Source organism: Ochotona princeps, chromosome 26 (genome assembly GCF_030435755.1).
Source record: "Ochotona princeps isolate mOchPri1 chromosome 26, mOchPri1.hap1, whole genome shotgun sequence".
Classification (NCBI taxonomy): Eukaryota; Metazoa; Chordata; class Mammalia; order Lagomorpha; family Ochotonidae; genus Ochotona; species Ochotona princeps.
Window position 1 is genome coordinate 6,873,751 of NC_080857.1, and position 69,824 is coordinate 6,943,574.

At 51.9% G+C, this 69,824-nt stretch overlaps 2 protein-coding genes, 1 non-coding gene and 1 pseudogene across 4 annotated transcripts; all 4 read right to left on the reverse strand.

The window, feature by feature from the left end:
- Positions 1 to 9,079: 9,079 nt before the first annotated feature.
- LOC101528050 (STING ER exit protein-like) lies at positions 9,080 to 10,744 on the reverse strand (annotated as a pseudogene).
- Positions 10,745 to 10,924: 180 nt separating this feature from the next.
- LOC131477922 (ubiquitin-like protein FUBI) lies at positions 10,925 to 11,413 on the reverse strand. Its single transcript, XM_058655649.1, has 2 exons — positions 11,147 to 11,413; positions 10,925 to 11,037 (listed from the first exon to the last, which is right to left on the reverse strand). Exons 1-2 carry the CDS (start codon positions 11,349 to 11,351, stop codon positions 10,925 to 10,927), a joined length of 318 nt encoding a protein of 105 aa, XP_058511632.1. The 5' UTR covers positions 11,352 to 11,413.
- A 20,067-nt stretch (positions 11,414 to 31,480) lies between these two features.
- On the reverse strand, positions 31,481 to 59,213 carry GOLGA5 (golgin A5). Of its 2 annotated transcripts, none has more exons than XM_058655320.1 (13): positions 59,164 to 59,213; positions 57,409 to 57,981; positions 52,833 to 53,060; positions 50,682 to 50,901; positions 49,175 to 49,298; positions 46,214 to 46,417; positions 42,855 to 43,025; positions 40,020 to 40,148; positions 38,295 to 38,393; positions 36,675 to 36,900; positions 35,631 to 35,736; positions 34,089 to 34,152; positions 31,481 to 31,711 (listed from the first exon to the last, which is right to left on the reverse strand). In XM_058655320.1, exons 2-13 carry the CDS (start codon positions 57,950 to 57,952, stop codon positions 31,631 to 31,633), a joined length of 2,196 nt encoding a protein of 731 aa, XP_058511303.1. In that variant the 5' UTR covers positions 57,953 to 57,981; positions 59,164 to 59,213; the 3' UTR covers positions 31,481 to 31,630. The 2 variants fall into 2 exon arrangements, with proteins under 2 accessions (XP_058511303.1, XP_058511302.1); XM_058655319.1 differs by lacking the exon at positions 59,164 to 59,213 and adding an exon at positions 58,739 to 58,907.
- Positions 32,948 to 33,081, reverse strand: LOC131478069 (U11 spliceosomal RNA). The gene has a single exon (XR_009244287.1). It is a non-coding gene; the product is annotated as a U11 spliceosomal RNA (small nuclear RNA).
- Positions 59,214 to 69,824: the final 10,611 nt, after the last annotated feature.

Genomic DNA, 69,824 nt, shown 5'->3' on the forward strand with positions numbered 1-69,824 from the left:
TTCCTGTCAGACACTGACCCATGTCAGGGATACAGTCGTGACCCACAGTAGGGAGTGTGCCACAGTGTTCGTTTTTGCTGTCCTAAAGAACAGTCTTATTCTCAAAGCTCTCTGTGTTTCTCTCTTTCACGTTTCTAAGTGAATGACAGATGTGTGGGAAGGGCAGCCAAAATACCACTCCTGATGCTGGAGCCCCCATGGTGAGGAGGGCGAGTGGGAGAAAGCAGATTTGCCCAATGGCCAGGCCTGGAACTCCTTCCGGGTCTTCAGTGTGGGTGGCAGGGGTCCACACATTGGAGCCATCTTCTGTTGCTTGCTTGGCACATCAGCAGGGAGCTGGAATACCATCTAGTAAATGCAGAGAGAAGTAGTGGAGGTTTCCAGGGGCCAGAGAGGAGCAGTGGGGAGTTGGTGTTTTGCTGTACACAGGTGCAGACTGGGAGGACAAGAGGGCTCCGAGTCGCAAGGTGGTTTGTGACGGTGTGAGCATGCTTAGTGCCACTGAGAGGGACAACTGGGAGATGGTAACGATGGCAAGTTTTATGTTGTATGTACCTTATGCCAGCAACCACAAAAGTCCCTGCTACTGTGCACTTACTACCCTATAGAGATGCTGAGAGCTACAAGGAGCTAGCCTGGAGGATGACAAGCAGGGGACAGGACAACCTCTCTGTGGGGCAGCTGCAAGCTTGGGAACCCTCAGGCACTAAACGGGATGGTCTCCAAGGGCTCCATAAGTGATTATCTTCTAAAGTGCCACCCCAGGATGCTGATAGCAAGAGTCCCCAGGGCCAGACTCGTACATCCCATGGAAGCTGCAGCTCCCCATGCGCCAGGCCCAAGTCTAACAGATGCGGCCAGAGTCCTGCCCACCGCGTTGGGACCTGCACCTGCCAGGATCTGCCCTTTTGGACCCAAGAGCTCATGGCAGAAAGCAAGGGAGGGGCGAGCCCCCTCCCCGATACAGCCGCAGCCACAGACTTCAGATGGCCATTCAGAAAATGCCCCGCTTCCTCTGCCCTAGGCGGGGCAGCTCTGCGGTCAGCCTTTCCGCGCCATTACACAGCCGTGCCCCAGGTGGTTAAGGCTTGTGTTACAGCTGTGTCTGGTGATTTGATAGCACTCACTTGCGGATGGCACACACTATGTTGATGGCACCTGTTTTATTGAAAGCACTTTGCACTAACAGTGCCAGCTGTCGACAGCACACGTGTGCTCAGCTTTCTTTCTCTTTCTGACCTCTCCATCCTCATCTCCCCTTTTTACTTTTCTACCTGGAATTATTTATTTTTAAAGATGTATTGTTATTTATTTGAAAGGCAGAGTTACAAAGACATTTCATCCCCTGGTTCACTCCCCAAATGGCTGTGACCCCCCAGGACTGGGCAAGACCAAAGTGCGGAGCCAGGAGTTTCATCCAGGTCTCCTAGGTGGCTGTAGGGCCCCAAGTACTTGGAAGCACTTTTCACTGCTTTCCCAGGCACATTAGCAGGCAGCTGGATCAGAAGCGGAGCAGCTGGGACTCGAACCACACTCACATGGGATACTAGTCTTACAGCTTAACCAGTATACCACAACTCGGACCTCTAAAAAATTCTTAAAGAACAAATTCTTCTTAATGTTTTAAAAATTTGAATTGGGGCCCGGCGGCATGGCCTAGCGGCTAAAGTCCTTGCCTTGAACACGCCGGGATCCCATATGGGTGCCGGTTCTAATCCCAGCAGCTCCACTTCCCATCCAGCTCCCTGCTTGTGGCCTGGGAAAGCAGTCGAGGACGGCCCAATGCTTTGGGACCCTGCACCCATGTGGGAGACCCGGAAGAGGTTCCTGGTTCCCGGCTTCGGATCGGCATAGCACCGGCCGTTGTGGCTCACTTGGGGAGTGAATCATCAGACGGAAGATCTTCCTCTCTGTCTCTCCTCCTCTCTGTATATCTGACTTTGTAATAAAAAATAAAAAAATCTTTAAAAAAGTTTGAATTAGCAAAGATATGAAGACAGACTCTTCTTACCCCTGAAGTCAGAAGCCCAGGGTCATGATTTGCTGCCTTCTAGGTGCACCTTGACAGAAAGCTAGAATTGCAAGTGATGCTGCACTTGAGCCCAGATCCGATCCTGGGTGTGGGTGTCTCAAGCAGTACTGAAACAGCCAAGCCAATCACCCACCCCTCGTTCGAGTCCGTCTCTCAGGAGACCCAGTCCTAGACGCTGACTCACACAGTGCTGACCAGACGGTCCTCCCCCAGTGCTGCTGGGTCCTGCAGACACGGGGAGCCCCTCCAACTTTGCCCTTCTGCCTGTTCCGACAAATCCTCCTTCCCTCCCCGGCTCTGGGCTTGCCTGTTCTTTAGCATTCAGTCAGAGGGCAGTTCTTTAGACACCTGTCCAGCTGAGAATGCATCTTGTCAGTGCTAAGCTACTGCAATGGCTCTAGTCAAGGTTGAAGCCCAGTGGTGAGAATGGACCAAGTTCAGAATCCACCGGGGTGGGAAAATGAGCATGGCCCTGAAACAGCCATGCTGGAGGACCCAATGAGGGGTAAGACCACCATGCTACAGGGACCCAGTGAGGGGTGTGATGGCCACGCTGGGGGACCCAGTGAGGGAAGTCATGCACTCCAGTGTCAGCCCCAGCATGCCGACCACCTCATCCATGACCCTGGTTAACCACTTTTCCATAACTTCCCAGAGCAGCTGCAGGATTTGAACCAGTGCCTAAATAAGATACTGGCATTGCAGTGGGTAGCTTAACCCATTAAGTTACAATGCCAGTTCTAAGATAGAGAATTTCGGAGAGAGGCCAGGGCTCGCTTTGTCCTTGGCTATGGTCATTGATGTGGCTGCCTGATAGGGACCTGAAGCCATGTTGAGGGAGGGAGCCATGGAGACAAGTGCGGAGACGCATTCTGGGCAGAGGGAGGCCCAGGCAGGAGTGGGAAAGCCAAGGCGCCTAGCAGACCCTGAGTGGGGCAGGGGGTAGAGGGAGACGGCTGGTACTGCGCCACGACCCATAGGACCTGGAGTCTGGGACCTCGGGGAGGAATTCGATCCTGGGGGAGAACGGATACCATGGAAGGAGACAGGCCACAGAAAGTACGAAGTGTTGGGGTGCTGTCGGGTGTTGTAAGGGCGTGCCCAGCAGCTTCAGCTTCCTTCTGCATCCCTGGGGGCCTGGACCAAAAATCAGTGGGAGCAAGAGAATCATGCCACCACCAGTCCCTGGTGACCAGAAAAGTCTTTTTGGGCAGCTCCTGGAGTAACTGGCTATTGCCCAGCTGGGATTCAGTGGCGCTTATGCTTGCAACCCCTGCAGGACCCCCAGGGAAGGTGGCAGCTGCTTAGCCAACCTCAGGACCGTGGCCTGGGGCAGTAGTGTCAACACGCCCTCACCCCGCTTGTTCACAGAATCACATTTTCCAAACACGCAGCTCCTCCCAGCCCCTCATTGGGCATCCGGGTGGAGAAGCTGGTTGCCTGGCAATGCGCTTTATCTGCCGGGTCTGCACTGAGTCCAGGAGGAGGCGATTTCATTAGATCCGCTCCCATCTGGCTCTGCAAACATCCCCGGGGGCTTTCAATTAAGGTTTGGCTTTTCTTCTTAGACAGATGTTTGCTTTCATCTAATGAAGCGGTTTCCAGGTCTCCAATCCGTGGGTGACAAGAGCTCTGGGGGCCCCAGTCCAGGAGTGATGGGAGAGGTTGGGGAGGGTGCTGGGGGCACCAAGCCCTGGACCCAAGGCTGCCTCTCTCAGGGCTCCAGCAGGTGGGCGAGAAGGTCTGGCATGAACCCCACCCAAGGCAAGGGGGCCCCTCCCTGGCTCTCCTCTCTTCCTCATTCCCTATGAGGTCCACAGTGGAGATGTGTCCTAGTGAGAAACTTCTGTAATCTGGGGAGAAGTTCACGCGGGAGCAGGGCCTTGATAGGTAGGGGGCAGTTGTGTGATGTGCAGGCTCCAAAGTCACGTGCAGGCAGCCAGGGGTGCCACCTTCCCTGGAGGTCCTGCAGGGGTTGCAAGCAGCTGCAAGCTCCAAGGATGAGGGTGGGGGACAGGGTGCCAGGACAGTTGGTGTGACTCTTGGACAAAACACTGTGGTGGGGACAGTAGGAGAGAAGCCATGCCCCAGGGACAGTGTCACAGCCATTGGGAGCCATAGGGAACCATAGGCCAGGGAGCTCTGTCTTCAAGAGGGCGCGCTTCTGGCCAGGGCCCTCGGCTCTGTGCTTGCCCAGAAGTTTGACTTTCAAGGCTGAAAGAAGGTTCAGGGTACTCACCCCCGAGCCCTCTGCTGGCAGAGATGCCAAGAAGAGCCGCACTTGGGGGCCAGGGAGCCCAGGGTTAATAATCTTGGGGGTGTGTTTTTTCTTCAGGGGCCCAAGCCTCTCCCATGTTAAGGTAGGAGGGGTTCCCCACAACTGTGCCCGATGCCCCGCAAAGGAGATGTTGGGGGGCCCTCAGGGCTGAGGGTGGCCGACCCTGCTCCCCATCGAGGCTGAGTGGTGAGCTGACGGCCCAGTGCTTAGGCCTGCTTCTTTCTAGTCAGCTCAGCTCAGCTGGGGGCTGGGGCACAGGCAGGGAGCTCTTTGGGGAGCTCTGTTGTGGACAGTGTACAGGGGCCTGTCAAGCCACCTTGGGGTCCCGTTGCTGTTGGCCCAATGAACTTGCAGAGCCAGTCAGTGGAACAGCCATTTCCCCTGAGGGACAGGCTGTCCTCTCGGCCCTTCCCCGGTATCTCCACTCAGAGGCTGAGCTGTCTGCTCACCCTGTGAGAGGCGGCCAGAGACTCTGGGACCATGTGGGCCTTGGCCACTGTACCTCGTATCCCTGGAATCTAGGCGCCCACCTCGTGCGCTCCCTCGCCCACTTGCCTTCAGGACTTCTTTCCCTTCTTTTATTTATTTTATAAAATTATTTATTTATTTGAAAGGCAGGATTACAGAAGGAGAGAGGGTTTAACATTCCCGATAGCCATGATGCCTGGGGCTGGGCCTGGACAAAGCTAGGAGCCAGGAGCTTCATCTGGTCCCCTACTTCAGATGGCAGCAGCCCAAGCTCTGAGGCCATTTTCTATTATTTTGCCAAGCACATTAATGGGAAGCTAGATCTGAAGTGGAGCAAGCTGAGACTCAAATCAGTGCCCATGTGGGATGCTGGTGTGCCGGTCTGGGCTTGACATGCTGTGCTATAACCCCAGCCCCAGCCGTAGGTTCTCTTTCTTTTGCACTGGAGTTTCATGACCAGCTCCATTCCTAGGGCCAAAGCTCAGATCTGCCCTCACCCCCGCCCCAGCAGGAAAGGCCACGCAGGAGGCATTGCTGGTCATCTTCTCACCAGTGAGGGGGATTGCACATGCCAGGGGAGGGGCACTGAGCACACAGGGGGATGCGGCAGCTCAATCTGGGGGACAGAAGAAGGGACCTGGCATGGAGCCCTAGCGGCTAACGTTCTCACCTTAAATGCACTGGGATCCCATATGGACACTGGTCCTAATCCTGGCAGCCCCACTTCCCATCCAGCTATCTGCTTGTGACCTGGGAAAGCAGTCAAGGACGGCCCAAAGCCTTGGGACCCTGCACCCGCATGGGAGACCTGGAAGAGTTCCTGGCTCTTGGCTTCGGATCGGTGCAGAACTGGCCGTTGTGGTCATTTGGAAGATGAATCATCAGATGGAAGATCTTCCTCTCTGTCTTTCCTCCTCTGTCTATATATCTGACTTTGCAATAAAAATAAATAACTCTTAAAAAAAAAAAAGAAAGGAGCAGGAGGCTCTGCCACCGTTTCCCTTCCAGAATCACTGAGGAGTTAGTCCTACAGGGCAATCGGCTGGCTGTCTCCTGCAATGCCACTTCCCTTCCTCCACGAAGACCTCTGGCTCAGCCCCACTAGCCTGAGGATGGTCCTAGGCTCCCCTAAGTAACCCCTTGATGTGACCTGGCCAGGCCCTCTCTACAACCTTAGGACCCCCCAGTGCTTCCCAGCCCAGGTTTCTTTTAGTCCCATCACCTCACAGACCCCACTATCTGCACAGGCCACTTAGCCCTTGCCATTGTCACCACCACTGGACTCACCACATGCTGCTTTGTCCCCTGCCTTGGTGAGTGGTGTGCAGTTCTTTCATTCAGGACAGTGGATTTCAAGCCTTTTGAAGAGTGGGACACTGCTTCAAACCATCCCTCATCCAACCCTCAAAGGAACACAATTAGCTCCACCCTGCCACACCAGGTGAAAATAGCTTAACTTGGGTAGGTCATTGGTGGAATTTTTCACAAGGTTGCAGAGTGGTTAGGGAGGAGTTTGGAGGCTGTGGATCCTTTCTAGACCCCTTATCTGTGCGTTATTATCCTGCAAACAGTTCTCACACGGCTCTTTTTGTAAAGACAGGGAGTGCAATTTGCAGTCAAGTGTGTGACTCCAGAGGCACAGGTGTAAGCCGATCAAGTGTCCATGTGGGCCGCTCTCCATGGTCCTGAACCATCATTCTCTACCTGAATCTTGTTGGTGATCTTAAAAATATGGAAAGGTTTGATATTTATAGGTAAAGTGTACATTTGTTGATTTGATATAATCCAGGTTTTTTTTAAATATTCATTTTTTGAAAATACAGATTTGTAGAGAGAAGGAGAAACAGAGAAAAATCTTCCATTCATTGGTTCACTCTCCAGTGGCTGCAATGGCCAGAGATGAGCCAACATGAAGCCAGGAGCCAGGAGCCTCTGGATTTCCTACATGATTGCAGGGACCTAAAGACTTGAACTATCCCTGTTCCTTTCCCCAAGCCATTGTCAGGGACTGGATGGGAAGTGAAGCAAGAGGGACATGGTGCCCATAGGGGATGCTAGCATTGCAAGCTGCAGCTTTATAAGCTATACTACAACTGTGGTCCCATGATTGTTGTCTAATAGGGTTCAGAGGTTATAAAGATCTTATTTATTCCATAGTTGATTAACTCTTAAAAGTTTTAGCTCACGAAAAAGTAATCACATTCCTGGCTGATTTTTCAGAAATTTGCTGATCACTCAGCGTTTCCCACCCCTGAGGGGCTGGGGGACAGAAGAGCCTGCACCTCTTCCAGGTGTCCCCTATAGTGGCATTTCTATGATTGACTGACAAAGTATAACCCACTTGTTTGCGCCAACTCTGCCTCTTACTCTGGATAGATCAGCTCACCCACCTGAGCCTCAATATTTTCCTTTGAAAGTGGTGACAGTGAAGGTGGAGGAATTGTGGACTCAGCTGCCCTTTTATGTGCTAACATGGTCACTTCTGGTGACTCCTGGTCCCAGTGCGGTAAGCTAGTCACTAAAGTCCTCACCTTGCCCGGGTTGGGATCCCATATGGGTGGCAATTTGTGTCCTGGCTGCTCCATTTCCCATCCAGCTCCCTGCTTGTGGCCTGGAAAGCAGCACAGGATGGCCCAAAGCCGTGGGATGTTGAACCCACATGGGAGACCCAGAAGAAGCTCTTGGCCCCTATCTTCGGATAGGAGCCCAGCTCCAGCCATTGTGGCCACTTGGGGAATCAACCAGCAGATGGAAGATCTTTCTCTTTGTTTCTCCTTCTCTCTGTAAATCTGACTTTCCAATTAAAAAAAAAGTGGCTCTTGACTCAAGGACCCAGTCTCCCACACCTCCATAAGCTTTTCCTCCCAGCTCTTTCAAATCAACAAGGAAACAGGATGTTGCCTATAGCAATCCCAAAAGAAAGTTTCTCCTGAGTGGCTTTACTTCCAGTTGCTGATGAACATGCAGACCAGGGGGGCATCTGCCTGGGATCCCCACCCCTGTCCTACGGGACAACTGTCCTTCGCTCTTACACGGAGATGACTTCCGGAACAACTCAGTTTCCTCTGGTGAAAGTTCCCAGGCAAGAACCCAGAAGTAAATGGTGAGTTGTCTTCTACACAGTCCAGCTCCTCCAGAGATGGGAGAGAGGCAACAAAAGTACATTTGCCTAAGGAGTGGCTCAGAAGTCACAACCCCTCTCGGCTGCCAGCCTGAGGCCCAGTGCTTCGGGACCAATGAGAGGTTAGACGAAGCTCTTGCCTAAACCGGGACCTCCCATGCACATGTCAGTCTGGGGTCCAGGTGAAGATCTTATTCCCTAGGCATTGAATGCCAATAAATAATAAATGGTAGTGTGGGTGTGGGGGTCACTGAGAGGCCAGAGAACCTTTACAACAGGGGAGAGCTGTGTCTCAAGTGTCCCGGTCCCAGAATCACAGGACTGGAAAAGTCCTCAGGAGGCTGCACGTGTCCCTCATGGCCCCGGGTCACCTTGAGAGCAGAAAAACAAGATGCACATAGAGACCTCTAGGGACCCGCAAGCTCAGCCTCACCTAACTGGGAAAAACAGCCTGGCCCTTGGAGAGGGTGCTGGGGACCCAAGCGATCCCCTGAGCAGAGCTCACTGCACATGCTTGAGCAGAAGGCAGAAGCCTTTGGGCCTCCCTCGTCTTACCTGTCAGTTGAGACTAATATCCTCTGCCCTATAAATAAATGTTTGTTTAGTTGAGAGGGAAGGGAGAGAGACAGAGTGAGCAAGCAAGAGCTCCTATCTACTGGTTCAGTTCCCAAAATGCTCCCCACCATCCAGGGCTGGGCCAGGCTGAAGCGGGGAGTGCAAAACTCAACCTAGAACTTGCACATGAGTAGCGGGAATCCAACAGCTGTTACTTCTCAGGGGGTGCGGGAGCAGGAAGCTGGAACTGGAGCCAGACACTCCAATATGGGATGTGTGTCCCAAGAAGCATCTTAATTGTGGAATTAAACACCTTATTTGTAATATTCCCAAAGGGAAACAACCAAATAGCTATCAACAGATAAATGAATGAACAAGTTGTGGTATATCTGCATAAAGGAACGTTACTTAGTGATAGAAGTGCAACACTGTGGATGAATCCCAAAGGGGAAGCCAGATGAGAAGAGGATGTATTCTATGGGGACACCATGTAAGATCTTAGGATGCAAATGAAGTAGGGTTGGGGATGAGAAGGAGGAATCAGAGGGTGCAGAGGAAGCGCTGGGGTGTGATGGATGTGTTCACATTTTCCCCGGTGGAGCTGGCTTCACAGGGTGTAGAACTGTCAAAAGTTACTGGGCTGGACAATTTCATTCTGCACAAATGCATGTCAATGAGGCTGATCTCAAAAGAAGCCCCCACAGGTACCCAAGCTGGAGATAGAGATGCCTCCCTCGCCTGCTGCCTTGGTGTTTAAGAAAAAGAATGATGCATCCCATCTGACCCATGAAGAACCCACGAAGAACTAAGTGCTGGGCCCAGGTCACACAGCAAGCCCAGGGTGTGATCCATGCTACCTGCTTGCATCTGGGACTCGCCGTGTCACCAGGAGCTGCCCAGGGCTTGTCAACATTTCCTGAGCGGAGGACAGGGAGTCCCTGGCACCTGGAGATATAATCTCTTGGCAACGTAACATCCCTGCCTGAGGGAAGCATCTCCCAGCCTGCCACTGCAGCAGGAGAATGGCTTCGTTTGCAGATGGAGGCCCAGGGTACAGCACCTCCCCCAGGGAAGTCATAAAGAGAAGATAAGGGAGAAATGCAATCACCGGGATGCGTGCTTACTGTGGCAGAGACAAGAGCCAGGAAGCTGGCTCCTGTCCTGTGCCAGCATCCCAGAGAGGCTTGTAGGGTCACCCAATCCAGCACAGCAACCCAGTCTCAGAGTATAAATCTGCCAACAGGCCCCAAGGTCAACCAGAGTGAGGGGACGGCGTTCTTTGGTTGAGGGACTGCTGGAGACAAGTTGGTGAGGAATGTCCTGTCTATTCAGCAAAAGTTCAAGGTTTATGCAGGGTTACAGAAAGGAGGGTAGGAGGATGTTTTCAGCTAGTCACTTCACACAATAATGATGCTGTGATTGGCTAAAAGGCACGACTAATCCTGTTTTTATCGGCTCAAATGGGTCCTGGTGTAGACCTTACACTTGATCTTAGCCAAAAGGCAGAGAAGTGATCCCTGTTACAGACCTTAAAGAATGCAGGAGAATCAGGAAATAAAGGAAGCAGTCCATTAATCAAGAAGTTCATTTTCTCCTTAAATTTTTAAAGATTTATTTATTTTCATTGCTAAGTCAGATATAGAGAGAGGAGGAGAGACAGAGAGGAAGATCTTCTGTCCGATGGTTCACTCCCCAAGCGGCCGCAATGGCTGAAGCTGAGCCAATCTAAAACCAGGAGCCAGGAACTTCTTCCTGTGCATACGAGTCAGCAGTTTCCCTAGCCTCGGTCTCTACTTCCTCTTCACCAATGGTGGACACCGTGACAGGGCTGAACCTGCCTGTGTCTTGTTTGTTTGGTCATCGTCACCTTCCTAGGAGGCTCTTGCTTCTGGGTGTCTATCTTTGTTTTCCCAAAGGCCTGGCCAGACTTCCCTGCTGCTCCACAACAGTGAATGTCACAGGAGCATTCTTTGGCTGGGACTGGGAGAAGAGTGGCAGGCAGTCCACACGCTGGCCTCCCTGGAGGGCATCACCCCAGAGGACCAGGCTTCTTCCTGCACAATGCCTTCAGCTCTCCGAACATGAACACTCTCCTCATCTTCAGTGCTGCAGAACTCATGAACATGTTTGGCAGCATCAATGACACGGGTCGGGTCCCGGAGCCTCGTGAGCAGTTTCTCTAACTGCCAGCCCAGCCCAGCACCATCTGGGGGCACAAGGAGTAGTAGACATGGAGGGGCTTGGCACTGTCATCCTATTCCTCCTGCTTGTGGGTGTAAGAGCACAGCATTGATCCAAAATTACCTGGTTGGGCTCCAGGTCTCAGGGGTTCAGTCTACCAACAGGCCCCGAGGTCATTGTGTGTGAAGCAATGTAGTTTTTTTTTTTTTTTTTTTTTTTTTTTTTTTTTTTTTGCGGGTGAAGCAGCTTGATTAGCACCAGGGCTGTGGGGGTGCCCCAGGAGTTGGCATTAGGGCCCTTCTTCCTGCCAAAGGTGGGCCCCACATTGAGGATGCGCCGGTTGTACTGCTTGCACCGCTTGGCCCGGCCTGTCTTCTGCTTCTTCTTGTCCTGTTTGGCCACCTAGGCGGAGAAGCGGGCAGGGGGCGGGGGAAGGTCAGACCTCTTGGCCCTGCCCGGCCTTCCCCGGGGCTCCCCACAGTCAGGGAACAGACTCACCTGCGAGTCTGACCTCGCACTTTGCCCGTGCAGGCCAGGGAGCCGTGGACTTTACCCCCTAGCATGCGTCCGGCCACCTCTAGCGTGCTCAGGGCCTGCACCCCGCACTGGGTCAGGACAGCATCATCCTCCAATGGGGTGCCCTCGGGCAGCACGACCTGGTCCTCTAGGGCGATGCCCTCCAGGGAGGCCACATGAGCCTTGATCTGGGCGACCATCTCCTGGCCGGTCACCTCGAGGGTGTGCAGCTCCTGCACGTGGATGAACAGCTGCCTGTCGGCCAACGGCAAACAAAGGCCGCCAGTGTGTGCGAGCCGAGCCACTGCCACCAAGATAGAGCCGGGAAAGAGGAAGCGTGAAGGCGTTCTTGGGTTGAAGAACCTCTAGTTGGTGAGGAATGAATGACCCTGCCAGGTGCTGACCACATGGCCATACTATTGCTGCCCTAAATAAGATACTTCATACACAATACTCTGACACTTCATGGGACATGTGGCTGCTGGTGGCTTTGGGATGGGAACTTGACACCCCTGGCTCCTGCTGTGTGGCACTACCTTGCCGCTTACAGGAGGGGATTATCTGAGAGGCTGGGAGCCGCGGGCAGTCCTGACAGATGCATTTCGGAGGCCTTGTCTGTCTCATTCCTGTCTTCCTGCCGGCTTCTCAGCAGGTTTCCTGCATCACGTTTGCCCGCATCAGTTGGTACCAGAGTGCTACTGTTTTCCTAGTTGTTTGTACACAGAGGAGGCATTGCTTCCAAACAGGCAAGGGTTCAGCAGCTGTGCCAGCCGTACTCGCTCCCACCACAAGTCAGCATGGGCCTGATGGTGTAGGCTACCGCGTGCCTTCTGTCTCTCAGTTTTGGTGGTCTGTCCTCACGCTGGCTGGTGGCTTCCCAGCCCCAAGGCATGTCTCAGAGTCGTTCCCAGAAAGGGGCCAGAGTTTGCCACCCTAAAGCAGTGCCAAAAGTGAGGAAAGGGGACAGTGGGCAGGGAGCACGCATCCAGCCTCCCTGGGTTCGGATCGCCAAGCTTCATGCCCGCAACAGGGAGGGCAGAGCAGATGGTGGCTGCAACAGGACCGGAACCGGCTTCGCTCACCCACTGGGGCCGCGGGGCTTCCCAGGCTGGGGTCAGATGCTGCTCACACCATCTGGGTCATCTCTGGTATTCCCCATCCCATTCCCACGGTGCACACAGGCCTCAGGGGGCTTCACTTTTTGGGAACACTGGATTGGAGAATTACTCCTGCCTTGGCCCCCCCCTCCTGTCTCGGAGATGTGGCCCTCCTCCCTGGGATTTCTTGTTCTCCTTTCTCCCTCCATTCTTTGTTTCTTTGAGACACAGAGACAATGTCAGAGTAGAAAGACACAGGTCTTCCACCCCTTGGCTCACTCCCCAGATGCCTGGAGCAGCCAGGACTGGGGTCAGGCTGAAGCCAGCAGCTGGGAACGCAAGGTCAGTTTCCAGTGTGATGGCAAGGACCCAGGCTCTTGAGTGTTCTTCCACCACCTTCCAGGGTGAGCGTTAGTAAGGACGGTGGAATTGGTGAAACTGAGAGCGGGCGAAGCTGGGGCTGACCCCAGGCTCTCCAAGGAGGATGCCGGTGCTCCTGGCAACGTCTTCACCACTGCAAACCCTCACCTTACCCGCCCTTTGCCTGCTCCGCTTTCCCACTCAGGTTCTGAGCTCCCATTCACCCCTGCACCTGCCCTACAGTGGCTCCTACCTGGCCAGGAACCAACAGAAAAGTTCATGGGTACACTGAAAACCACAGGTGCATACTACAGATGCCGGGGGCCAGGGAGCCATCCCTGAACCCTGAGCCTAGCTTCACGGGGCATGAGGCTTAGCTGGGCCTGAGCAGTGCTGAGCTGTCAACATCATCCCGAATGGTGCATGTGAAAGACTATATTCTACACTTGCATTTCTGATGGATGGGGAGGTGGGAGGCTGGGCTGGGGAGAAGGAAGCTAGGACTACCCTGTCAGGAAAGAAGATGAGGCAGGGTGTCTGGGGAGTGGGAGGTACTGGTTCCTCACAAGCAGGAGCCCAGGAGGACCTGCATCCCAGAGGTATAAGCAGAGACTGCTGTTTGTTTTTGGCTTCCATCAAGGGCCCCCACTCACAGGTTGCCAGGCAACCATTGTTCATTTAATCATCACCAACTTTGGAAATAAAAATCAATTTCCTTCCTGATGTGAGCCAGAGAGCTCTGTGTACCGCCTCCCCCACCCTCCACCCTCCATCCTCGAGTTTCTGCATTCCAGTTTCACTTCCTCGGAGCAAGGACTCGTGCACAGCTCCACGCGGATGGCTACGTCGGGGTGGGGGAGGGTGTTGAGCCGAAGTGTCTGCCGGGCTGGGATGCAGCCAAGGCCCTTCCCTGCAGCAGAACAGCCTGCGGCAAAGACACACAGCGCAGTAGACTGAGGTGACGGCACAGAGCCGAGAACCGGCAGGCTGGGGCCAGAGCAGCTAGTGCCGTGTGCCATCATTCTTGTTGACACCAGCAGAGGTGGCTGTGTGCGTGCATGTGCCCAACCATCGAACGTTCCTAAAGGACATGATGGTTCTCCCCGGCCCTGCCCTGCACCCCAGAACATTCATCAGCTTTTTCTTACCTTCACCAAAGGAGCTCCCCAAGGAAGAAGGTTGTGGCGATTCCCAGTCCAAGATCAGATGGGTCTCTTGGTCTGGAGTCCACAGGGAGGACTCCACTTCTGGGCGCCAGGGCTGAGGTCCCCAGGCCGTTCAGGCTGTTAGGACAAGACGCCATAGGCTGCAGGGCTCGAAGCACACTTCAGCTCTCAGAGTTCTGGGGCGTGAGAACTCCGAGGCCGGGGTTCCAGCTGACTTCCTTGCTGGTCACATGTGGCCCTGGAGTTGAAATCCATAGTGCCTTTTGCTGTTGTCTTGTGGTAGAGGGGGAAGGTGTTCTCTCTAGGATTCTCTTATCTATGAATCAATTGGTTCATGTATTTGAGAGGCTGACAGGGAGTGTTCCTATCTCCTTGTCTGTCCCCCAGATGTGTGCCATACACTGGCTTGGGAAACCAGCAACTCAATCCAGGGCTGCCAAGAAGGTGGCCTCCCAGGACATGTAACAGCAAGCAACTGAGTCAGGAGCACAGCTGGACCAGACCCCAGCGTGGCCACGGGGGCTGCAACACGAAGCTAATCATCTTTGGGGCACTAGTGTAAGGACCCTAATCCATCAGAACAGCTCTGTCTTCACACCCTCCTCACCCCAAAGGCCCGACCTCTGACACCCCCACACAAGTGACTTGCAGGGACCACAAGCATTTAGACTACCATAGCAGGAGTTCCAGTTCCAGCAGCTTCCAGCTCCCTGCTGTGTGCCTGGTAAAGCGGCAGAGGAGGGCTCAAGTGCTTGGGACCCTCCACCCACATGGGAGACCTGGAAGAAGCTCTTGGTTCCTTGTTTCAGATTGGCTCAGTTTTGGCCATTGCAGCCATTCAGGAAGTGAACTAGCAGATGGAAGATCTCTCTGTAACCCTTTCAAGTAAAAATAAAATAAATCTTAAGAAAGAGAGGGAGAAAGAGCGACAGAAACAGAGGTCTTCCAGCCTCTGGGTCACTCTCCAGACGGGGCTGGGCCAGCCCAAAGCTGAGAGCTGGGCACTCCGTTTGGGTCTCCCATTTATGAGGCCAGGCCTAAGCATTTGAGTCATTGATCCATTTGGGACATACATCTGCAGTGCATGAACAGGGAGCTGGATTGGAAATGCAGGGAAGCTGCACACTCTGGCCTGGGATGTGGGTGTCACACGCTGTGGCTTAGCCTGCCATGCCACCACCCCAGCCCCATTGATACCCACATCATTTTTAACAACCAGGTCCTTACACGTGACTCTTGTGATAAAATTTTTCCACCTATGCTACGGGCTCCTGCGTCTTTTCCCGTTTATCTCCTGATCTCTCCTAACAATTTGCTTCCCCTCCAGGGCTAGGACACCAAGGTCAGGAGGCCCACATCACCTTGTGCCAGCATCCATGTCTCTGCCCGCCCTGCCCCTATGAGCGCTCTGCCCTCATCTTGATTTCCTGTCTTCTGCCTCATGCCAGAGATCTTGCTGAAAAGCTGATCTGGCCCCATTTTCCCCTCTGACTGTCCCTGCTGGTGCCTCTGGGCCCTTGGCAGGGGAGAGGGAGGCAGAGGCAGGCAGATGCCTCAGTTTCCCCCAGAGCTCCACCCTCTGGCTCACCATGTCCAACCCCACCAGGGCCACTGCTCCGTGCTGTCCCTCTTCCCCTTGACCTCCTCCTGCAGCCCCGTGCTGCCCGCAGGACCACATCTTAGAATCTCAGCACACTGATGTAGTACTTCAAAATTTTTTCATTTGAAAGGTAGATTAATAGAGAGGGGAGACAGGGTGAGTTCTTCTATCTGCTGGCTAGTCCCCAAGTGGCCACAATGGCCAGAGCAAGATGATACAAAACCAGGAGTCAGTAGCTTCTTCCAAGTCTCCCTATGGGTGCAGGGGGCCAAGGACTTGAGCCATCTTCTGCTATTTTCCCAGGCCATAAGCAGGGACCTGGACTGGAAGCGGAGCAGCCAGGACATGGACCGGCACCCATGTGGGATGCCAAGGAATAGGCAGCAGCTTTACCCACTATGACACAGCACCACCCTCCCCCACCCCCACCAACATGTTAACCCTATTCTCACATAGCTGGAATCAGACGTAGAACCTGGGCTTCAACCCACACACCCTGATGCAGGCTTCTCCCAGGCACGGGGTGGGGAGGACTTCCAACAAGGTGTCTAATGGAGCATTGCATCTTTCTGCCCTGCTCGGGACTTGGTGTGCAGCTTTAGTCTAAAAACATGTGTCTTCCTCTAGGAGGGGAAATTTGCAGCCAACCTGTCTTCCCACACTGCCTTTCTCAGACCCGCTTTCGCTCCTTCTCATTTGGTCCCCCAGGGCCCAGAGTCTTCCTCACATACTCCACCATGTCTCGTCTCTGGCTGCTGCGGCTCCCACCCAGAGATGAGGCTCGTCCTCCCCCTCTGGAACCAGTCTGACTGGAAGCAGGTGCGTCTCCCCAGCCCCGTCCGCCCAGCCAGTGCAAGTTGGTCTTGACTGCCCCAGTCCTGCCCCACGCTGCTGCAGGCTCCAGGGAAGATTCTGGAAGCATCTTGCATGGGGCTGCCAGGGATAAGCAGAGGGTGCAGAAGGCCACTTATGAGTGCAGCTGGAAGCCACCTGGGTCCTGTTTCTTCCCACGCTGGTGGAAACATCCATAACTCATTTGCTGTGACCCAGAGAGATTGCAGGCTATGGCCACAGGAACTGCTTCTGCCGGCTGGCTCAGGAGTCAGGGCCAGCCCCGGGGCTTGTTTTCAGACACCACTGCTATTCCCCACACTGTGCACACACGCTACACGTTTGCACATGTTGAGTGTACACGCACGTGCACGCACACATACACACACACACAAACAGGGTCTTACCTGAATGCAGGTCCTGCAGCCTGCCTTGGATATTCCCTGCTGGGCCACATTCTTTGTTTTTTGTTTTTTGTTTTTTTTTTTTTTTGTTAAGATTTATTATTATTGGAAAGCCAGATATACAGAGAGAAGGAGAGACAGAGAAGAAGATCTTCCATCCGATGTTTCACTCCCCAAGTGAGCCGCAACGGCCGGTGCGCGCCGATCCAAAGCCAGGAACCAGGAACCTCTTCCGGGTCTCCCACACAGGTGCAAGGTCCCAAAGTTTTGGGCCGTCCTCGACTGCTTTCCCAGGCCACAAGCAGGGAGCTGGATGGGAAGTGGAGCTGCCTGGATTAGAACCGGCGCCCATATGGGATCCCGGGGTGTTCAAGGCGAGGACTTTAGCAGCTAGACCACGCCGCCGGGCCCAGCTGGGCCACATTCTTTCCTCCACTGCAGAGGGACGTGGCTGGGGACTCCCAGGGGGATCAGGTGGGATCATTCTTATGCCAAGGAGCAGGTCTGAGCTAGTCCTGTGTCTAGCAGGACAGTGGGGTCAGCTTGCAGCCTGGGGGCTGCAGCAGGACACCCCAGTAAGCACCCAACACAGTCTCAGGCCACTCACGCCAGCATCCCATGTACTAGGGATGCGAGAAGCCAAGCCCCCAATCCCGGTTTACTTTGCCCTGCCACGGGCTACCAATACTTCTAAGCGATGACCATGCTCTGAGCTCTGGCGAGGAGCGCTCCGTGGCTAGGCGGCTTCCAGCTTGCATGGTGGATGGAGTCGTGTGCTTAGCCATTGGCCCAAGCCACCCTGAGCCGGAGCAGAGAAGGGTGCTCCTATATGGCTGGGACTGGCACGGGCAGGACTTGAGCCCAGCTCTGTCTACCCCTGACTTGCCCTGCATGGTTGACAAGCTCTTTTCCAGGCCCAAGCTTCCCTTGCAGCTTTTGTTGCACGGCAGCGCCCCCTGGCGCACAGACACATTGTTCACGAGAAGAAGAAAAATCTAACAGAGACAGGAGGCCAGGGAGCTGGGAGAGAGAGGAAGCAGGAAGAGGAGAGAACAGCAAAGAACCCTAGACACACCAGGGGTCCTGCAGGGTACAAAGGTAGCACCTAGGGGACAAGTGTTTCAGAAAATGTGTGCAGGGCCCAGGTGGATTTAAACCCTGCTGGGCCCCACAAGGCCGTGCAGCCATCCAGAGTCCCAGCACTTGGGCCGTCCTCCACTGCTTTCCCAGGCCACAAACAGGCAGCTGAATGGGAAGTGGGGTGCTAGGATTAGAACTGGTGTTCATATGGGATCTTTGCATGTGCAAGCTGAGGGCTTTAGCTGCTAGGTTACCGCACTGGGCCCCTTGTTGTCATTTTTTAGATGTGATTAACGTGAAAATGATGTCCAAACAGACGAACCTGACCTCATGCAGGCCCCACTGCAGCCCCGAAACAGGAAAGTCTGTGATGCTGAAGTTCACTCCATCATCATCTGGGAAGGGCATGGGGGTGTGGTGGCTCCAATGGGGGTAATGATTATGGGAAAATGAGTTTCCATGAAAATTTTCCTGCATTAGAAAGAGCCAAGACCCGAGGTGGGGGAGGGTGAAATGTGAGGCCTCTGAATTACAGAAGATGCTGTCCTTACGTTTCCCTTTCCCTGGCTACAAGAAAGAGGGACAGTGGCTGGTGGCCCTATAGGCTAATCGCCCACCACCATGCAGCACCAGCATTGCATGGGCACTGGTTCTAATCCCAGCAGCCCCACTTCCCATCCAGCTCCCTGCTTGTGGCCTGGGAGAGTAGTGGAGGATGGCTCAAGTCCTTGGGTCCCTGCAGCCATGTGGTTCCTGGCTTCTGGCTCTGCTCGGCTCTGCTCTGGTTGTTGTGGCCATTTGGGGAACATACAAGTATACCGAAGACCTCTCTCTTTCTCCTTTTCTATGTAAATCTTTCTTTCAGATAAACATAGAATAAGTCTTAAAACCTGAAAGCGAGAGGGCCATGCCTGGAGGCCTGCCTGCAAACGACAGTGACAGGCAGTGAGGCGGAGCAGTGAGGAGGGTGTCCTGGCGGCACTGCTGAGTTGGCTCCTCTGATTCCGTGACTCAGCACTTTCTATCTTTCTGGAAGAGCGGACAACCTTGACCTCAGTCTGGGGCTTCTCCAGGATCAGTAGGGGAAACCAGGGCTGGGTCCTGGGCTGGCTACGGGGCTGCTGGGATCCCGATGCAGTCCCTGGAACTTCCCTCTGACTGCATGCCTTTCTTCAGGGGCACAGCCCAGGCCGGGAGGTGTGGGTCCCCCACAGCCCTGGAGGCCTGACTGGGCTGACACTCAGCAGGTGGCCTCTTGGACATGCCGGGGATGGTGGGGTGGGGAACAGGGGGTTGCACATCAGAGCCCACAGGAAGTGTGAAACCCAAACAGGAACTGCTCTTCTGTCCTTGGTAGGTTGTAAAAAACCAGATGGGGCATCCTCGCTTATGCAGAGCCAACACCTGCGCCTTTGCAAAACCCTGGTCAAGAGGCTGACCCAAGGGTACAAGGCCAGGGCTGCTTCCAGCAGGTCATGTCCGGTCATCCAAGTGCTGGCATAAGTCCAGCAGAGCAAGGGGACAGGAGGCATGAGCACCGGGCAGTGCACAAATGAGCAACACACCCCAGCAGACACACTTAGCTTTGTCAGCAATCAAAGCGATGGGAACAGTAGGTGCCTTTTGGGTGGGCATATCCATCGGGTTGTAACAACGCCACAGTCCCACGCAAAGCTCCCACGCAAGGAGTGGAGCCTGCATGTGGCTGCAGGGCAGAGGAATCCCAGGAGAGTGACAGGACACACCTGGGCAGCTTCTGTGTGGGGCTGTAGGTTAGAAAACAGTAAGATGTCTCAAGGTTCCGCCGGTCATGGCAAGGAGCTGTAAAGCAATGCACATGCAGGCACATGAAGGCAGAGAACAGTGGAGCCTGCAGGTCACTCGGTCGGGGGAAAAGGAGGAATAAGAGGACAAATGGGCAAGCCCAGCACTGCTGGTCCTGGCCAGGGGGCAGCTCCTGCTCCTGCGATCTCCCTGTCCGTGGAGAATTACACCAGTGATGGATTTTGTGTTTAAATTAGTCAATGTAGTCAGGGTGCAGGGGATACAAATCCTTACCCTGTGACTAGGGAGAAAGCTGGCATGGTAATAAATACTTGGCTCCCAGCAACTCCATGTCCAGGTGTCTTAGCCCAAAGAAACACCCAGGCGCCTGTGCTGTGGGGCGGCGGATTAAGCTCCACTTGCGATGTCAACACTTTACATCAAAGTGCCATGGTGAGTCCCAGCTCCCTGCTAATGTGCCTGGGAAAAGAACAGAAGAGGTTTCAAGGACTTAGTCCCCTGCCGGTCATGTGACAAATCCAGATGGGGCTCCTGGCTCCTGGCTCCTGGCTCCTGGCTCCTGGCTCTTGGCTTCAGCTAGCCCAGCCCTGGCCATCACAGCCATCTGGGGCATGAACCAGTAGATGGATAGAAGATCTCTGTCTGTCTGTCTTTCACCCCTTCTCTCTGTTATTCGACCATTCAGATAATGAGATTCATTGAATGGGTAAACCTCACAGGATAAAGCCAAACCCGGCAATGGTATTTAGCCTTAGCTGGGAAGGGGCTTGCATGCCCTAGTGTAATGTGGTGAAGCTGGGGAACAGGACGTGAAGTGCAGTAAGCCAGGTGCAGACGTACCTGAGGTCCCTGAAGCAAGGGAGACCTTCATCTTTGTTATGTGCGTGCGGGTACTTCAAAAAGACTGTGGCAGAAGTGGAACTAAAGAGAGGTGTCTTTTGCCATCTCCCTCCCCCAGTGCAAATTGAAATCTGCACAATTTGTTCATAGTATCTCCTGTCCAGACACTTTGAAGGTCGCTCCTATTTTACTGCGAGAAAAGAACAAGAAGGAATCATAAATTTGCACAAAGCCTTGGGCTAAATGCTCAGCACTAAATGGGTCTGCCAATGCACAGAACATTCTGTGACCAGGAAGCGACACTGTGAGACAGGGCTACCTCCCATGGAGGGAGCGTCCATCCTGTGGCCTCGGACGCGCTGTTCAGGATCAGGCAAGACCAAACCCAATGCTGAGTGTGCACACGTGTGTGTGTGCACGTGTGCGATGTCTGTTTTCACTCCCTGCAGTCAGGGACCCAGAAAGTGCCAGCGAAGGTTTGTTTCCTGGCTGAATAAAGATACATGGGGGGTGGCGATGCTGGGGTGACATTCAGAGCATCTAGATGTTTGACCCACACGGGCCATGCAACAGATCTGCAGTCATTCTTTGAAACCATGAAGATATGCATTGGAAGCCACTGTGAGCTATTCAAAGCAGTGGATGCAATTGTTCAAAACCAATGTAAATTCCGTAAAACTCTAAGTACAAACCAGCCCATGCGGGGTCCAGGACAGAGCCAGCGCTGCCAGCTCCAGGGGGATTTAACAGAGGAGGGGAGGAAAGAAACTGAAGTCATGGCGTTCCTGTGACAGGCAAGGAGGTTGAGGCTGGAATCCTCACCCCGGGGGCTGTCTCAGGGTGTCCAGTGTGCCTGTGTCGCCACGGCCAGGCTGACCGTTAGGGACTTGTGTCCAGCCCTGCTCTGAGCCTGCCTGTCCCCAGGCACCTGTTGTGTGAGCATCCCTGGAGAACACATGCCTCCCACCCCCGGTGTGATGAATGGCTGCTCCGAAGCCCTGGCTGCGGCTGTCCCCGCGGCGACCCGATTGTACAGCTGAGCAGTCTCCCAGTCCAGGAGCCTGCCCAGAGCCGCTGGAAGACACACAGCCTGTGGCTTGCATGTCACCAGCCTGCTGACACTGCCCAGGCGCCGTGCTTTGGGAAACAAAGCAAAATGAGAACTTCTAACAATTTATAGACTTAGTCTTTGAGAGCAAACTCGGGTTTACATGAGCACTGAGAAGTGTAGTTTCTGTAAACGCACTAGCCGGTGCCTGCCCTGCCCCGTACCCGCTCATCGGCAGTATGTCTGCTTCAAGTCCCCAGCCAAGACCCACAGCAACTGTTGCCCACAGTCTGAGGCTCCAAGTCGTCTCCTTTAAAGAAATACACAGCGTACTTGTACATTTTTTAAAAAAAGTATTAAAAAGAGAGAAAGGGAAGAGCAAGTTTTTATCAGCAGGTTCACTTCCCAAATGCCCACGTAGGCCTGGGCCTGGGCCAGGCTGAGGCTGGGGATGGTCACTCCATCCGGGTCTCCCTCCTGGGTGGACAGTCCTTGAGACATCACCTGCCGTCCTCAGAGTGGGCATGAGCAGGAGCCATGAGCCCAGGCTCTCTAAGTACCTGTCCCCAGAAAGCTTGCCAAGAGTCGGAAAGGATCATTCGTGCCCTCCTCCCTTCTGTCCTGCTTCCAGCTAGAGATGACCTTTTTTTTTTTTTTTTTTAAAAAAAGACATTTAAAAATTTTTATTGGAAAGTCAAGTATACAGAGGAAGAGAGACAGAGACAAAGATCTTCTGTCCATTGATTCACTCTCCAAGTGTCTACGATGGCTGGAGCTGCACTGATCCAAAGTCAGGAGCCTGGAGCCTCTCCCAAGTGGGTGCAGGGTCCCAGGGCTTTCCCAGGTCACAAGCAGAGAGCTGGATGAGTAGCAGGGCTGCCAGGATTAGACCTGGTGCCCATATGGGATCCAGGCACGTACAAGGTGCCTTTAAAATAGAAAAATTAGCCAACTGAAGAAAGCGAGAGTTAAAAGCAATCTAGAGAGTTGTTGTTGCTGGCACAGTGTTTGAGTCACAGCAACACAGGGAGGAAGAGATGAGATGTGGACTTCCTGCTGACTCCCTGACCGCACCTGCCTAGCCCCCTCTGCCATGGAACCCTCGTGCCGTGCTAGGCCAAGACACACATCACACTGGCCCAGAGACCACAGCAGAAGCCCGTGCCTCTGGACACATGTCCAGTGGCGGGTATTCCTCATTATGGTGTGCGCAGAGTGGCCTCATCACCCTAAAGGGATGCTTTCAAATTAAAACAAAAAGTGAAAACAGTATATTTGTCAATATTTCTTTTTTGAAAAACAGGTAGGGGCCAGCACTGTGGAGTAGTGGGCTAAACTTCTCCTTACCCCTGCCGGTAGCCTATATGGGTGCTGATTTGTGTTCCAGCTCCCTGCTTCCATCCACCTTCTCATGGCCTGGGAAAACAGTAAAAGGATGACCCAGAAGAAGCTCCTGGCTCCTGGCTTTGGATTGACTCAGCTCTGGCTGTTGAGGCCATTCGGAGAGTGAACCAGTGGATGGGAGATATCTCTCTCTCTCTCTCCATTCTATCAAATAAATAAAATAAGTCTTGAAAAAACAAAGTGAGGGAGAGAACATGGGTTTGAATTTGCTGGGATGAAGTGGCACGAGGAGCAGGAGGAAGCTCTCCCAGTTGCCCTTTCCATGTGGACATTGGTACCCTGCAGGTGCACAATCCTTCAGAGCACCAACACACAACATCAAAATCAGAGTCATTTATTTCCCCACTTTGCCATAACTCAAACTGAACCCCCCCAGGCTCATGATGCAACAAGATGTAGGCAGAACCACTTGTGGACAGAGCTCCCCATGTGACCTCCACACAGAGAGGGCAGTGGGCGCATGCCCCTAGCCTGGGCTCCTGCACCCGTCTGGCCTGTGTCCGGCCCACTTGTCCCAGCCCTCCATCTGCCTCTCCAGACAAACAGGCTGCCTTCTCCCCTCCTGCCAACAGAGCAGCCTAATTACGTGACAAGTGTTAATTGCCTGTGACTGGGCATTAGTTGGAGTCACGCCTAGCAAGCCTTACCCGTAATTATCCGTGCTTGCTGCTCCAGGATTTAATTGTGCTTTGGCCTGGAACAGAGAGCCGCATGGGCTGACCGAGGCTATGGAGCCTGCAGAGGTCTGCTCCTCAGGGGGCAGCTGGCACAGGTGTTGGCACAGGTGCTCCGGACCACCTCCCAAGTCCTGGGGGTTTCCCCAGTGAACAGCAGGAGACTTTGGGCAAAGGACCCTGCATTTCTCCAGCCACTGCCCCACACAGGGCAGAACCAGTCACTGGCAAATGTGTCAGCTCCTGGAATCCTTGCAGTCCCAGGGGAAGATGGGTGGTTGTTCCACACAGGAGGAAGCAGGCTCTGAGAGACCCTGGTTGGCCAAGCACTTGGCAGGGAGCTTGGTCTGTTGTGGTTATGTGGAGCAATGGTCTAAGTGGTATTTTTCACTCTGACCTTGAACTTGTGTGTTTTTCCTTCTCCAAAGCACCCACAGAGAGATTGCATTTCAGTCTCACATTCCTTTAAGAAGACAAAAGCCTGGATGGGGGCGATACCCACATAGCCAAGGCTCCCTGTGACTTGTCAGCAAAGAGGGAGGAAGCATGGCCCCGACATTGACCAGCCCTGTTGCAGTGCTGGCCTCCTGGTTCTGAGGCCTTGGCCGGGCCACTGCATGTAACTCGGTGCTTAGGGGGTCAAATGACACCAACGTTCACCGTGGGGGGCCTGGCCTGGGATACACCTTTATTTATTTATTTATTTTTAATTTTATTTTTATTACAAAGTCAGATATACTGAGAGGAGGAGAGATAGAGAGGAAGTGGAGCTGCCGGGATTAGAACCAGCAGCCATATGGGATCAAGGCGAGGACCTTAGCCACTAGGCCACGCTGCCGAGCCCAGAGACACCTTTAGTTTTGCAAGACTTTCTTCTTGGAGCCGATGTCAGGCCCACGGGCCATGTCAGCCGCGAAATCATTTGGTCTGGCCTTGCCAAGGTAACCACAGGGGAGTCGAAATCCAATAAATCTGTCATGCTGGCTTTTAGGTTGACATTTTGTAAAAAAAAAAAAAAAATTATTTTTATTGAATAAGACTTTCATTGGCCCGGCGGCATGGCCTAGTGGCTAAAGTCCTTGCCTTGAAAGCCCCGGGATCCCATGTGGGCGCCAGTTCTAATCCCTGCAGCTCCACTTCCTATCCAGCTCCCTGCTTGTGGCCTGGGAAAGCAGTCGAGGATGGCCCAAAGCTTTGGGACCCTGCACCTGTGTGGGAGACCCGGAAGAGGTTCCTGGTTCCTGGCTTTGGATCGGCACAGCACCGGCCGTTGCGGTCACTTGGGGAGTGAGTCATTAGGTGGAAGATCTTCCTCTCTGTTTCTCCTCCTCTCTGTATATCTGACTTTGTAACAAAAATAAATATATCTTAAAAAAAAAAAAAAAAGAAAAAGACTTCCAGAGAGAGAAGGAGAGACAGAGAAAAGGGTCTTCGATCCACTGGTTCACTCTCCAAATGGTCATAACAGCTAGAGCTAAACCCGTCTGAAGCCAGGAGCCAGGAGCTTCTTCTGGGTCTTCCATGCAGGTGCAGGGTTCCAAGGCTTTGGGCCATCCTCTACTGCTCTCCCAGGCTGTAAGAAGTGAGTTGGGTGGGAAGACGAACAGCCAGGACACAAACCAGTGCCCATATGGGATCCCGGGGCATAGAAGGCAAGGATTTAGTCACTAGGCTACTGTGCTGGGCCCCTCTAATTGGGTCTTTTTTTTTTTTTTTTTAAAGATTTTATTATTATTGGAAAGCCGGATATACAGAAAGGAGGAGAGGCAGAGAGGAAGATCTTCCGTCCGATGATTCACTCCACAAGTGAGCCGCAACGGGCTGGTGTGCGCCAATCCGATGCCGGGAACCAGGAACCTCTTCCGGGTCTCCCGCGCAGGTGCAGGGTCCCAAAGCTTTGGGCCATCCTCGACTGCTTTCCCAGGCCACAAGCAGGGAGCTGGATGGGAAGTGGAGCTTCCAGGATTAGAACCGGCGTCCATATGGCATCCCGGCGCGTTCAAGGCGAGGACTTTTAGCCGCTAGGCCACGCCGCCGGGCCCTCTCATTGGGTCTTGATGGCAGGTGCAGGTGCCTCTCTGGAGGGGCTGTACCCCAAGCAGTGACTACACTAACTTGAGAGTCGGGGCAGCGGGCTGAGGTGTCCACCCCTCTGTTTACACCTGTGGCTCTCTCACTGTGTCAATGACAGGTCATGGTCATTTTCTACAGGTGATTGTAGGAAGCCACTGCTAGGGTTCATTGTGTCACCTGGCCACATACATACCATCCGCCACCAAAATGCAAAACCAACACTGACCGCTCGGTTCAGTTGCTGTTACCGCAGGCGCACATCAGCCACGGCCATGATCAACCAAGTTAACAGGAGGACGCCAAGTTTCTGAGCAACCAACTTGCATATCCTCAATAAACAAGAGCTATTGGGACTACTAACAAGCCCTGCAGGAGAGGACTTAAATTAAGGGCCAGTGGTGGGTGGGTGGGAGGAGGGGCCAGGGCAGTTTTCTGTCCAGACCGCATGCACTGTTCTCCCCAGACAACTGTACCTTCCTGCCCTCCAACCTCTGGCCCTGGCAGCTTTGTCCCTCATAGACAAGTCCGGGGCTCCAGAGCTGGCCTGGGGCATGGGAGAGCCTGCGTCTACGAGGCTCCAAGCCGCTGCACCTGCCCGTCAGTGGGGACTCCAGCTCTCCTGCAGGAGTGGGAGGGGTCAGAGTGAGCCGAGGCAGTGGTGGCCCTAATCAGAGGTGGGAGAGGTCAGAGGCTCCTCAGGGAGCCAAGGGGGCCAGGGGTGCAGCCGTGCTGCTGGGTGAAGAGCCGAAGCTTGCCTGAACCCCCGGACTGCACAGCCCGGTGCCTGCAGCAAGCATCAAGACCCTAGGGAGTGTCTGTGACTCCAGCAGCTCCAGCTGTCTCTCAGCAGCTGCAGATGCTCCTCATGTGTGATTTCCAACTCTCCCTGGGGACGCATCTCGACTGGGCTTGAAAGCAAAACAGCAGAGCCCAGTGGAGTTGTTCTGATCTGTGACAGCTGTGGACCCCGCCCCCACCCCAAGGCTTCAAAGGAGCTCCCCTCCCTCTCAAATGGAGTTGCCAGGGACATTGGAAAAATTCAGATGTAGCTGCAGAGACGTCCATGTTCTGTATGTTTCTGCTGCAAAACCACATTCTTGGCATGCTTGAGACCCTCACTGGCGTCCATATCCCGGAGGCAGGTGCTCGGACCAGGTGTAGCAGCCTCCACCCTAAGCTTCAAGGGACCTTGACATGGTGGTGGCCATGGGAGGGCAGTCATCTTTGGGGGGCAGCTGCCAGTGAATCCAGCTGACGCAGAAGGAAGCAGAGGCAAGGGAAGGGAAAGGCATCTAGGTTAGGGGTGGGTGGGCACTCGGTCTAGTTAAAACACTGTTTAGGAAGCTTGCTTCCTGGGTGTGGCCCCTGACCCAGCTTCCTGACTGGCAGTGCTGATGGCTCAGTTGAGTTCCGGGCCCAGTGGGAGACCTCCCTGCTCCAGCCCAGCCCGGCCCAGTCACTGCAGGTGTTTGAGCGAGTACACCAGCCCCAGCACCGGCCCAGGCACAGGTCCCAGCTGCACACCCAAGGAGGGAAGTACGCCAAGGTCAGCTCATCCCCAAGGGGAAGAACCTGCTCAGCAGTGGCCATGGCTGCCCCGTCCACCTGGCCACCATTCAGTGCTTACTGTTCACCACTGACATACAGGTGCCACGTGCCCGAATCTCACTTTTCCCCGCTTGGGCGTGGTAGGGTCGCTGGAAATGGGCGTGGTAGGGCAGTGCTGTTCTGCACAAGGACTCCTTGGAACTTCCACAATGACCACATATTTGTTTATTCCAGGACCCAGGAATACAACACAATCGCTTCTCGGCCTTTTGGCTAAGATCAAATGTAGAAATACAACAAAAGCCGGAAACTGCTCGTCTGGTGTGACCTCCATGGGGGGCGGCTCTCCCTCTGCTTCCAGAGCTTGCCATGCGTGCCTGGGAGGAAGCAGCCCCCAGAAGATGACTTCTCAGCCACTCAAGGGTCCCTGGAGGAGTGGTGCTTCCCCCACACTGCGCTGCATGTTCCACAAGGAGGGATATCATTCTAATCATTGGGGGAGGACCCCAGTGCTTCAAAGTGCGTTTAGGTCCAATTTGAAGGCTAAACCCCAGCGTGGCCTCTTGTTCACCTTCTGGAGAGAGGTCATTTCCTGCTGGGTGGCTGGCTGGTGGAGTACTTGTCCCCAAGAGCCAGACACCAACCAGCCGGCAACGGAACGCACACCTGCTTCTTCTCACACTGACGGAGAGCCATTAGCGCTCAGCAGGACTGCCCTGCCACTGCCAAAACCATACTTGCAAAGAGGGAATTTCAACTGAACTTGAACTGTGGTTATGCGGCAGGGTGGAGGAACCCACCATGGGGGAGGTGGGGGGAGAATCCCAGATTCTATGTAATTACAACACAATGTAATTAAGGAATAAATTTAATAAAATAAAGTGAATATCAAACAAACAAACAAACAAACAAAAAGCCACTGGAAGGTTCTAGTCAAAATGGGAAACAGAAGACTCAAGCCAGACTGACTTGGTAAGCCAGTTTCTTTTACAACCAGAGTCCAAACCCATAGCTATGTGACGACAAAGCTGTGTTTGATCACAATTGTAACTCCTTGGAGGACTCTGGGCTCTCCAGCGTAGCGTGCTTGCTGGCGAAGCTGGAGAATTGAGCATGAGGAGTTCCGGGGCCCACGGCCTGCGCAGAGGGCTCTATCAAAGCAAGCAATAAGCAAAACACAAACTCCAACCCTAGGTGTGCCAGGCTGCAGCAGCAAGGCACAACACATCCTCACCAACAGTTCAGGAGGGAGGGTGGTTCGGTCTCAACTCAGACAACCAGGAGGGAGAGGAAAGAAGCTGGGGCCATGGGCCCGACGCGATAGCCTAGTGGCTGAAGGATCCTATATGGGCACCAGTTCTTTTTCTTTCTTTCTTTGTTTTTTAAATTTTATTGGGAAGTCAGATTTACAGAGGAGAGACAGACTAGATCCTCCATTCGCTGATTCACTCCACAAGTGGCCACGGAGGTTTTGTTCAATAAGCATCTGAGTCTTCAGTAAGCATAAGTCTAAAGAAAGAGAAATCTTAAAATTATCTATGGGGAACAGTCTTGTGACATAATGAGGTAAGCCACTACCCGTGATACTGACATTACATCCAGGCACTTGTTTGTGCGCTGGCTGCCCCTTGTGCCCAGCTCCCTGTTATGTGCCTGGGAAAGAAAGACAGACTGGCCAGTTTGAGCCCCCGCACCCACATGGGAGACCCACATGAAGCTCCTGGCTGAGCTTGGCCCAGCCCCAGCTGTTACAGCCATTTGGAAAGGTGACCCCGTGGATGAAGGTCTCCGTTTCTCCTTCTCTTTGGGACTCTGCCTTTCCAATAAAAACCTTTAAAAAGGAAAGTCTTCCAATGAACACCTACAGACAAGGTGTAGGAGCTCTGGCGACACGCCTGTGTGTGCATGGCGACATGCATGTGGCACATGCAGTGTATCTGTGATGTGCGTGTGTGCAGCATGCCTGTGTATGTGACTATATGTGTCTCCGAATCCACTGCACCGGGAAGGTAGCTGCCTTTAGCACTCCTGCGTACCCTGCATGAGGTCCACAAGTTTCTGGGGCCTGGGACTAGGCGGCAGCCCCTCAGAACCCCTGCAGCGGATAGCCAGAAAATACTGAAACAAACCCAACTCAGGACTTGAGTAGACCAGAGGAAAATAATCCCGGAAATGCTTTGTCAAACTACTTCCAGGGCCAAGAACATGCACCGCCTGGACACAGCTTTAGACACAGCGCAGCGCGGGCTGGGCGGCCACGCCGGCAGGGAGTCTGGTAGCACACAGGGATGAGGCTGTGCTGTTTCCACTCTAAGTGCACAACCTGGCTTCCATCATGCTCCAGAAATGTTCCCAAGCTAGAAGGGAGAGAGCTTTCAAGCGCGTTCAGCAGACCAGACTTGCATGATCCTGCTCCAGATCCCACGGCTCCCAGGTCAGAGCAGGGGCTGAGCCCCCCACGGAGGAGCCGGGTCGGAATCTGGCTGGCCAGGAAGTAGAAACTTCTGCCTTTTTGGATTCAGACCAAGTTCAGAGGAAGCTCTAACACACCAAGATGACCTTTACATCTCCCCTTAACGCACCCATTGAACACTGCACTCAAACTTGTAAAGGATTTATAGGGTGTGTAGGTCAAGTAAAGCCCTGGAAATCATGTCAGTATGAGAGATCCTGCAATTGGCATTTGGCAGAGTGGTGAAGATGCCACTTGGGAGGCCCTTACCCCGTACCAGGGTGCTTGGTTCAAGGCCAGCTCCACCTGCTTCCAGTGCCAGCTTCCTGCTAATGCACCCCCTGGGTGGCAGCAGGAGATGGATTAAGTAGTTGGGTCCCTGCCACCCACATGGGAGACATGGACCAAGAGCGTCCATGAGTGATGCAGGAAATAGATCTGTCTGCCTTTTGAATAAATTTCCCAGTAGGAAACACTCTCCTTGTATGGCCCAGGATCTACATATAAGGGAGGTCTTCAAAGAATTTGTGAAAAGCATGTATTATGAAAACTGCGTATATTTCAAAACATATTTCGCAGGCCCAGTGTGACAGCTCAGTGGCTAATCCTCACATTGCTACCACTGGGGATCCCATGGCCTACTGGCTAAATCCTCACCTTGCATTCGCTGGGATTCCATATGGGTGCTGGTTCGTGTCCCAGGTGCTCTATTTCCCATCAAACTCCCTGCCTGTGGCCTGGAAAAGCAGTAGAGGACGGCCCAAGGCCTTGGGACCCTGCACCTGCGTGGGAGACCCAGAAGTTCCTTGTTCCTGGCTTTGGACTGGCTCAGGTCTGGCTGTTGCGGCCACTTGGGGAGTGAACCAGTGGATAGAAGATCTTTCTCTATGTCTTTCCTTCTCTGTAAATCTTCCTTTTAGTAAAAATAAAACTTCCAAAAAATAACAGAAACAGGTCGCTAAAAGGCATCTGACTCCTAAGCAGTGTCTATGGAGTTACAGAGGAAAGAGGCCAACGAGAGAATCCAAGGAAGCAGCCCGGTGGGGGAGTGGGGGGACACGCGGGACAAGGACAGGGAGGCGGCAGTCACCCTGGAGGGCCGATCTCCAGCCACATCAGCGTGGCTCCAGGAGCTACTGCCCCAAGCACTGGGGGCTGTAGGCCACAGAGGTGTTGCTTTGAGCCCCGTTGCTCTCAAAAGCCTGACCACCAACGCCCCCAAAGCCAGCCTGGCCGTGTAAGGGTTGGCACTGCCTGGCTGATGCCCAAGAGGTTATTCCCCAAGCACCCAAGCTCTTGAGCCCCAGATGCTTTATGCCTTGTCAAAGTGAAGAACCATGAGGGCCCAATGTCCTGGACGGACCAGCTGTGCACCTCCAATGAGGCACCTCCATTTCCAGCCTCGGAGCTCCCAGCTCAGGTTGGGGTCACCTCATGTTCGGCTCCTCCAGTGCGCAAAGAAGTGTGTCTGGAAATGATGTGTTTAATGGCGAGGGACAAGCATAATGTAAACAAAGAGAAATGCAGTTTATTTAAAAGGCAGATTTACAGAAAGAGAAGAAGAAACAGAAAGTTTATTTATGCATTTGCAGGGTTCAGGCCTCTACCATGTAAAACGCAAACCGCCACCTGCTGAGCTAAATTTATATAAAAGCCAAATGGATTATCAAAAGAGCAGACTTATTATTACTCTAAGTACAATTAGCTGCCCTGATTATTAACCCATAAACAGTATGACCTGAAATCCAGGAAGCTATGTACACAGGTGAACCAGCTCAATCTCTCTCTGGGTTTCTGTGTCTGTCTCCCTCTCTCTCTCTCTCTGAATCTCTCTCTCTCTCTCTATATATATATATATATACGTACACAAACACACACACACCACTGAACTCAGAAAACGCAGAGCTGAGCTGATGAAATTACTGTCTGTTTTAGAAGCTTACACTTGAAAGAAACAAGAGGAAGATTTAGTAGTGGAATCCTTGGTAATAACTTAGTCAAAGGCTTGTAGTGATGCAATCCACTGTGCGCGCCCTCCCCGGACGTCAGGCAGCTGGCAGTCCCGGGGGCTCCTGTCCAGAGGGAGACAAGCTGCTGCTGAGACAATGGGGCTGCCGTCATTTGCCGGTTGGCTGGTCGTGGTGCATTTCCGGCGTGTAAGTCAGGAGGACAATCATGACCCAGAGGTGAAGCAAAGCCTAAGGAAAGGAGAAAGAGATACATTTGTGGCTTAGCCAAACAGGGCCGGTGCACTGCGGGCAGGCCCAGCCTGCGCACCCTCCGTGGGAGGCACAGGAGGGTCTCTGTGCACGGTCACTGGCGGACCCACCAAGGAACGAAAGGGAACACTCGAGGAAGACAATTGTTCTCTGTCTAGAGTGCTCAGGGAGAGGCGGCCCAAACCTGCCTGCACTCACACACACACGTGTGGGGGCATGAATGACCTACCAGGTGACTATAATGAAGAGTAGAGAGCTTGGTTAAAAGTGCTAGGTATGGGCCCGGCGGCGTGGCCTAGCGGCTAAAGTCCTTGCCTTGAACGCCCCCAGATCCCATATGGGCGCCGGTTCTAATCCCGGCAGCTCCACTTCCCATCCAGCTCCCTGCTTGTGGCCTGGGAAAGCAGTCAAGGACGGCCCAATGCTTTGGGACCCTGCACCCACGTGGGAGACCCGGAAGAGGTTCCAGGTCCTGGCTTTGGATCGGTACAGCACCAGCTGCTGCGGCTCACTTGTGGAGTGAATCATCGGATGGAAGATCTTCCTCTGTCTCTCCTCCTCTCTGTATATCTGACTTTGTAATAACATAAATAAATCTTAAAAAAAAAAAGAAAATGTTCTTCTCAGTGTGTTATGTTTTTTTTTTTTTAAGATTTATTCATTTTTATGCATTGGCCGTCCTCGACTGCTTTCCCAGGCCACAAGCAGGGAGCTGGATGGGAAGTGGAGCTTCCAGGATTAGAACTGGCACCCATATGGGATCCCGGGGCGTTCAAGGCGAGGACTTTAGCAGCTAGGCCACGCCGCCGGGCCCTCAGTGTGTTATGTTTTAAAAAAAAAAAGTGCTAGGTATACAAGAAACCGGTAGGCAAGGCATTGACAACAGTTCTGAGGGCTGGCGCTGTGGTGCAGTAGCTTAAACTCTGCCTGCAGAGCCAGCATCCCATATGAGCCCTGGTTCATGTCCTGGCTGCTCCACCTGTGATCCAGTCCCCTGCTAATATGCCTGGGAAAGCAGCAGAGCATGGCCCGAGTGCTTTGGGTCCCTGCACCCACATGGGAGACCCAGAAGAGTCCCTGGCTCCTGGCTTCGGGCTGGTCCAGTTCCAGTTGTTGAGACCATCTGGGGAGTGAACCAGCAGGAAGATCTTTCTGTAAATCTGCCTTTTAAATAAAAATAAGTTCTTAAAAGAATAGTTGTGATTGGTGTTTTTTTAGGGCACTAGGATCAATGATCACCAGCGGCCCAGAAGTCAAAAACTGATGCTTCCGAAATTTCGTGCTGTCGATTCCGCACAAAGCGCAAACAGAGCCACTCTACGTGTGCACTTATAACAGAAGCCCTTTTTACAACCGGTGTTTCGAAAACCTTTAACCAAGATTTGGGGAAGGGGAGCTGGGGAGCTCTTTTTGCTGGGAGCCGTGCGTTGGGGTGTCAGAGGATGACTGGGGCCCCACAGGTGCCCCACAGTGCTCTCATGGCAACACTCCACGTCTCCCACTGACAGAAGGAATCCCCCACACCTGGCCCCTCTGCAGGGGGGAAGATACTCTGAATCTTGACAGTCACCCCCTTCTTTTTTATATATATTTATTTGTATTTGAAAGGTAGACTTACAGAGAGAAGGAGAGACAGAGACCCTCCATCTCCATCTCAGACAAATGGTCAAAGAGCCAGAGCTCAACCAAGCCTCCTCCAGGTCTCTCACATGGGTGCAGGGGCCCAAGGACTTGAGCCACTTGCCACTACCTTCCCAGGCACATTAGCAGGGAGTTGGATTGAAGCAGAGCAGTCGGGACCTGAACTGGTGCCCATATGGGATCCCAGAGCTACAGGTGGAAGACTAACCAACTGAGTAATCACGCCAGTCCCGGACACTCCCTTCTATCTAAAGGGATAACTCCTCCCTCTAGTGGATGATGAGGGTACTTCTTTTTCAGAAGGCTCTTCAAGCAAACAGCCCAGGGACTGTGGCACTTGGGCTCAATTGCCTAATCCTCCACCTCCAAGCGCTGGGATCCCATATGGATCCCAGTTTGGACACGAGTTTGTGTCCCGGTTGCTCCACTTCCCATCCAACTCCCTCCTTGTGGCCTGGGAAAGCAGTCGAGGATGGCCCAAAGCCCTGGGACCCTGCACCTTCATGGGAGACCCGGAAGGAGCTCCTGGCTCCTGGTTTCAGATTGCACTTTTCTCTCCTTTTTCTACCCTAGACACAAAGAACTGTTATCTACTTTCAGAATTCTTGAACATCAACAGTGAGCTCCCTTACTCCCCTTCCAAATGGACTGCCCGGCTGTTGGTGAGGCCACAGGGGAGCTGAGCGGGTGCAGAGCTGGGCACGCAGGCACTTACCATGTAGATGATGACGAACACGCGGGCAGTGGGGTACCTCCGCAGGAAGATGCCCAGGCGGATGCTGCGCAGGTGGCCGCGGGGAGAGAAGAAGAGAGTCAGACGCCACACAGCCTCCCCAGGGGCTGCTTCGACGCTAGATACTCCCCCCACTCAACTACCACAGGACCTCTGGCAAAGTGTGCTTTTTCTAGAACGCTGTCAAGTGCTAACTTGAAACAATCATGTGGACATGTTGGAGGGATTGGCAAAACCCTTCCTCATGGCTGGAGAAACGCGGGGCGGCTCTGGGCAGCGAGAGAGAAGCGGGTGCAGGTCCCGACCTCACGGCCACGCCTCTTGGTGACGTGTTTCTTCCCACTGAGCCCGGACAGTGCACGAGGAAATGCACCTTCTGCTTCTTTCACTGCGGCTGACGCAGGCCTGCCTCACAAGTGGGCTCTCCAGCTGCAAACTGGGCCGTGTGGTGAGCACACGACTGCCTCACACGTGGGGTCTCCAGCTGCAAACTGGGCCGTATGGTGAACACACGACTGCCCGACACTCAGAGCACGTGCGCGCATCTTGGATCGGGAGCGACAGGGGTCTCAGTGTCTCACCTCCAGCTGCTGAACACCACGGTTCTGATGCCCGGCGGTAATAAAGATTCCTGCTCTGTGCTAGTTCATTACAACCTTGCTGAATTACAAACCCCAGAAAGAAGAGGGGTACAGCAGGTTGTTTAAACATGGACTCTATCAAGGGTTCATGTAAACTGTTCAAATACTTTCATGATAAGGAAAATGCTTGCCAACTTAGAAATGCATTATATAAACACACATAATGATTACACTATTTATGATTTGTGTGGTATCTATAAAGGATACAGTAGGGCCTGGCGTGGTGGCCTAGTGGCTAAAGTCCTCACCTTGAACACACCAGGAACCCATATGGGCGCGGGTTCTAATCCCGGGAGCCTTTCTTCCCATCCAGCTCCCTGCTTGTGGCCTGGGAGAGCAGTCGAGGACGGCTCAAAGCCTTGGGAGCCTTCACTTGTGTGGGAGACCTGAAGAAGCTCCTGGCTCCTGGCTTTGGATTGCCTCAGCTCCGGCCGTTGCGGCCGCTTGAATCAATGGACAGAAAATCTTCTTCTCTGTCTCTCCTCCTCTCTGTGTATCTCACTTTCAAATTAAAAAAAAAATTCTTAAAAAAAAAAAAGATACAGTAAAACACAAGCTGTCCAGCTGGGTCTGAGCACAGCCCCCCGTTAGGCTGAGCCTGTGGTAACATGCTGGGATAAACCACTTTCCCATCAGGGAGGGACCTTCCAGTGACATTCAAGGACAGCTCCCTTGGAGAGTTTAGTACAGCAAGACCAGGAATGGTCACAGCTAATCAGCTCCAACAAATGCGAACACCAGCAGGCCTCATGAAGCAATGTCTTACGCCACGATATCCCTAAAGGAGCAAGGCCAGTGCCACCTCCTGCGGACACTTGTGACTGAAACCACCAGAAAACTCAGAAAGTCTACGGCCACCACTCCTCCCGCTGGCACTGCTTACCTAAACTGGTCAATGGAACTCGCAGCTTTACGAACCTTCCCATACATTCCTGCCAAGTTAGCTTCCGTGTCATTGAACAGAACTGGGACATTTCGCAGACGTGCCGCTGTTTAAGTGAGAAAATAAATCAGCATACTGACACCAAATCAACTTCCTACAACTACAGCTGGACACACATTTGTCTGGGAGAAATTCTCAAGGCTGACTATTCAACCATTGTCGCCAAAGAGTAAGAAAAGGCAGATACAACTGCTTACACAAATGTTTCAACTTCCACATCTACAAAAAGAAACATTTAAAACTCAAGAAAGTGATTTTAGCAACAACTTAAGAAAGACCCAATGTCAGGTGTTAGTGAAGGGTCAATTTTAATGGCCCCTTTGTTCCTGTAACTGGCTGGCAGGAGAGACCCCATGAAGCTGAGGCCTCCCACATGTGTCCCTCCCACCTTGAAGTCCACACCCCTGCCTTGGCCCTTTGCCTTCTGGTGCCCACCTGTGTGTCTGGCAGAGCCCTCCACCCCAGCACAGCCAGCTTGTGACCCCAGTCGCTGCCCTCACTGCCAACCCCCTCTCCTGCCATCTCCCCTTCTCATCCTTCTACCCACTCCGTACCGAAACCTGCATTCCTTCCTGTTTCCATCCTGCCTCCGAGGGCCAGTCCTGCTGGCTCACCTGGACAGTCCTCGCCTTCTTTCTGATGATGTATTTTGAGAATCTATGATTTCTCTGCTAGAATCAGAGCGCACAAATCCCCTGCAGACCCGTTTTGGCCCTGATGCTGCTACCCTGCTGAGTCTTTTCTCTGTCTCCTGGGCGTCATTATTTCAGGATCTTGACCAGGTCAGTAATCTGGGCAGGGCCAGGCCCTCCTTGCCCAGGCCCACCCATCCAGTCGCCAAGCACAGCAGCACACACCACACAGCCCAGACCTCACACGGGAGAAAGTGAGTCCTTTAAAGGATGAAGTTTCTTTTCAAATAAAACTCCTATCAATTTACGGAATCCTGTGCAGATGGCAGGATTTTGTCTGACTTATTGTTACCTTCACCGCTGTCCACTGCAGACATGTTAATGGAGGAGCCGCTGCTGGTGCTGCCTGCGGTCGCGCGCACCTGCTGCTCCAGCCGCTCCAGCTGGAAGACCAGGGAGTTCTTCTCGGTGCTCAGGCTCTCCAGCATGGTCTGCTTCTGGATTAGTGTCTCCGTCAGCTGGTGGAGGCGGTTCTCCAACTCGGACTGGCTGCTGTGGCTCAGGGTCTTATTGGTGAGCTGCAAGGCAAAGCACTCATGAGGTTATCACCCAAGACGGAAGCCATTCAATCCTGAAGTCACAGGACTGGATCTGCACAGGTCAACTGTGGCAGTCACAGCTGACTTTTTTTTTTTTTAGATTTATTTTATTTTTATCACAAAGTCAGATATACAGAGAGGAGGAGAGACAGAGAGGAAAGATCTTCCATCCACTGATTCACTCCCCTAGTAGCCACAATGGCCACTACTGTGCTGATCCGAAGCCAGGAGCCAGGAGCTTCTTCCAGGTCTCCCACACTGGTGCAGGGTCTCAAGGCTTTGAGCCGTCCTCGACTGCTTTCCCAGGCCACAAGCAGGGAGCTGGATGGGAAGTGGAGCTGCCAGGATGTGAACTGGCGCCCATATGGGATCCCAGTGCATGTAAGACAAGGATTTAGCCACTGAGCCATTGCGCCAGGCTCAGTTTTTGTTAACTTAAAAGTCTACTTAAGAGATAAGGATTATGGTTCATTTTCCTGCATGTTTTCATCTGCTCCCATACAATAGATTTAAAGAATGAGACATGTTCAAACAGGCAGCTGGATTTTTAGCTCACATGTTGGGTCTCCCAGGAGGCCTGGCAGCAGTGACCCCCACGGGAGGACAGGACGCTGAGCCTTGTTTAAATTGTAATCAACTTTCCATGAGACAAAGACTTACCTGTCCTAGTTAGATGAAAAATACCCAAAAGAAATCTGTGGCTAACAAAAACAGCACAGTATTTTAGCTAACCGGAAGCTTTTGCTCTGATTGTCCAGGGCACTGACACAGGTGGGGGAAGGGGCAGGAAATGAAGAACCCCGCTTGCTGTTCCCAACTCCTACAAAAATTGAGACGTTTTCAAACATTTGAAATCATGGACTCCTATGAAGTCTGAGCACTTAAGACTAAAACGATTTGACTTTGCAGGGCTCAAACTGAGTCACTACAGAATCAAGACTTAATTGTCCTTCATTATTTAAATGATTCATGAGTCCTGTATAAATAATCACCTAACTGTAGGGAAGGGAGGGACAAGAGAAAATTCTAGGATGAGTCTATGATTCCACGAACGATCAAGGCTGTGGCCAACTGGCGGCAGGCCTCAACAGGGTCACTTTCTGTACGTCTTGTCATTTTCAGAGTTAAATAGGACCCTGGTGGCTTTATGAAAGAACTGTAGTGTGTTAACGAGGAAGATTTACTATCAGATTATTTATTAGGTCAAAGAAAACACGATTATGAAACCAGAAAGCAGCAGGACTGCACTGAACCTGCAAGCTCCGGAAGACGGGGTCCTTGGCCGGGCCGGGGCCTCGGCTGTGAGGGGCGACTCCCACCTCCCCTCCCCCGGGCACACGTGCTGGCAAAGAGGTGGTACCCACCAGTCCTACCTGGTTCCGGAGCTTCTGAATTTCTTCTTCCCGGTCCTTAATCCGGCTCTGCAGTGTGTTCTTGGTGCGATACAAGTCGTCTTCCACATAGCGGAGCTCCTACGAAGTGGGTGCAGAACAAGCGAAAGCCAACTCAGATGCCCTCTCCATCCTCAGCATCCCAGCTTGCTTAATTATTCATCTCATCAGGTTCTATATATTTCTACCTTTGTGGAAAAAATACCTGCTATGAATTGCAAGTCTGTATGTGGTCCTGTGCTTTGATTTTTTTTTTTTTTAAATTGGAAAGTCAGATATACAGAGGGGAAGATCTTCCATCCACTGATTCACTCCCCAAGCGGCTACAACGGCCAGAGCTGTGCCAATCCGAAGCCAAGAGCCTGTAGCCTCTTCTGGGTCTCTCACAAGAGTGCAGAGTCCCAAGGCTTTGGGCCGTCCTCGACTGCTTTCCCAGGTCAAAAGCAGGGAGCTGGATGGGAAGCAGAGCCGCTGGGATTACAACTGGCACCCATATGGGATCCTGGCATGTGCAAAGTGAGGACTCGAACTACCAGGCTACTGTGTCAGGCCCATGCTTTGATTTTTTTCAGTTTAGAAAAAGATTATTTATTTGAAAGACAAAGTTAAAGAGATCATTCAATGGTTTGCTCCACAAATGGCCACAGAAGCCAGGGTTGGGCCAGGTCAAAGCCAGGAGCCCAAGCACTCGGTAGCCTAGTGGCTAAATCCTCACCTTGCATGTGCTAGGACCCCTTATGGGTACCAATTTGTGTCCCAGCTGCTCCATTTCCCTTCCAGCTCCCTGCCTGTGGCCTGGGAAAGCAGTAAAGGACAGCCCAAAGCCTTGGGACCCTGCACCTGTGTGGGAGACCCAGAAGAAGCTCCTGGCTCCTGACTTCAGATCAGTTCAGCTCTAGCCACTGCAGCCGCTTGGTGAGTGGACCAGCAGACGGATCTTTCTCTGTATATTTCCTTCTCTCTGTAATTATGCCTTTCCAATAAAAATAAATCTTACAAACCAGCAGGCTGTTTATCTGTCTCAATCTCTCCCTCTCCTGTCTTCCCAGATAAATTTTTACAAATTCTCTTGCATGTTACCTAAATTTCGTCCCCCATGGAAGCTTCAGAGCACAGAGTCCATGCTTTGCTACTGTCTGCCTTGAACTGAATAAATCACATGTGTTCTCTTCTTTCAATTTTGGGAAAGCAAAAAAAAAAAAAAAAAAAAAAAAAAAATCTTAAAAAAAGGAAATATTTAGATTCAGGAAGCCTAACTGCCAACTGAAGAATGAAATAAAAAATCCAAGCGTGATCTGTCAGTCACAAGGCACTAACATGGCATGTTACATACATGCCATACGTATTTGCTTACTGCTCCCGCACCGAGTGCTGTAACACACGGCGGCGCCACCCACGTAACCTAGCACAACTCTCAGCTTTCTAGGCACAGGTCTACGACAAGGTAGCAGGAACAATGCAACTCTTGCACGGGAAGCCTGGTTCTAGTCTGTTCTCCGATTGGCTGTGTCATCTTCAGCAACCCCCGTTACCATTTGGGACGCCTTTAAAGAAAAACACAAACCCCTCCCAGGGTTGGACAGGCAGGTGGCTGGGGCTCGGAGGCCCTGCACACTCCTGCCCTGAGTGCACAGCCGGTGCCCAGTGAGGCCAGGCCGCCACCTCTGACGGCGAAGACGAGTCTTGCTCAGGAGCCAACGGCCTCACCTGCTTCAGCCGGTCCAGCTCTGTCTCCAGCTCTTGCTTAGACGCCTTCTGCGCAGCGAGCTGCTCTTGCACATCTTGTAACTGCTCCCTCGCCGATTCAGCTTCACTCACCTGCTGGGCCTCTGCGTCCTACAAAAAAGCAGCTTGTGTGTGAAAACAGCAATTAACCACGCAGCCATAGTCATCGAGCAACCTGCAGGGGATCTTGAAAAAACTGCACGATAATAGCCATGATGAAACGTGACAGTGGACGGGCACAGTGGTGCAGTGGGTTAGACTATCGCCTGCAATACTGATACCTATATAGGCACTGGTTCAAGTCTCAGCTATTTCACTTCCAAATCCAGCTTCCAGCGAATGGCCTGGAGAAGCAGTGGGAGGGTAGCCCAAGTGTTGGGTCCCTGCACCCGTGTGGAGTGTGGGGAGGCAGTTTCAGGCTTAGTCTGCCACAGCCTCAGCTGTCTGCTGTGGCCATTCGGAGAGTAAACCAACGGGTACAAGATCCATCCTTTTCTCTCTCTCTGTGGCTCTGCCTTTCAAATAAGTGAGAAAAACCTTTTAAAAATTCACGGATTTTAAAATTCTTTTTGCATCAAAATAATGTTGATTTCATTTTCCACAAACTGAAGCACCCCTGCATGATGCATTGTCAACTGGACCCAGGAGGCACTGAAAGGAGCAGGAGGCGAGAGGCCGCCTCGGCCTTCAGGGCAGGCAGCCAGCGCCTGACCCACGAGCGCACAAGATGGGACGGGGTATCCGGCAGCGCCCAAAGCACTGGGTTCTCACAGATGGGCACACTGGCTCGTGGGAGTGATGGCTCCATTCAAAAGCCACCAGTCTCACCTAGAACAGAATGACCCACTTCAAAGGGCTGAAGGCACCGCTTCCCTGTTCAGGCGGCTGAGAGCTAGTACGCTGGGTGGGATGCACACAGACCAGCGACCCCAGTACCGGTCAGAGCACAGCGGTTCCTTCAGCTGGCCAGTAGCTTTACTACTATCATCTGATTTACATCTTGAAACCCAAAACCATCTTGCAGGTTTCCTTCAGGACCTACTACTGGCAGAGAGACCAGGTGAAAGTTTCTAGATTTTTCCTTGTCTGGGTTAAGCACAAATCCAACCATGTAGTCCAAGGGGTTAACATTGGCACCTTCATCTTCCTTCTCATCTCCCAATCCCTTCTCCCAAATGCCAGGAGCTCACCCACTGCTGCAAATGACTGAGATGAGCCACCTGCAGTTCCCGCAGCCCCCAGAACCCTGTGGAAGCCTTCTGGGATCGTGGAGTAAGCAGAAGGCAGCTGGATCCCTGTCAGTTGCCTGCCACTTGAGGCCGATCCCTGGGGGGAAGCACGCAGAGCAGTGAAGACATGTTCCTGAGCTGAACCAGGCGAGGGTTCGAACCCTAGCTCTGCCACTGCCCATCCTGGGGTAAGGAGTCCTCCGCAACTACCGAATGAGAACCCAGGCGCTCCCTCACAGGGCTACCGCAAGGAATAAACTTCATCACTCAAAAGACAGAACAGGTAGGAACAAGTTTAGCATCTACCTAATTTTCTGTTCATAGGACTAAATGCGTAGGCACTCAAGAGAGATTCACAGATTTAGAAAATGCTACTTTGGGGGCTTGTGTTGTGACACGGTGGGCTAAGCCGTCGCTTGTCGTGCCGGCATCCCAGGAGGATGTGCTAGTTGCAGTCCCAGCTGCTGTGCTTCCAATCTCGCCTCCTGCTAGTGGGGAAGCAGCAGTAGAAGGTCCCAGTGCTTGGGCCCCTGCCGCCCACGTGGGAGGCCAGAATGCAGCTCCCCACTGCTGGCTTCAGCCGAGCCCGTCCTGGCTGACTTGGCTCAGGCTCTGTTGTTGGAAGGCATGTGGGGTGAGCCAGTTGGTAGATTTCTTTTTTCAAAAGACTTATTTGCTTGAAAGTTAGAGTTAGGGAGATGGAGGGGGTGGGGGATAGAAGGGGGCAGTGATAGAGTGACAGCAAGAGAGATCTTCCATCCACTAGTTCACTCTCCAAACAGCTGCACTGACCAGGGCTGGGTCAGGGTGAAGCCAGGAGCTCCACCTGGATCCCCCAGCAGGTGCCAGCGACCCAAGCACTGGGAGCTGGACCGGAAGTGGTGCAGCTGAGACCCAAGCTGGCGCCCACACAGGATGACAGTACCACAGCCAGCACTTTCATGTGTCTGCTCCAAACTACACTAATTACTGTGCCCAAATGACTAGAAATTACTATAATCCAAAAGTAAAATCAGAACATTCATTTCACCTAAACAGGCAGTTTTTAACGTAAGATTACAGGAGACAGTGGAGGGTGAGGAAACAAAGTACAGGATAATGAACCGTGCTCTTTTCAATCTTATTTTTGCTTTATCTGGAAGGCACAGAGAGAAGTCCTCTATCCTGTGTTATGGCACAGCCAGTTACGCTGCTCCTGGGCTGCAGGCATCCTCAGTGCCCAGTGACAGACAGCTCTGTTCTTTCAGACTGCCTGCAGCAGGGGCCACGGGCTGGTGGGGAGGCCGGGCCACAGCGCCCTCACCTGTAACCAGGATCAGGGCCACGGGCTGGTGGGGAGGCCGGGCCACAGAGCCCTCACCTGTAACCAGGATCAGGGCCACGGGCTGGTGGGGAGGCCGGGCCACAGCGCCCTCACCTGTAACCAGGATCAGGGCCACGGGCTGGTGGGGAGGCCGGGCCACAGCGCCCTCACCTATAACCAGGATCAGGGCCAAGGGCTGGTGGGGAGGCCGGGACACAGCGCCCTCACCTGTAACCAGGATCAGGGCCACGGGCTGGTGGGGAGGCCGGGCCACAGCGCCCTCACCTGTAACTCGGAGCGGAGCTGCTGGATCTGGCCCATCAGCTTCTGGATCTCCTCCCTCTGCATGTCCTTCTCATGCCGGAGCTCCTCCAGCTCCATGCTGCTGGCAGTACTGCTGTCCACGCCTTCAAAGCCAGAGCCTTCCTTTAAGCTGTTGATCAGTTTTTCTTTAGACTTAAAAAGGAAAACAAAGAATTATGCTTCAGTAAAGCAGAGTGTGTGCCAAATATAACCTGCTACATCGAAAGGAGCCCACTCCGGAAGCACTTCAGTGGTCTGTCATTCAAGGAATATTCTAGTGATCCACAGGTCAGTATACCCCCGGGGTAAGACTGAGAGGTCGTCGCTGCCGGTGGCCTTGGATTTCAGTCTCCGCCATCTACTTCTGGATGAAACCTGCTGTCACAGTCACCCACCCCTCTCTACTCCAGCAGCTACAGTGGGTCTGGCTCCGGGCTCCGTGCAACACAGCGTCTGTGGCTTGGACGATATCCCCTGTCTCGCAAATGGAGAGGGAAGTTCAAGGTTCAGCGGAAGGCAGTGATAGGAAGGCTGGGACGGAGCTGACCAGATCACCTGCACAGAAGACCCAGAAGAAGTGCCACTTTAGCTATTAGGCTACCGCACCGGGCCGAGTATGACTACAATTTTAAAAGTGAGGCACAACAGAGGGCAATTCACAGCAATGCCAAAGCAGAGAGGGGCTCGTGGAAGCACTGCGACTGGCGACTCAGTGGGCAGGGCCAAACCATGGGGTGTCCCAGGCCAGACCCGCACCTACTCCCTCCTCGGCACGTGTCTGCTGTCGGCCGGCTCTCTTCCTCTGCCCGCTCAGTCAAAACTCACGAGTCTGACCCTGCCCTCAGACCTCAGCCTTTCTGCCATCTCAGGGTTTCTCAGGACCACCCCAGCCTCTTATTTCACCAGCCCCCAACCCTGTTCCCCTTTCTGTTCACAGGCAGCAGGCCCTGTGTGGGGACATATGATATGCCTCCTCTTGCTGCCCCCACAAACTCGATCACACCACGCTCCCCCATCACCCCAGGAGAAGATGAAACCCCCCCTGCACTGCACGCAGGCCCTCGGGGCCTGGCTCCTGGCTGGCCCTGACTCTGAGCTGCCACGCTCAGCCTATCTGCTAGGCTCCAGCAACAGCACATAGGCAGAGCTGCCCGCTGTGCTGGGTTCTCTCAGCTCTGGTCCCAGCACCTCATGAATAGTGGGGTGCTCAAGGGGCACCTTCTTCAATGAAGCAACACTCTGGGGTGACACAACAAAAACAACAGACATGGTGTGATAAAAGCTGGGAGACAGGGGCCAAAGGGACAGAGTGAACAATGGCTGTGGGGGTGGGGTGGACATTTGGTGCAGCCGGTTAAGCCACAGCTGGGGACACCAGGCATCCCACAAGAGCGCCGGTTTGAGTCCTTGCTGCTCTGCTTCCGATCCCGCTCCCCGCCAAAGTGTGTGGGAAAGCAGCAGATGATAGCCCAAGTGCGTGGGGCTCCTGCCACCCGAGTGGACACCTCCATGGTGTGCCCAGCTCCCAGCTTCAGCTGGCTACAGCCATTTGGGGACTGAACCAGCGGGTGGAAGATCTGTCCCTCCTTCTCTCTGTTGCTCTGCTTTCAAATAAATCTTTGAAAAACAAGCAAAAAAAAAACCTTGGAGTTTCAAGTTTTACTACCAGATGACAAAAGTATTTACCATATCAGAGAACGAACAGGAAGTTGGTTTGGGCGTGAGGACCCCCACCCCTGCACAGCACGCAGAAACTGGGCTCTGAAGTTACGGCTGGAGAGTCACTTGAAGTCATAAGCAGGTGATAGAAAGAAACAATTACGCCAGTGCAAGGTAGAAAAAATAACCAGAGTAGCTGGAACAGAGGTTAAGGGACTGTTAAACTGTGCACACTGGGAAACAGGCCCGTGGGAGCCAGACAGCGGCAGGAGGGGTCAGAGAGCCAGGCTGTGATGAGTGGCCTGAAGACTGGAGCTTCAAGAAGCAGCGGGGTGAACAACCTCAGTGCTCAACCTCAAAGTGCATGGACACCCAGAAGAGGACACCCCAGAAACAGTAGGCACAGAGATGCTCTGAGCTAGTGAAGGATAACGCGTTCACAAGACATGAAACGCAGATGAAATAACAGCAATGGTCCTAAGTCCGCCAAGAAAAGGAGGAGACGCAAGCAGCTCAAAGAGGTCTCAAAGCCGAGCGGCTGCTTCTCCACAGGCGGGAGTCCCCGGAGCTGGTCTCTGCTCTTCCACAAGGGAACCCTGTGTTCTCCTGGGAACCGAGGCAGAAGGCAGCCTTCGCCTGGAGTGTCCATCGCCTAGTACGCCTCCCAAACTTGAATGCCTCATTTGAGTCCCAGATACTCCCCCTAAAAACTAGCTTCTTGCTAATGCAACAAGAAGGCAGCAGATCACGGGCTGGTGTCACCCACGTGGAAGACCCAGATGAGGTTTTTTTTTTTGAAGGCAGGGTTAAGACAGAGAAGGAGACATCTTCCATGTGTTGTTTCACTCTCCAAATGGCTGCAATAGACAGGGTTGGGCCAGGCTGAAGCCAGGAGCCAGGAGCTTCATCTAGTTCCCCTACGTGTATGTAGGAGCCCAGGCACCTGGGGTCATCTTCTGTGACTTTCCTAGGCTCATTAGCAGGTAGATGCATTGAGAGCGGAACAACGGAGATTGAACTGGTGCTCATTTGGGATGCCAGCATCACATGGCAGCCTCACTATGCTGCCACACTGGCTCCTGACTCGAGCTGGTTCAGCCCAGCTGTGGTGAGCATTTGGGGGATGAATCACCAGACTGAAGATACCTTTCTTTCTCTCATTCTTTCAAGTCGATGAAAATAAATAAAAATAAACATTAAAAAACAAAAGGAAGAACCAAGCAGCTGAGGGAGCTGTGCACGGGAAGAAAGGAGATGGACCGTGCAGAAAGGTTTAGATGACGTGGTAGGAGTGAGTCGACGCACAGGCAGTAGGACTACCCTGCACGTGCTCCCTCAACTGCAAGGCGCAGGAAGGAGAGGTGGAGAACAGCCATAAGGCTGAAGGCAGGGTCGCCTGGGCATGTGGGGAGGTGCTGGAGCAGGGCAAGGCAGCTGTGAGAGCCCCAGGGGACAGACAGCACCCCACCACTCCCTCATGGCGTCACAGGGAGCAAGTGACAGGGCAACAAGGTGAACTGGGTGCAGGCAGGACACATCCTTTACAAGGGAGGGGAAAATGAAAGGCCCCATATCTTTGCTGGGAATGGCTGGGCAGAACACAGCACCGGAAATGAGGCACACAGCATGTGTGACAGCATCATGCTGTGTCTCCTACACTGTACGTGTGCCCTCGTGCCTACCTGGAGGATCCGTGTGGCTTTCTGCTTATAGTCAATCAGCTCCTGCTTCGACGACTCCAGGCTGGCCTTGTGCAGCTTGACCTGCTGCTGCAGCTCATCGCCTCGCTTCTTCTCTTCCGAGCACCTTCTTTCCGCCACGGTTACTGCTTCTGCCAAACCCTGACGCTCCACTTCCACTTTATGAAGACGCGCAGCAAACTCACTCTGTGAAAGTTCACATTCTCTTTCAGATCTATAGCAGGATGACTTACTAGCTTGGACATACACTTTACAACATTCATTCAAATGTCTCAGAGTTTATCAGCTCAGCCCAACAATGTCACAGGGAAGGGAACTTCATCTGTGAGAACAAGACATCTAAGGTTGTGGCTCAAAACAGCGCAAGGACCCAAGGTCAGAGAGGCAGTCTGCTAGAAATACAGCCTCCCAGGCTCTTGCCGCCAAACCAAATTGGCATTTCCAACACTAGGCACTTTCAGGCAGCCAGAGGATATCAGGTTAAGCTGCTTCTTGCAATGATGCCATCACATATAGAAGTGCCGGTCTGAGAACTGGCTGCTTCACTTCCAACCCAGCTCCTTGCTCATCTGCTTGGGCAGGCAACAGAGGATGGCCCAAGTACTTGAGCCCATTTCCCATGTGGGACACCCAGCTCCTGGTTTCAGCCTGGCCCAGCACTGCTGTGGCCACTTGGGAAAAGAAACAACAGACAGGAGAGCTCTCTGTCGGTCTAGTTTCGCTCCTTGGATGCATATGATGTTCAATGGCTAACAAGTCTACAAAGAGCCATGAAGTCTGGGAGGACGAAGTGAACAGCTAGATCTTCACAGTACCATGGCTAATGGTTCCCTTATTTCAAGGTTTCTAGCAAAGCTAGTCAATGGAATTTTTTGTTTTAGCTTAAAAGCTTTTAAGACACTCTAAAAATACACTATCACTTTTTCCCTCTTTGTTTGTTTAGAAATAAATCCCAATTTGGGGGCTGGCACCATGGCGTAACAGGCTAATCCTCCCCTTCTGGAATCAGTATCCTACATGGGCACCAGTTCAACTCCCGGCTGATGGCTGCTCCACTTCCAATCCAGCTCTCTGGTTTTCCACCTAGGAAAGCAGTGGAAGATGGCCCACGTTCTTCAACTCCTGCACCAACGTGGAAGACCTGGAGGAAGCTAAGGGCTCCCAGCTTTGGATAAGCCAACATTGTAGCCATCTGGGGAGTGAGCCAGCATATAAAATCTTTCTCTGTTCCTCCTTCTCTCTACAACTCTGCCTTTCAAATAACAATTAAAAAAAAAAAAAGGAAAAAGAAATTGCAGCTCTCAAAATTGTTAGCTTTATTCTCAAAAGCTTCCTTTACCAGAAAACTGTGGTATCAGAAAGCTTTTTGAATTACATGCCAATAACCAGAAGTTCAGGAACTTCTGATCCAGTCACTTCCTGTTTTAGTGAAATACCAAGACCACTGAAGTCCACAGAGTATGTAAGGGGCATCTAATGGAAAGTAAATTTTATTTATTGTAACTAAATTGAAATGTAACAACTAACATTCAATTTTACTGCTGAAAACCTTTATAAATAACTAAATGTTGAAAGAACTCACTTGCCATAAAGTTCACCCTTTTAAGGGACAATTCAGTGGTGTTCAGTGCATTCAACAAGGCTGTGTGGCCATTACCACTATTCGAATTCTAGAACATTCCCGCCAATCCTGAGAAATGATCTACCCTACACTCAGCCTCATAGTGCTTGGTGATCACGAATCTACTGTACTTCTCCACACATCTCCTACCCATTCTAGACAAGTCACATCAACAGAATTATAGACTATATGGCTTTCTGTCATCAGTCCTCCTCAAGTTATCCCCTTGTTTTCAAGGAACATCCACACTGCAGCACCCATTAACATTTTGGTCCTTTAAAACATTTTTCAATTTATCTGAAAGGCAGTCACAAAAAGAAGAGATGAGAGTGGCTGCAGGGGGGAGACATAAAGAGAGAAAGACTGAGAGAGAGATGCCTTCCATCTTCCAAATAAATGGTCACAATGGCTAAAGCCAGGCCAGACAGAAGTCAGGGGCCAGAAGCTTCTTCCGGGCCTCCTACCCGAGTGCAGAGGCCCAAGCATGCAGTTCATCCTCCACTACTTTCCCAGGTGTGTTAGCAGGGAGCTGGATCAGAAGTGGGACGCCAAGACCAGAACCAGCACCCATATGGGATGCCAGTATCACAGGCTTTACCCTCTTACACCATAAAGCCAGTGCTCACTGCAGTCCTTTTTATGACTACCTAGTATTTCTTTGCCAGGGTATTCTACAGTTTCTTACGAACGCAGCACCTGCATCAGCTCCAATTTGGGGTTATGATAATTAACACTGTACGACTCCTGTGTTTCTCCTGCTGTATCTTATGAGTTCTCCTATAACTCCTGTGCTGTGTGTGCTTATTCTTTTTAGTAACTGTCTATTCCTAGAAACCTGAACATGTTTAAAACAACTTGGATATTTGAATCTATTTGTTCACTTATAAATTTTATGAAATCTAAATATTGATCATAAATTCCCAAAGAAGTTTCAGTGACTCAATGGGAAATGCTGTTGGAATTAACTACGTGGAGCCTGCATTTTGTAGGCTAAGCTTCTGCCTGGGATGCCAGCAGCCCATCTGGGTGCTGGTTCCATTTCTGGCTGCTCCATTTCCACTCCAGCTCCCTATTAATACACCTGGGAAGGCAGCAGAAGGTGGCCCAAGTGACTAGGCCCCTGCCACCCATGTGAGAGACTTGAATGGAGTTCCAAGCTCCTGGCTTTGGCCTGGTCCAGCCTCGGCTGCTGTGAACCAGTGGACACATTTCTCTCTCTCTTTCTGTGTCTTTTAAATAATCTTTATTTTTAAAACAAGTATGTTATGCAACAGTATAAAGTCCTTCCGCCTTGGCCCAAAGGCAGACCCCCGGAGTCTGACCTGCATTTGCTTATAGTTCTCCTGCTCTCTCTTCAAGGTGGCATCGGCTTCGTGCAGTCTCTCCTGCAGGGTCTGCAGAGCTTGGTTCTGCAAACTGCTGCCTTCGTTGCGATCCTGCATTATTCTGAAAGAAAACACATCATATGAAGTCACTCACAGCCATGGCGCACAGGACGTAGCTTGCAAGTCAGACATGAGAACGATGCCTTGGCCAAACAAACAGGTTTAGATGGATTTTTCCTTTATAGAGAAATGCAATTTGTACTCTAGGCATTCAAATACAAGCACACATCACGTATGATGGAGTGTCCCCTGTCCAAAAGTGCTGAGAAACAAAAGCAATTCAGAGAGGACTTGCAGAAATAAATCTAACCACGAAATCTGCTTGTTATTCACATAAACATAGCCTGACAATAATTTTATCGGCTACTATTACTTATTTTTTTATTTGAAAGGCAAAGTTACAGAGGAGCAAGATCTTCCTCCTGCTGATTCATTCCCCAAAGTGCTACAATGATCGGAGCTGGACAGACAGCAAGCTAGAACTGAGAGCTCCTCCCAGAGCTCCCACATGGACGCAGGGACCTACACACTCGGACCATCTTCTGCTGCTGTCCTAGGCACATCAGAGACTGGAAGTGGAGCAGCAAAGACTGAACCAGAACCCATGTGAGAAGCCAGCACCACAGGCAGAGGCCTAACCAACTACACCATGGTGCCAGCCCCGAGATATTTTTTAGCTACTCAATTCAGAGGTCTGCAAGTAACTATACACCATCATTCTTAGTGTGCTTGTGTTTTGTCTGTGACCTTCCCCGTCAGGTTGGGTGTGGCATCAAGTCAGGGCTCAAAAACTGTCAGACTGTGGAGCATTTCATATTTCAGACTCTCAGATCAGGGTGCTCTACACGTTACTTAAAAAAAAAAAAAAAAAAAAGGACAACACTCTGCTCTTCAAATATCTCTAGATCTAGACCCTGTACCTCAAGGTTTAAACAACAAGCTCATTTTATCCACACATATTTCTGACACTGTCAGAAGAAATGTTCCTCTTGTAAATTAAAAAAAAGAAAAGAAAAAAAAAGAAGAAGGGCCCAGCATGGTAGCCTAACAGCTAAAATCCTCGCCTGGAACACACCAGGAACCTGTATGGGCACCGGTCCTAGTCCCAGCAGTCTGCTTCCCATCCAGCTCCCTCCTTGTGGCCTGGCAAGGCAGGCAAGGACGGCCCAAAGCCTTGGGACCCTGCCCCCACGTGGGAGACCTGGAAGAAGCTCTGCGCTCCTGGCTTAGGATCAGCTCAGCTTCAGCCGTTGCGGCTGCTTGGGGATTGAATCATCAGATGCAAGATCTTCCTTTCTCTCCTCCTCTCTGTATATCTGACTTTGCAATTAAAAAAATAAATCTTTAAAAACAAAAAAGCCATGTTCTTGAGGCAGGATATCCTACCTATCACGCTGCCCACTGACCAATCAAGTGTGCTTCTCTCACTGCTACAACTACCAACCGTGACTTCTCGCTCTGCAAGGCTTCCAACGCCTCCGTGCGGGACCTCAGCAGCTGGTCGGCCTCCTGGAGCCGCACCTTGAGCACCGCCAGCTGGGAATCCTTGGCGGCCACGGCTTCGGTCAGGTCATCCACTTGGGCGCGGAGCTCGCGCGTCATTCGGTCACTCTTTGAATGGTCAACATTCCACTTTTCAATCCTCACCCTTGCTTTGTTTAGTTCTGTGAAAAGCAAAATTCACTCTATAGGAGCAAAATCAGACACATCTTTCTCAGAGCACAGAGGCACCTTTCAGACCCTCAGGACTGTGCTTCTGGTCAACACTGGCAGCTTCCAAGTACCTTCCGTTGTTACGGCCCCAGTGGCTCACGTTCGTTCAGCAGGTTAGGGAGCACAAAGCCAGCAGCTCTGCTCCCACGCTGCGGCTTCTGGGATACATCAGAAAGCAGCCGGGAGCCAAAACTAGCAGATGCGAAAGGTCAGCATTAAAGTCAACCAAACAACAGGCATGGTGCAGCGTTAAACTGCTGCTGGGTCCCAGCTACTCGCTTCCAAGCCAGCTTCCCACTAAAATGCCTGGGCAAGCAGCAATGATGGCCCAAGCGCCTGGGTCTCCGCCCTCCATGAGGGACAACAGTTAGACGGTTCCTGATTTCAGCCTGGCCCAACTCTGGTCACGGCAGGCATTCAGCAGATGGGAGTCCTCACTCTGTGTCTGTCTCTCTGCCTCTCAAATAACTAACTCATGTTTCCCTGGTGGTCTAGCGGTTAGGATTTGGCACTATCAAATAACTAACTCAATAAATCAAAATAAAATGCATTGGCAGATCCAGACCCTCCTAACCACCTGTAGTTGCAGTCCAACAGCAAATGTCAGAGGGTCTCAGGAGAAGCTCTATTTCCATGTTAACTGAGCATGACTAAAGTGAAGCATGTTCTTATGTCAGATTGACTAGTCATCTTCTTTTTAAGATTTATTTATTTTTAGTTGGAAAGGCAGATTTACAGAGAGAAAGATTTTTCCATCTGCTAGTTCACTCCCCAAATGGCTGCAATGGCCAGAGCTGAGCCAATCCAAAGCCAGGAGCCAGGAGCTTCTTCCAGCCCTCCTACAAGAGTGTAGGGTCCCAAGGCTTTGGGCCGTCCTCTGCTGCTTTCCCAGTCTACAAGCAGGGAGCTGGATGGGAAGTGGCGCAGCGGGGACATGAACTGACACCCATATGGGATCCCAGAGCTGGCTTGAAGTGGGAGGGTGAGCCAATTGAGCCAACCAGTTGTTCTTTTAAGAGCTATTTCTTATTTGAAAGACAAAGTTACAGAGAGAAGGAGAGAGAGATCTTCCATCTGCTGGTTCACTCCCCTAATTGGGGATCAATTCACTCGCAATTGGCAGAGCTGAGCTGATCCAAAGTCAGGTGTATCCTCTGGGTCTTCCATTTGGGTACAGGGTTCCAAGTACTCAAGCCATCTTTCTCTGCCTCCCCGAGCCATAAGCAGGGAGCTGGATCGGAAGTGGAATAGCCAGGACACAAACTGGCACCCGTATGAAATGCCACCTATGCCACAGCACTGAGACTGCTTCCACACTCTGCTTTCCTGGGCCACCACTCACACTTGGACAGAACCTTTCCCACTGCCCCCAGCTGCTTTCTAATTAGCCCCCAGGATCCAGAACAGTGAGCCTGTGTCTCTTCCGTATTCTCAGCCATGCAGTAACACACCCACCACCTCTTATCTCCACCCCAGTTATGAGATTATTTCCTTCGTCACCACCCATTTCTGAGGAATCCGAAGCTTGTCTGCCCCTCAGTACCTCAGTGCTGGGACCCTGCCAACCAGGGCCTATCATGTCGTTAACCTTGCCCTGAACAGCCACGGCAAAAATACAAGATGAGCAAGATGGTACCTAAGGCCTGATCCTCACATCTTACAGTTCTGGGTGCCTCAACTTGACCCGACAGGGCGGCCTTCTCTGGCTGGAGTTGGTGGGAGGGTGATCAGCTCCAAGTCCAAGTCCTATGTGTCTATGTCTGTATATACCTGCCACCCAACACGCCTCATCGAAACCATTTTTGGTAGTTCAGATATTAAGATTTACACTTGTCTTTGATCTTTAAATTCCTCATCCTGTATAACTTAACTCAGGCTTTACCTTCTTGAGTCTCCTTGGATTGCTGAAGCAACGAGGCCATCTCTTGATTTAAAGACTGCACCTCGTTCCTCAGCAGCTGGTTCTCCAGGCGCAGGTTGGACAGCTCGTGGGCTTTGCTGTCATCAGCAGGTGCTGAGCTGTGCTCGGTGCTGGTGGAGGCTGATGACACACTTTCCTTGGAAGAGACCTCTGATTCTTCCGGAGCAGAGTCTAGGCTACTGGTGGCTTCTGGAAAAAAGGACAAGGGTTTCTAATGCTGGCACGCTCTTTACAAAGGCACTGTTAACAGACTGTGGTAAGATGCCTTCCAGCTCATGTGGACTGCTACAGCTCAAACACCATACACAAGCTTAAAGTCTCCCAGCGCCTCGGATAATTCATCCTCACAAATGTACCCTACGGACCTGCAAGGGTCTCTGGATACATGAACAAATGGTGATGAAGAGTACAAGACTGCAGTGCCAGGCGCAGAAAGAAGAGCTTGTCCGAGTGGCTGCGTTCAGGCAGAAGAGGTGTCAGTCTCCACTTTGGCCCCAAAATGTTTTTGGAAAAAAAAGGAGGAGAAAGTTCCAGCCTGAGAAACACTGGGAAGGCACAAGAGAATGGCTGCAGGACTCAGCAAGTAAAGCATTAGAACCTAAATGTCTTTCCAATGTACTCATCAATTCACATTCCCCTTGATTCTCAATTTGCTACTACCAAGTGTGATCCAAGAATGCTTTGTACTAACTCTGAAAAAATGTTATACAAGACAAACTAGTTCCAAATGATAAAATGATTATCTGAATGGACAAGGCTCAACACTTCACAATGTTAAATATAAACAGAGGGTTAATAATCCAATGAAAAATTACTCAACATTTTTGGTGATCAAGGAAATGAAAATTAAAATTACAATGAGAACCAATACACATCCACTAACATGGCTAAAATTAAGGCAATTCCAAATGCTGGTGAGGGTGTAGACCTCACACACAGTGAAGGAGGGAGCATAAAACGTCAGATCCACTACTGAACAGTTTCACAATTTCTTATGAATTTAAACTTGTACCTACAGATGAGCAGTTCCATTCCTGGGCATTTATCCAGGAAACATGAAAACATTAGCCCACAAAAACACAAAGTACAAAAACGTTCACAGCAGCCTTTCTGATAATAATCCCAATCTGGAAACAACCCTGATGTTCACATGGAGAAGGGATAAACTGTGGTCTATCCATAAAGTAGAAACCCACGCAACAAATAAAAACAGGAGAAAGCGTAACATGACCCACTCACTAAGGTAGCAAGCAGATTAGAAAGTGTGTATACCCTATGCCTTCAGTTTCACGAAGTGTTAGAAAGGCGAGAACGAAGACATCTGTGCATGCTTCCAGAGACAACACTGGGAAGATTCAACGCAAAAGGACACAGCCAAGTGCCTGGGGCCAACAACTATCATGACAAACATGTGGGTTACACGGGCACACTCATTCACCTGCAAAGCTATCATCTTTGTACATTTCAATACACAAGCTTTACCTAAAAGAAAAAACAACCAAAAAAAAACTAACAAACCCAGGAATGGATAGATGAAGATTTACAAATGGGAGTGCTGGGGCTGGCACTGGGGCACAGTGGATCTGCCATGTGTAATACGAATGGCATCCCACATGGGTCCAAGCTCAACTCCTAGCTGCTCCACTTCCAATCCAGCTCCATACTAACACACCTGGGAAAGCAGAAGGCTGTCCCAGTGCTCGGGCCTCTGCAACCCCAGGGAGATCAGGAAGGAGCTCCAGGCTCCTGGCTCCTGGCTCTGGCCTAGTCCAGTCTCAGCCAATCAGGAAGTGAACCAAAAGGTGCAACATCTCTGTCTCTCCCTCTCTGCTAACTTCGCCATTCACATAAAACACTTCTGGAGAAAGAAAAAAGGGAGGGTTGGTTGGTATTGAACATGGATTTCATTCCCCATACAGGATTTAAATACCTCATACGAACTACTGTTGTTAAGAGCTGACAGGCAGCTAGCCCGGTGGCTGAACCACCAGTTAGGACAAAGACGTCTCCCTTGAGCTTGAACTGCTGGCTCCAGCTCCCCACCAGTCTCCTGCTAATGCGCACGTGCAGGGCTGTGGTGATGGCTCAAACGACTGGGTCCCAGCCACCCCCATGAGAGACCCGAATAGAGTTCCCAGGTCCTGACTTCAGCCAGGTCAAGCTCTGGCTTTATTTTTTCTTTCTTTTTTTTCTAAGATTGATTTTTTTTTATTGCAAAGTACACAGGGAGGAGGAGAGACAGGAAAATCTTCCATCTGATGGTTCATTCCCCAAGTGATAGCAACGGCCGGAACTGTGCCGATCCAAAACCAGGAGCCAGGAACCTCTTCCAGGTCTCCCACGTGGGTACAGAGCCCCAAGGCTTTGGGCCGTCCTCCACTGCTTTCCCAGGCCACAAGCAGGGAGCTGGATGGGAAGTGGAGCTGCCGGGATTATAACCGGTGCCCATATGGGATCCCAAAGTGTGCAAGGCGAGGACTTTAGCAGCTAGGCCACCGTACCAGGCCCTATATTTATTTTCTTAAGATTTTATTTATTGTTATTAGAAAGGCAGATCTACACAGAAAAGGAGAGACAGAAAGATCCTCTACCCTCTGATTCACTCCCCAGGTGGCCACAATGGCCGGAGCTGAGCCAATCCAAAGCCAAGAGCCAGTAGCTTCTTCTGGGTCTCCCATGCAGGTACAGGGTCCCAAGGCTTTGGACCGTCCTTGACTGCTTTCCCAGGCCACAAGCAGGGAGCTGGGTGGGAAGCAGAGCAGCCAGGACAGGAACAGGCACCCAAATGGGATCCGGTGCACACAAGGCGAAGATTTGGCCAATTTGCTGACACACACAGGCAGTGTGGGACAGAAACAGAGCCTGTCTCACACGCATACTTTCTTTCTCTGCCTCATAAATAAGTAAATAAAAAGACAAAAATGTTAAGGGGCTGGCATGGAGTGTAGTGGGTAAAGCTACCTTCTGCAGTGCCATCATCTCACATGGAAGCCGGTTCATGTCCCTGCACTTCCAGAGAGAAAATAAATCAGTTACATATTATCTTAAGAAGTTAGAGAAACCACAAAATAAGTGCAAAGAAAGCAGAAATTAACAAAATCATAAAGAATCACGCCAGAGAGGAGCAAGATGGCTAGCAGTGGTCCTCTGGGAGAAAAGGGCATTCTAAGCCACTTTGTTCTAAATGTCTGTGACGGCCAACCCTTCCAACTGCATACTTTGAGTCGGTGCAATCATACTATACACCTAGTGCAGAGCAGTTCAACTCCACCGACCTGTCCAACAGAAAACCAGGCCTGCAGCAGTCTCGGGCACTCCTAACAGTCTGGGGGCTGGCACAGTGGCTCAACAGGCTAATCCTCTACTTGCATGCACTGAGATCCCATATGGGCGTCAGTTCATGTCCTGACTGCTCCATTTACCATCCAGCTCCCTGCCTGTGGACTAGGAACACAGCGGAGGACGGCTCAAAGCCATGGGACCCTGCACCGGTGTGGAAGATCTGGAAGAAGCTCCTGGCTATTGGCTTCAGACGGGCTCAGTTCCAGTCACTGCACCCACTTGGGGAGTGAACCAGCAGATGGAAGATCTTTCTGTTTCTCCTTCTCTCTGTAAATCTGCTTTTCCAATACAAAGAAAAAAAAAAGTGAGTCCTGCGCATGCCCTGGGTGACATGATGAGCACTGTGGCCACGCTTGGGCATCTGCAGGGGCTGACCGTGTGAAGGTGTCAGCCATGACACCCCATTATTTTCTTAAAACTAAACCAAATAGGGCCCAGCGACGGTGGCCTAGTGGCTAAAGTCCTCGCCTTAAACACGCCGGGATCCCATATGGCCACTGGTTCTAATCCTGGCAGCTCCACTTCCCATCCAGCTCCCTGCTTATGGCCTGGGAAAGCAGTGGAGGACGGCCCAAAGCTTTGGGACCCTGTACCCACGTGGGAGACCTGGAAGAGGTTCCTGGATCCTAGCTTCAGATCGGCGCAGCACCGGCCGTTGCTATCACTTGGGGAGTGAACCATCGGACGGAAGATCTTCCTCTCTGTCTCTCCTCCTCTCTGTATATCTGACTTTGCAATAAAAATGAATAAATCTTAGAAAAAAAAAAAAACTAAACCAAATAAATGTTATTCCCCCTCAAAATGCATATGACATGCACAACTTCTTAGGGGAAGAAAAAAAAAGGCCAAGAAGTGATAAGGTATGACTTACTAAAACCAGATCAAGACCAAATGCTAAACTAATCAACAGCTGAACCAACGGCTAGTTATTTACTCAGAATACTCAGGCCCTGATGGTTTTCGCAGAGGCCTAGCGCACATTCAGAGAACACAGCCTCAGTCTTCTCCAATTGATTAAGACAACAGAGTCTCAACATGTCTGTGTCGTGGGCAGAGTTACTCTACAGACAGAGGCACAGCACCATTTCCGGGGCTAGGCCAGGCTGTCCCAGCAAGTCGTACCCTCACCCCAGGCCGTCCAGGCTGTGCCAGCACCCTATCTGCTCCACTCTGAAAGAGGGCACCAGTTAACTACCATGGCTGTGGCTCCCAGGATTCTCCTCGCTGGTTCTGACGGTTCCGCTGGCCTTGCGGGAACTGAGGCCTGCGGTCCAAGGAGTAGCCAGGACAGGTGTCCTGCTCCTCTCCTTCTTGGTCTCTGCCTTCCCCATGGGCTCCTTCTGTGAACTGTTAAGAAAATCAAACAGCAGCTCATCATCGGGCTCCGACTTCTTCCGTCGCACAAACTGGGAAGAAGGTCTGGGGACCGAGGTGCTCTCGGCAGATCGGGAGGCCTCGGCAGGGGTCCGGGAGCCCACTTTCACATTGGCAGTGCCAGCTAAGATGGTGGCTTTCTGATTTCGAATGTTCTCGGCCGCGGAGGAGATATAAGCGGCTTTGGATCCAGTCTGGTAGGCTAAATCTGCATTTTGCTGTTGAGGTTCAGGACAGTCGGCACCAGCGCTGTCTCTGAGGCTGCTGCTGCTGGGGTTCTCTTTGCGGAGAGCTGTGGCCGCCCCTTGATCAACTCGGTTTAAAAGGTCCTCTGCTCTTCCCGCCAAGTCCACAAGCCAAGACATGATGAGAGCGGGGTAATCCTTCGGCGACCCTGTAAGACAGACATCCAGTGACGGATGTGGTATTCGGCACCGCGTCAATGTTAATAGGCTTCCAAATCGGTCCAGGATGGAAATCCTAACCCCACTGCCTACTAGGAGGGTAACCTTGAACAAGCTACCCGACTACTGCTCAGGAACATTGAGGAGACATGTACCTCCTCTGCAGGAGGTACACGTATTTACAACAACTTGGCAAAATGCCTAGCAAATAGGCAGCGGCCATTCTAGTGGCTGCTACTACCACAGGACTATGTCTATTATTAGGGCTTCAACTCAACGTAGCGAAAACATCTATTTGGGGCTGAACTGCTCTTTCCCCGCCCCAGGAGTGCACTGGTTCAAGTCTTACCCCCTTAGACCTCAGAATGTTTTTGGAGCCACTGTTATTAAGTACAAATATATCCTTAAAGCGGGTCTCCATTCAATAGAAATAGGGTGAGTTTTGTTCACCAGTGAATTCCGGGCACCCAGTGCAAAGCAGGCCAACTGCTGAACACAATTTCCATGAACTGGCTGTTGGGTAAACACTGTGTTTCTCACGTGTGACTTTCACAACCACCCTATGACCTAAGTAGCAATGGCTTCATCTGATCCTTTAGAAACTTGTAGTATGCGCCCGCGCACAGCAAACCGAACAGGTGCTGAAATACTTCTTAACATACTGAATGCCACGCAGTCCTACAGTTCAGTAGTACTCTCAAGGCAGCTTGGCGCCGGTGGGGACCCCAGGAAAACCATTAAACACACGTTATTACCTCCTTACTCCTTGCCTCTCTCGCGTTAATCTGCATGGGTCTTGCAGGCCCCAGCACACACGCCCACGCTGATGGCTTCATCGGGCAAACACTACTCGCAGGCTATGTGCCCTGGGTGTCCGCCTCGCTAGCAACGAATCCAGAGCTTGTGAGGCGCAAAGCCCTCAACAGAACCCCTTCCCGGGTCTCAGGCACGGGGTGCCTGGGATGGGGAAGGGGGCGCACGCCATGAAGGCGCGAGGAAGGACCCCTCTTCCTCCTCTCCCGACCACCCTGCTCGAGCCTCCGGACCACCAGACGGTGCTAGTGGCGGGGGACGCGAGGAGGGTGCAGCGTCACCCACAGAGTGATGAGCAAAGCCGACGACGCCCCGCCAGCGTCGCCAAGCCCATCCGGGGGTCCTGGCCGCCGCCTCACCTGGGCACTCCGGAGACGCCGGCCCGCAGCCTCGACGCCCCCAGCCCTGGGCCGCAGAGGGACAACCCTTAGTAAACCGCCCGGAGCTGTCTCTTCCGGGAGACGTGGAAGGGCGGCGAGGACCCCAAAACAGAGTGGCCCTCGAGCTGCCTGATCGGCGGGAGCTGACAGCGGCCACCTGCAGGTGAGTCAGGCGGCGGCGCCGGCGGCCGCGGGGGCCTTACCCCTGGCCACGCCCCTCTTCCGCCGGCGGCGAAAGCGGCGAGGGGCGGGGCCTGCGTGCGTGTGACGTGTTCGCCTCTCCAGGACGACGGTCTGCACGCGGCAGGCACAACACTGGAGACCACGCCCCTGGGGGCGGAGCCTCGCTGCTGGCCACGTGATTGACTGAGGCTGGGTGTCCAAGTCCCCGGTGGGTCCGGTGGACGTTACAGCCTGCGTCTGTCCGTACGTCATCTTTACGTTGAAGACATTGGGAGTCCAAGAGGATCCTAACTTGTCTAAGGAATCTGCCCTACCCCCAAAGCCCTCAGTGTTGATTACCTTCAAATTAAATATTGGGTGTGATTTCAGTTTCTTCTCTCAGATTAGCCCAGACCAGTATAGAGAACTTTGAGTAGCACCAAGACGGGATAATAATGACATCTAACATCTGCTAAGCCTTCAGGAGGGGAACAAGCAATCATTGAGTGTGCATTAAATGTAAGGAAGGTGCAGTAATTATCCCGTGATAGATGGCATTGCTGGCCTCGGCTCTCCAACTCCTGTTCTTCCAGGTAAGGGTTATACCCGTTGCCTGCTGCCACTGGGCTGCCGTGCTCCTGTGGCTGGGCTGGCCTTTCCAGCTGCGGTGATGTTAGGCTTGGTCTCTGACCTGCTTTGGGCCAACAGAATGTGGGCAGAGGCAGGCAGAGCCACTGTGTGTTCCTGCCAGCTGTCTTGTTCTTGTCACACTCGGGACGAGGGCCCGGGTTGATGAGTCTGCCTAGATCCTGGACCAGCCTGGCTGCAGGCGTGTGAAGCAGCCCACAGCTCACATGTCACGGGAATGAGAGATAACCTTTCCTGTAAGGAGCTGCTGGGATGCAGGACTGCTTCTTCCACAGTCGTAGCTAGCGAAGTCTAACCAATACACTCCCCGATTCACCGATAAAGACACTAAGTTTCAGTGAGGGTTAGTTACTTATCCGTGTCCACAGAGTAGGTAGAGCGTGGGAGATTCAAACCTAGGGTTGACCCCGGTGACAATGTTTTTTAGTCATCCCATGGGATGAAGAGCAAAGATGTTGAGGCAGAGTTGAATCTTCCACATCAAAATAAATGGTAATGGGAAGGCCCCCAAAACAAGTGATGTGAATTAACGCATACATGTTTGCCATCCCAAAATCATTGCAACAGGGGGAGCATCATTTGTCAGTGAAGACACCACTAGGCCCCTTAGCATCTGATACCGGACGGCTTGGGCCGAGTCCTAGCTTCGCGAAGCCAGGAGCCGCGAGCTTCTTCCAGGTCTCCCACGCGGATGCAGGGTTGCAAGGTTTTGGGATAGTCTCGTCTTTTTCCCATATCACAAGCAGGGAACTGGATGGGAAGTGGAGCAGCTGGAACATGAGCCAGCACCTATATGGGATCCCGGTGCTTGCAAGGTGAGGATTTGGTCATTGAGCCATCTCATAGGCCCTGTTCACTTTCAGCACCTAGGAGGTGAAATGGACGTCCATGTCTTCACAGCACCGATTGTCTGGTTTCTTGCATCCCTCCACCCCTAGCGTTTGCTACCTTCCCACCCCCTGCACACTTCCCAGAGGGACCCTGTAACCCCACCTAACCCGTTGGTTCTCTGGTTCCACCTGCTTGCCTGGCTGTAAGAAAACGTGAGCACCTGTGCACTTTTAGCTGCTACCAGCAGAGGGCACTTTAGCAATATGAGAGCAAGGTTTTGGTAAAATGCTTATTATGCATAAAGTGCAAACTTTTTTGCACTAAAATCCACTTTTCCTTTACTTCTGTTTTCCCAAGAACTTTTCAAAGTTCCCTTCTAAGTATGTGCATGTGTAATCGCTGGTGTAACAAGCAAAATGAATATTGCTGGTTCCTAGAACACTAACCCCAGCTGACCCTGAGGGATCTCACGTGCCATTGCCTGTCAGAGGGCTCCCCAAGATGGATGAGGTCAGTTCTAGTTCTCGTTGAACTACTCCAGGACAAGGATCGATTGAGTCCTGACCCCAGCTGCACATACCCCAAGAAACCTGTCACCACAGATGACCCACAACCAATAAAAAGTAGATGACAGGCCCAGCAGGATGGCTCAATGGCTAAATCCTCACCTTGCAAACAATGGAATCCCATATGGGCACTGGTTCATGTCCTGGCTGCTCCGCTTCCCATCTAGCTCCCTGCTTGTGACCTGGGAAAGCAGGAGAGGATGACCAAAGTCCTTGGAACCTGCCCCTGTGTGAGAGACCTGGAGGAAACTCCTGGCTTTGGATTGGCTCAGGTCTGGCCATTGCAGCCACTTGAAGAGTGAGCCAGCAGATGGAAGATCTTTCTGTCTGTCTCTCCTTCTCTCTGTGTATCAAATCTTAAAAAAAAAAAACAAACCTTCTGTCTTATTGTTGCATGATTTGTACCATTAGTATAATGCAGTATTATTATTTGTACAATTGTAACCAGACCAAGTATATTTTTCTTTTCCTTTCCATGTCCTGATGACAAAAAGGAAACTGCTGAGCTTGTGACCAGCAAAATGTCTGTCCAAACAGATAAATCATGCTGAAGTGTACATTCCAAATGCTGACCTTAAAAAAAGCCAGTTCCAGTTACAAAGTAACCTGGTTTTTGCCAGTCAGCCTGACTGGAGGTTTCAGTTTGCTGTAATAAATAAATACAAAGTAACGAAGGTCTCCCATTGTCCTCACTGTGGATGAAACTGTTCCTGACCCTCAAGCCTTGCCCTGAATATTTTGGTTCATCATGGCGATGAGGCACTTCGAGAACACAATGTATATGCACTGGTTTAAGTCCTGCATGCCTGCCTCCAATTCACGAAAGCACAGGCCATGTCCATCTGGGCTCCCTGTTGTCCCCAGCACCCAGGTCAAGGCTGCCATTTGAGGTGGCTGTGTGATTGTACACCCTAATGAATGCCATGAGTTCACTTTGAGGATTAGAATAATGCCTTTCGGGAGGTTGTTAGAGGCCCCAGAAAAATCTGCAGGGTGGGAGCACCCAACACAGTGCCTGGCACACAGCAGACACCAAATGGCTGATGTGGGGTGGTATCTAGCAGGGTGGTCAGGCTGCTGTGTGGGACACCTGCCTCCCACATCAGGGAGTCAGGGTCCGCGTTCCGACTGTGCCTCCAACTCCAGCCTTCCATCACAGTGTCCCCTCAGAGGCAGCAAGTGGGCGCTGAGGGGGTTGGGTTTCTGCAAGCCATCTGGGACAGCTGTGTTGGACTGCAGACTCCTGGCTTCAGTGTGGCCCAGCCCTGGCTATTGTAGGCTTTTGAGGAGTGAGCTCCTCCCTTCTCCTCCCCTCCCTTCCTGTCCTTTCCCCTCCCCTCTCCTTCCATCCCTTCCCTCCCCTCCCCTTCCCTCCCCTCCCTTCCTTTCCCCTTCCCTTCCTTCCTTTTCCTTCCCTTCCCTCCCCTCCCTTTCCCTTCCCTCCCCTCTCTCCCCTCACCTTCTCTCTCTCCCCTCGCCTTCCTCTGCTTTTCCCTCTCTCCCCTTCCCTTCCATGATTTTGTCCTGTTCGTTCTTCCCCACCTCAAGTCCCTGCTGTCCCCAGTTCTACCCAGCAGCAATGTTCGGGCCTCGCCCTGGGCCCCCTCGGCCCCTTCCATCAGCAGTGCCTGTCCTAGGATGTGGAAGAGGAATAATACTCCGTGTGGCTGGCACGCAAGCATAACAGAACCTGTTAGAGTGCTAGACCTGCAAAGAAGGATCTGCACTGCCTGTGTAGTGGAGTTGTGTGATCAAGAGATGGGGGCAGTGGGCAGTGCCAGGCCAGCCTCTTCCTCTTCAGGCTAGAGAAGGAGCTGAGATTCAGGAAGGAGGGACAGGAAGTTATGTGATAGGGCCCTGCAGTCTCTTGCCAACTGACCACCAGTTGTGAATTCGGGTATACCATCTGAATACAAGTGGAACAGCTCTGAGGATGCCAATTTGGCTAAACAGAAGGTGACTGGATATCAGTCAGCTTGCTCTAATTTCCATCCAATCCATGTGCTGTTCTGCCCTAGTAACGAAGCTGAGGCAGCCCAGCTGAGTCCTCAGGCCCTGCATTACCATCCAGTTATTCCCCCAACAAGCAGGCAAGCCTCCTGCTCCTTCTGAGGACATGGCCAGAGGATCCCTCAGCTGCCGGCCCATCTGCCCTGTGCCTGTTCATCCATTCACCTCTCTGCTGTTCAGCCACCCGAACCAGGCCAAAGCTGGGATCCAGACACCCCATCTAGGTCTTCTGTGTGGATGGCAGAGACCCAAGAACTATGACCAGCACCCATGGCTGGCAGACCTAGGAGCAGAGCCCTGACGTGAGCGCAAGAGCTCCGATGCAGATGCAGGTGCCACGGAACCCACCTGGAGTCAGCAGGAGCATGTTGGTCAGCCTGGGAAGGATGGAGTTTCACTCCTGCATCCTGACAAGGATGAGCAGGTTATGCAGTTGCTGGGGAGTGCCTGGGGCCACAGGGTCCAAGGAGCCAGCTTGTTCAGAAGTTGCAGGTTAGAACTGACTCCACGGATTTCTTCCAGGTGGCGCCTGAGGCACCCTTGGGGCTCCTTGCCCAGGGCCAAGGTGACTACTGTCCCTCCCCTCTGCTTCTGATGGTCATAGAGCTGGTTCCCTCCTTCACCAAAGCCCCCTCTCCTCCCCTTGCGACTCCCAATGGCCTGAACTTGCCAGCTTCTCCTTCACAGCAGTGTGTGGTCACCTGCCACACACATTGGTGTCCATCTATTTCTGGCGACAGATGCGCTCCATACACAATCAGGAACCTGGATTTCTTGTGCAGTTCCAGACTGGAAGGGTACCCAGGGTTGTGCCTACGAAATGGGTTGCAATGGAAATGAGAAATCTCCGTACTGAAGGAGAACTTTCCAGGTCAAGTCCTGAAGTCCAATTGTTTTACATATCTAACAGCCAGACAAGAATAAAAATGGGTCCCGCACAAGGAGGATTAGTGATAACAGAAGTCCTGGGACTAGCTGAACCTCTGTGGCCCATCCTCATGGTGGAGGACAGCGCCCTCTGTTGGGATTCTCTACTGCAGAGTCACCTGTTTTTCCTTTAGAGTTAATAAGTTAGTAAATATTTGAGGGAGAGACTTTGGGGCTCCAGAAATATCCTGTTCAGAGTTAATAAGTATCTTAAGGAGATACTTTGAGACAAAGCAATTAAGGTGTTTCTCATCCAAAGTTCAGTTTTCAGGAGCATTTGATGTCGCTTCTGGCCCCAATTAATCAGTGCTAGGGGGGCTGATGTAATGGTTCCATGGCTAAATCCTTGCCTGGTTAGCATCAGGATCCCATATGGACACAGGTTCATGTCCCAGCTGTTCTACTTCCCATGCAGCTCTCTGCTTGTGGCCTGGGAAAGCAGGGTAGGACAGCCCAAAGCCTTAGGATCCTGCAACCCACGTGCAACTCCGTGCAACTCATGTGGGAGTCCCAGAAGAAGCTCCTAGCTCTTGACTTCAGATTGGTTTAGCTCTGGTCATTGTGGTCATTTGGGGAGTGAACCAGTGGATAGAAGATCTTTCTCTGACTCTCCTTCTCTCTATATAAATTTGATCTGCCTTTCCAATAAAAATAAAATTAATCTTTTTTAAAAATCAATACTAGAATGGTTCAGCGATGGTGTTTCTGATGCTGTCACTTTTTCTATGTGTTGATATTCTACGGGCAGGAGCTGTTTTCTCCCATCTTCACTCGTCTGTGTATTGAAAGCATCTGGAGTCTTGTTTTGTTGGATGGGACCTAATTTGTTCCTCCTACCAATTGCTAGGATGTCCACATGGCCCTAGAACCTGGCTTCTCTGACATTTGTGACTTGTCCACAGCCTGGCAGTGGGTCCTTGTTTCTGTCACATAAAGTTTGCAAGCTCATTTGGTAATGCCTGTTCCCCAGCCCTGGAGCGAGTAGTTCTTCCCCTGGTCCTTGGACTAGAAAGAAGCAGTATTCAGAACCCAAGATCTGGGTCCCAGGCACTCACTGTCACCACTTACGTATCAAAACCCGCGCCCTACCAAAGCTCCAGAAAGGAACATGGTGACCCCATGAAGATGTGTTAACATCAGCAAAGATGATAACTGCATATATAAGCGGCTCTACTCAACCAACAAATTACAAGATAAAAACAGCAAAGAAAAGGGGAAATAGGGGCCAATGCTGTGACACAGCTGGATCAAGCTGCTGCCTGGAAACAGCAGTCTGAGTTCTGGCTGCTCCTCTTCCAACCCAGCTCCCGGCTAATGCACCTGGGAAAGCAGCGGGCGATGCTCCATTGCTTGGATCCCTGAAACTGAGACGGAGCTCTGTGCTCCTGGCTTCAGCCCAAAACTGGCTATTGCAGCCATCTCGGATGTAAACCAGCAGATGAAAGATCTCACCCTCTCTCTAACTTTGTCTTTGTTTCTGTCTTTCTTTTTTTCTTTCTTTCTTTTTATTTTGATTGGAAAGGCAGATCTACAGAGAGAAGCAGAGACAGAAAAAAAGATCTTCTGTCCACTGGTTGACGCCCCAAGTGGCCACAATGGCTGGAGCTGAGCCGATCTGTAGCCAGGAGCCAGGAGCTTCTTCCAGATCTTCCACATGGGTGCAGGGTCCCAAGGCTTCGGCCCATCCTTGACTGCTTTTCCAGGCCACAAGCAGGGAGCTGGATGGGAAGGGACGTGAACCGGCGTCCATATGTGATGCTGGTGCTGGCAGGAAGAGGATTAACCTGTTGTATCACCACACTGCTCCCAGAAGGTTACTCTTGGTCTGAAAATCTGTGAACTAAAAAGGCAAGTCATCTACTCTGTCCCAACATGCAGAGGTGGAATGGGCACAGGACAATCGGTGTAGATCCGCCTGCTCAAAAATAAGGACTGGAAGGCATATAGGGACCACTGCCCCACAGCAGTGGACTCTGAAATCTGGCAGGGCACTTGCCGGGCGTTCAGGACCAGAGGAGATTCGGTATGGCTCTTGGTTCTGCCCTCTCGGCCTTCTTCTTTGTTAAAACAGTCCATTTCACTCCCAGTGATTTTCTTACACTGCTTTCTGCCTACACAATTTTGGAGGCCCTATGATCTCTTCATTTGGTACTGTCCTAACTCCTTTCAATCCACAAAGGCGATGTTAATGCTGATACAAGCTTCAGTGATCTCTTACAAATTACACAAGGTGGGTTAGACAAATCAACACTCACGTATCTCTGATGAGCCCCTCTTCAACTGGGCTGCCAGGAACAAGGCTGCTAGAAGTCTTGGAAACCCTGTTGTTTGATCAGGGGCCTAAACACTGTCTTAGGTCTTACTGTTGTGTTCAAGAATTTTACACTCCACCCTTGGTTTCCTTTTTTTTTTTTTTTTTTTTTTTAAAGATTTATTTTATTTTCATTACAAAGTCAGATATACTGAGAGGAGGAGAGATAGAGAGGAAGTAGAGCTGCCGGGACTAGAACCAGCGGCCATATGGGATCAAGGCGAGGACCTTAGCCATTAGGCCACGCCGCCAAGCCCCCTTGGTTTCCTTTTTAACCCATTTTCTATTTGTGATTTGATTATTTTCCTGGAAGAGTGCTTCTTGATTTTGGCATTATTTGGTGTCCAGAGAAGTTGGGAATGTTCAAATCTGGCAAGTCCTAGACATTTTGTTTTAGAGATGTTTTGTTTTCTTTGTGTACCTCTTGCCCCTTCTATTGTCTATTTGGAAAGTAATCCATGAACAGTCACTCCCAGCCGACTAGTTCACTCCCCAGTCATCCGCAATGCCTAGGGCTGAGCCAAACCAAAGCGGAGAGAAGAGCACTCAGTGTGATTCTCCCAGGGGACGGGGCAGCAGGAACCCAGTTACTTGAGTTATCGCTGCTGGCCCCAGGGTCTGCCTCAGCGGGAAGCTGGAGTCAGGATCTGGACAGGGGCGGTCCAGCCCATGCACTGCGACAGGGAAGGTGGGTATCTTATAGCCGGGCTATGCGCTGGCCCTGGGTTGTTTCAGCATAGGCAACCGGGAGCGGCCACATGACATCTGCTGACCGCTGCCTGGAAGACTCCTCAGCCAGACCTGGTGTCCACACCACGACGGGTGCTGTTCCAGTCTAACAGTCTCCTTTCTTCCAGTTTCTGTTGACATGGTCAGCATTTTCTGTTCACCCTTCACTGTTGACTTTCCTGGAAGCCCTGAAGCCACCTGCAACCTTCTCTCGGGGACCACAAAGCTGTCAGAGCATCACTAACGTCCTTCCGCAAAGTGGACGGCATGAAGATCTGAACATTGGCAGTTGGTCTGAGTCTGCAGGTGCTTGTTATCCGATAATCTTACGTTCTAAGATTTCGCAGTAACAGAGAATGAATTCTTTCAAAGACAGGAACTAGAATTTCCAGACAATGAAACAAGAAATAGAATAAAAAGACGCAGAGTGGGTCAGCGTGGTGGCATAGAGGAGGAATAAGCCTCCACCTGGAGTCCCACCTAGGTGTTGGTTCAAGTCTTGGCTGCTCCACTTCCCATCATCCAACTCTCTACTTTTGTTCTGGGAAAGCAGGTGGAGGATGGCCCAAGTCCTTGGGACCATGCACCCACATGGGAAACCCAGAAGAATCTCCTGGCTCCTGGCTTCAGATGGAACCAGCTCTGACCATTGTGGCCATTGGGGGAATGAACCAATGGATGGAAGATCTTCCTGTTTCTTCTTCTTTTTGTAACTCTCCTTTCAAATCAAAATAAAATAACTCTTAACAAAAAAATACATATATAGAAATAAACCATTCTAAATTCAGGCAAATGAAACACATAAACCTGAACCAGCTCTTTTGTGGGACTTGGGTAAAGGACTTTTGGGGGAAGAATGAGCATGGGCAGCATTTGAATCTTCATTAAAAGGAGGAACACAATGCAGACCCTAGTTCAGGGGTGGGAGCACTGCGGAGACCCCAGTTCAGGAGTGGGGGACACTGAGGAGACCCCAGCTCAGGGTGGGGGACACTGTGGAGACCCCAGCTCATGGGGGGAGCACTGCGGAGACCCCAGCTCTGGGGAGCACTGGGGAGACCCCAGCTTGCCTTGCCCGTGTCAGTGTACCAGCACACAGCATCCCTGGAGGAGGGCTGCGAATCTCCTCACACCTTTTCCTTGATTCAGGATCTGTCCCTCAGGGAATAACACAGAAAGTTCTGGAGTCTTTTTTTTTTTTTTTTTCAGACAGAAAAGTTTATTTGTGAAGGGACCAGGTGAGCAGGGAAGGGAGAAGAAAGGGGAAAACACCTCCGGAGAGAAAGCCGGGAGGCAGGGCACGAGAGAGGAGGGAGAGAAACACCCAGTTCTGCAGTCTTCTATTGAAGCCAGTGATTTGGTAGCTGTTCACTGCTTTCTGTTTTGATCTGGGAGGCAGAAACAAGAGACAACGAGAAACCAGGGGACATAGAGACCCAGAGCTCCCATCTGCTGGTTTTCTTCCCTAATGTCCCCAGGGGCAGAGAAGGTACTGGGCTGAGCTAGGGGGGCGGTTCCTGCCAGGTCTCCTGCGAGGGAGGTGGGGACCAGATTGCTGGAGGTCTCACCACTGCCTCCCAGGCCTGTGTCAACAGGAAGTGGGAGCCAGGAGCCAGGAGCCATAGCCGGGTAATTTTTTTTTAAAGATATATTCATTTTCATTGGAAAAGTAGATCTGCAGAGAGAAAGATCTTCCGTCTGCTGGTTCACTCCCCAAATGGCCACAATGACCAGAGCTGAACTGATACAAAGCCAGCAGCCAGAAGCCTCCTCTGGGTCTCCCAAGTGGGTGCATGGGTTGTCCCAAAGACCCAGGCTATCCTCCATTGAATTCCCAGGCCACAAGCAGGGAGCTGGATGGGAAGTGGAGCAGCTGGGGCACAAACCAGCACCTACATGGGATCCTAGCACCTGAAGGTGGAGGATTAGCCAGTTGAGCCATTGTGCTGGCCCCAGAGCTGGGTATTGAAGCCAGAACCCCAGTGTGGGATGTGAATGTCTCAGCCAGGGTCTTAACCCCTAGCCAAACGTTTGGCGTTTGGAGCATCAGTCCACCATCTCATGTGTAATGCAATGCTTGCTGTAGAGAATCAAGAGGAACTCAGTTTTCATGCTGAACAGTTTTTTCTCAATATGATGTTGGTGATCTGTGCATGCACTTGGATGAACATGACAAATCAGTATCTCCATGTTTGCAATCCAGCCATGCTTGGGAAGTTTGGGCCTTTGAGACACCAGCCCAAAATCAGAGTGGCCTCAAATCAAACTCTGCTCATGCTCAGTAGGGACTGGAGATAGATGCTCATGCTCAGATGAGAAGAAACCTGATGAGAGATCATATTGACAGCTTTTCTTTGATTAGTGGAGCCTCTGTGTGTTAGAGAGAGGAAGTGTAACACCATGAAACCAGCTGATACCAGGAACTTGATTCAACAAGTGACTTTCAGGGTTAGTTT

Bases quoted from the DNA above. Each gene is read 5' to 3' on its own strand.
- LOC131477922 (XM_058655649.1), bottom strand. From the start codon at position 11,351: ATGGTCGCCCAGATCAAGGCTCATGTGGCCTCCCTGGAGGGCATCGCC. The intron at 11,038-11,146 runs GTCAGACTCGCA...TTCTCCGCCTAG, and splicing joins CTGCACGGGCAAAGTGCGAG to GTGGCCAAACAGGACAAGAA.
- GOLGA5 (XM_058655320.1), bottom strand. From the start codon at position 57,952: ATGTCTTGGCTTGTGGACTTGGCGGGAAGAGCAGAGGACCTTTTAAAC. The intron at 49,299-50,681 runs GTTGGTAGTTGT...GTTTTCTTTCAG, and splicing joins TTGCAGAGCGAGAAGTCACG to AATAATGCAGGATCGCAACG. The intron at 46,418-49,174 runs GTCAGACTCCGG...GAACTTTCACAG, and splicing joins AGAACTATAAGCAAATGCAG to AGTGAGTTTGCTGCGCGTCT.